The 65912-nt window shown below is 37.9% G+C and overlaps 2 protein-coding genes across 5 annotated transcripts; one reads left to right on the top strand and one right to left on the bottom strand.

Annotated features, from left to right (window-relative positions):
* Window positions 1-9602: 9602 nt before the first annotated feature.
* LOC121384730 (beta-microseminoprotein-like) lies at window positions 9603-51312 on the bottom strand. 4 transcript variants are annotated; one of them, XM_041515254.1, is made up of 3 exons: window positions 51186-51312; window positions 25104-25224; window positions 9603-9797 (listed from the first exon to the last, which is right to left on the bottom strand). In XM_041515254.1, exons 1-3 carry the CDS (start codon window positions 51271-51273, stop codon window positions 9659-9661), a joined length of 348 nt encoding a protein of 115 aa, XP_041371188.1. In that variant the 5' UTR covers window positions 51274-51312; the 3' UTR covers window positions 9603-9658. The 4 variants fall into 4 exon arrangements, with proteins under 4 accessions (XP_041371188.1, XP_041371190.1, XP_041371189.1 ...); XM_041515256.1 differs by lacking the exon at window positions 51186-51312 and adding an exon at window positions 49549-49642; XM_041515255.1 differs by lacking the exon at window positions 9603-9797 and adding an exon at window positions 13310-13522.
* Window positions 51313-61118: 9806 nt separating this feature from the next.
* LOC121383754 (tigger transposable element-derived protein 4-like) lies at window positions 61119-61637 on the top strand. Its single transcript, XM_041513851.1, has one exon. The coding sequence runs from the start codon at window positions 61119-61121 to the stop codon at window positions 61635-61637; it is 519 nt and encodes a 172-aa protein (XP_041369785.1).
* The last annotated feature ends 4275 nt before the right edge of the window (window positions 61638-65912 follow it).

Genomic DNA, 65912 nt, shown 5'->3' with positions numbered 1-65912 from the left:
ATCGAGTACCACTTTTAATGCTGTTTACATTTGTGCATCCTATCTGGTACATACTGAATGAAGCCACTGACGTAGTCCTTTACAGTTCCATTAGCTGGCTAGTGAATCACCCAGACTATGGCACATCCATCCAGAATGATGGCAGGGGGCTTTGCTGCCACCCTTGACTACACTTCAACTTGCAGTTTCTTCTTTAAAGTAGATTTGAACTTTGCAATTCGAAGAGTCGGCAAGCCATCCTTTTCTTCAAACATTGCGGTTGGTATTGGGGCTAGCTCGTACTTGAACAACTCTTTCACATCAATATCTCGTGAAACTGAAAGTGCCATAACCCTTGAGAACAACAGTCCTGTATCAATGTGGCTCGTAGGAACATTCTTCGCTTGCTTCCTGGTGGCAGCCATCGTTACGACCTTGCAGGAGATAGTTTGATGAAAACTATCGGCCATCCTGATTCAAAGTCCTCCAACTGCTTCGCACCAATGTCCACCGCATTCTCAACATTTGTTTTCTCTGTAAAGACCCCTCCTGTGACGATGTTGACCAGCTCATTGTCACCCTCACTAACATCAAATGGATCAATGCATTGATCGAGTTTACCCCGAGTGGCTTGTCTGTCTTTTTGGTCAGCCTTTATTCGCGAGGGCAGCTCTTCTTTGTGCGTGGTTACCGAAACATTGGACTCTTCCATCAGTTCTGCTACGTCTTTCGTCAACCTGCTGCAGGTGTGGAGACTCAAGGCCCAACGTTGTACAGCAAGTTGGTTGAGCGTTATCCCTACTATACCTCCTGGACCATGCCCGTAACGCATAAAGGTACTTTAGATCATCATGTCCGTCCAAATACCGTTCCAGATACCAGCCTGTCCTTTCAGAAACGTCTCTAGTAGTTCACCAGTCAACTTCTCCATGCATCGAAGGTAACAGAGCCCATATCGAGCATAATGGATATGCCCAGCTGCAAAGAAGTAGGGTAGCGTATGTTTCACAGCATGAAGGTGTAATGCCAACTCACCCTCTCTTTCAGCTCGAACAAATTGCATTATGAGCAGTACTGGCTTGATCAGGTTCTCCAACCAAAGCTTTGCTGTGCGATTTTCAGTGGCCTGTGATTCCAGTACAGTCATCAGATCTCCATGACTCTCTACATTTCCCAATGTATTACGGAGTACCTCCTCTACGACAAGACGCAATGCTCTGGTATTTTGTGGGAAGTTCTTCCCAGACAGCATTCTAGGTACCCCGTCGAATGCAGACTTCATCACTTCTTCGAGACCGCTGTCTGCCATAAGGACTCCTATTGAACCTACAAAGCTCATAAGAAAATGCATCCCCCCTAAACGCAGTGGGATGTGTGGTGATTGCATTGGATATCATGTTACCAATTAGAATGCGAGGTAATGCATTTCCACAACTTGCAGTGAGGTTTTCTAAGAGTTGTGTGAGTGTAGGGCCAACAACACCCTTTGCAATAGCCTTGTTCATGCGAGTGTGGTATTTGTCTGTACATGGCCGCGAACTTTTGCATTCACTGATAATTTGTTTGCTTGTAGTTTTGAGCATGAGATGATCACTAGCATTACTGTCATCACCAACCAGCTTGATCACACCAGATGCTGAAGTACGAAATACAAGAATGCTTGACAGTCCATGAGCACAGAAAACCACAAGTTCACCGTTGAAATGTTCCACAAGATTGGATAACAAAGATCTACGCTTAAGAGTTCCACCATGCTTCTGATAAAGGTCACTGATCTCGGGGTATGTCCATATTTTAGACTTGTCACTAATTAGGTCCCTAATAAGCATGTGGAATGGGTGATCATGTTCTGCACTTCCCTCGTCTGAATTCAATCTCCCAATCATGAATCGCTTTCTACAGTCATCATAATATCGACCGTCTGCCGCATGCAAGTCACTAACGGCACCACTCAACCTCAAACCTACTTCCCTACCCCAAGTATCGTCTCGTTTCGTACATACTTCAAGGATAGATTCTTTGAAGGATGTTTCTGCCTTACGCCCTTCATATTGAGTAGTTTTACACAGAAAGGCTGCACGCCAACGAGAAGGATTGCGTGGATCACGATTCAAAATGCACTTTTCTGCACAGAAAATGCAGTCCTCTTGAAAATTGAATGATGCAACTTCTGACCCCCGATGTCGTTTGATGGGTGGTTCACTCACGGACCTCTTCTTGCTTCTACTGGCTTGATCCCGTTTTATGTGTGTTTTTGATGTGTAGTCAGAAACACAGTTCTTGTGACACTGAATAGTCATTGTTTCGTTTCTGTTGAATTCCCATTCAAGCTCCTTAAATATTGCGTGGTCATCGCCCCGTTGTTTACTGGCACTAATGATTGTCTTTATGCGAGTTGCACCAGACGTAATGAAATCTTTAGATGGGTTTTGACATTTGAAAAAGCACTGGTCGCTTGCCTCTTCCATATTGCACCAATATCTGGAACCTGGAAAGAAATAAACGTTTTGGATTAGGCCTAAAGATAGCTTTATTTTGGGCGAGTATCCATCGATTTAAAATGCTATGAGAGTCAATAGTCCTGGTGAAATTCAAATTCACAAAGTTTGCAGAAGACCAATATTAATTTCCAATATGGACAATATGTGGCACTCTAGATGCAATATGGAACTTTTTCTTGATTGATAATCAGCTCTAATACTGTTGAAGTAATATGTTACCCTATACTTACCTGTAGGCTACTGTACTTTCTGCGACAAATAATGGTTTGTTATACCTAGGCCAAACTAGGAATCAAGGAATTCTACACTCAAGGTCCAGTTCTGGACATGCCAAATCTGTAACTGAAAACATGTGCTTGATAAAATGACTTTCTCTCCTTCTAAAACAAAAGAACTAATCAGGAGAGACACCTAGTGTTCAAGAACAGAACTGAAATGGATTAGCTTTCATCACCATAGGGAAAGTGCATGTAACTGTCTTGAGATACTGTAACAAATTAAACTGTTTACGGACGAATATCAGCAAAAGCGAATGGGCAGCCTCATTTTTTACCTAATAAAAAATTGGCCGCCATCTTGGATTTAAGTAACCCATTTATTAAATCTGCATTTTGATGACACCAATGGCTTCCTTTGGCCCATAAAAGCATGGGGTAGACACAAACCTTATTATTCTGTGCCAAATAATAAAGAAGTTATAGCTATTTCCCCAATTTTGGCAGCCATATTGGACGCCATCTTGGATTTACGAGACCCATTTATCAAATCTGAATTTTGATGGCACCAATGGGTTCCTTGGCCCATAAAACCATGGGTTAGACACAAAAATTATTGTTCTTGGTCAAATAATAAAGAAGTTATAGCTATTTCCTTCATTTGGCTGCCATCTTGGACGCCATCTTGATTTTCTCAAATTCCTCAAGGGTGCTCGAGTGGCACCCGGTGGATTATCGATGTGGACCCCCTAGAGAGTCGAAATTCGCAGAGAACAACTATGCACCAAATTTTTGCACATCTCAGCCCAAAATTCGCATTTGGCACCCCGACTATTTGTAACATAACCGTAACTGATCTTAATGCTGTTCTGACCGGCTTGTTCAACTCTCTTTCCAAGTTAATACCTATTTTATATGCGACAGTTTGTATACGTTTTGTCCATCATTTTGCATGTCATTTAGACCACTTGTGGATTTGTGATAAAAGTCTTTCACCGTTTATGTTTTCTAACTTAAACAATTGTTACCTCAACACATTGTTTTGTTACACAAGAAAACCACCAACTCATGTCGCCACGCGTTGCTGCATTTGAGCTCGTCCGCCCGGAGCCAAGAAAGGACACGCTCTGTTCTGAACAGTATTCACTACGCCGTGCCCATACAGTCCCCATATAGCTGAACCATACAATAATATTGGCTCTACAAGACTGTTGTATAGGTGTTTAAACATAGCGTGAGTCATTCCTTCTGCACTACAGAATTTGGAACATAAAGAAGACAGAGTCCTATTGGCGGACTTGGATAACTGTGACTGCTTTCTTAAACGTCAAGTGCTCATCGAACCACAAACTAAGATATTTGTAACTACATGTGTCAACATATTCTAATACATGATCACCGCAGTTGAAAACAATATCTGATCTTGTGAATGTTTCTTTCTTGAACTGTAATATTTTAGTTTTATCACAGTTTATTGATAAATTCCACTTTTTACACCACTCGTGTGCCACATCTAACATTCGCTGCAGCGATTCGCTAACGGCGGCCAACAACACAATACTATCTGCGTATATTAACAGTGGTACGTTAATGTCATCAAACACAACACCACAGTTCAAATCTTTAATTTCTTCAGCCAGATCATTGCTATATAAAGCGAATAGTGTGGGTGAAAGTTTGTATCCTTGTTTCACACCGTTACCTACAGTGAAACAGGGGCCATCATAGCCATTAACTCTAACTACACATTCTACTTTATCATACAATGACTTTATAGCGTTATACAAATTACCACATACCCCAGCTTTTAGTAGTTTAAACCACAGGCAATTTCTATTCATAGAACCAAACGCTTTCTTAAGATCTATAAAGCACGTATATGTTTTACCTGAAAGTCGCCTAGTATTAATAATGCTACACAAGGAATATATATATGATCCATGCAACTATGTTTTTTCTAAATCCATTTTGTTCATCCACTAATAATTCAGATTGTTCAAACCATTTAGAAAGCCTTTTATTTAAAATATCGCAATACATTGTGCATGGTACTGACACGAGGGTTATACTTCTATAGGTCGATTGATGGTGTGGGAGTGTACTATTTGGTTTCACAATCAGTTTAATGATGCCTTTATTCCAGGAACTCGGCACTGTACCAGACTGAAAACAGAGACTGAAAAGCTCGAATAACAAATTAATACACTAGATGTTTTTCACCGCTTCTGCTGGAATGCCATCAACACCGACAGCCTTGCGTCGTTTGGCTCTAGTCATCGCTTCCGTAACTTCATCTCTAGTTATAGGCATAACATGGCTATCATTTGATTCTTCTTCTAGATTTAACACATTCTCGGATATTACCTTCATTTGAATTTTAACCTCTCGATCATTTGCTATACCCAATGTTCCAATTTTTTTCCAAAATTCTTTTGAGCAATGTTGCGACGAGTCGTCCATTAATAGTTTTTTTCGGCATTTGGTAACGTTGTTTACATTTTCGACGTAAACTGTTGAAATGTTTCCTAGCCACACATTATCTGTGTTTCAGTTCTTTTTTCAGAGCAATACTTTTGCATTTGAGCCACATGTGTTCCGCTTCAGAAACGTTATCCCATTCGACTTGCAGTGTATCGTTCCAATACGGTTTTTTAGATAGCCGACTTGTTTTTCTATTACATTTTGATTTTGCGATTGTTGGGCGTTTTGGGACGTTGAAATCCAGTTCCGAGATCAAAAGATCAGTGAATTCCTGATTAGCTGTATTAACATCGTGTTCGCTTTCAATACATTGTTCAATGCTAGCAATCTGATCATGTCTGGTTGGAGCAAACAGTCATCAGGAAAACTTCGTGTACCGTGTGGTAGGTAGCAATTCCGTGTTTTTACTATAGACATATACTAGTATCTGACGGCAGAGAGCGATCATAACCGTCCAAATGTCCTAACCCGAGTACTTTAACTGTACAGTGCTAGACGGACATTTGCACATATATTCAGCCCTACAGTCAGAGACCAAGCTAAGTAATTTTCGGGCAATCGCTGCCCACCGCGCGGTAGTCAAAGATTCCCGCTCTAATATCAAAACAATGCTATGTTTGACGTCAAATACCTTTACATCGATCATTTTCGAGTTACTTGATTAAAAAACGTTCACATATTAATCACTAATACACACACTACAGAACAGATCCGACAGCACCCACATTCAGCTAAACTTCGGGATACTCCGTCGCAAGAATTACAAAGCTCGTTGACCTATATTGTGACGTAGGTCACGTGATCGCCCACTCGGTAATTCCGCCTTACACAAAGTTACAGGGGCCGTCTTTGTGGGCGAGATGTAGCTCAGTGGTACAGCGTTTGCCTGGTGCGCGATCGATATAGGATCGGTTCTCGTCGGTGGGCCCATTGGGTTATTTCTCGTTCCAGCCAGTGCTCCACAACTTGTGCAACAAAGGCCGTGGTATGTACTATCCTGTTTGTGAGATGTTGCATATGAAAGATCCCTTGCTGTTAATCAAATAGAGTAGCCCATGAAGTGACGACAGTGGGTTTCCTCTCTCAATATATGTGTGGTTCCTAACCATATGTCCGACGCCATATAACCGTAAATAAATGTGTTGAGTGCGTCGTTAAAGAAAACATTTCCTTCCTTCCTTCAATTCCATTTGAGCACGTTGATTAATTAATCATCGGCTAGTGGACGTCAGACATTGTCTAATTCTGACATATAGTCTTAGAGAGGAAACCCACGACATTTTTTCCATAAGTAACAAGGGATCGTTTATATGTGTCATCCCACAGACAGTGTAGCACATACCACAGCCTTTGATATATCAGTCGAGGTGCACTGGCTGGAACGAGAAATAACCCAATAGTCTCACCGATAGGGATCGATCATAAACCAACCGCGCAGCAGGCGAGTACTTTACCACTGGGCTACGTCCCGCCTCAAATTGTTTATTATGATATGTATTTGACAAACGTTGAGTAGTATAATACAATTGCAGCTTTAAAAATATGCGTTTAATTTTGTTTTTTATTCAACTGCTCCCCCTTCATTTCTCTCCTTCGATTTCCATCTTATTTCTTCCCGATCTGGCAGCTTCTACTGTCTTTCAACTTCGTTTGCTGTCCATCTCCAAATCCCAGTACTTATCTCTCCAACCACGACATGTCTCTTGTGGCTATCCGTGCAATGCACCTGCCATTTTCCAAACAGATAAATATTTAAAGTTCATTTAAAAGTGAAATGACGAGAACGCACCGGTTCTCAACACTGTCATTGAAATCAATTGCGAAATACATGTTTTGCACTTTGGACCACTTAGTCTCTATTCTTCACGTCCATTATGTCAATTAAAAACAACTGTCTGGGAAGCATAGATACAATTAAAAGCAGAATGATGTTCAGTAAATAATTAACGATATGGTATATTTGAAAATCAATAGGGATCTTAAGTACAGTGTTTTAAGTAAATTAGTTGTAAAATGAAAACTGAGTAGGCCTATTTGATTAATAAATGTGATAAATCTACTACTAATAAGAAAATGTATTTTTGATTTCTACTTTAATCCAATCAGCATGGAGTATATAGGTTTCTTTTGTAATGCCTACTTTATGTTTTGTTCATTAATTTGCATCAATTTAGTGTAAAATGTAATAGACAACTTTGGAGTTCCGAACAGCGCATGCGGGACATTCCGGAAACAGGGCCGGTCAAAGGTCAATACTTCCTAGAAATGGCTTGTTTACGTTGAAAGTACATTGCCGGTGTCCGTTGAATAGATTGTTATGTAAATAAGACATGTATTTTGGTTAAATACTTGCGAGATGTCATTTGAATTGTGTAAACCTATATGAATAAAATGTAAACAAACGTTTGCCTTTACCGGAATATTAAGTGCCATTGTGAAAGGGTGGTTTTGGGGGAGTGTCGACCCCCCACCCCCAGCTCAAGCAACTTTAAAAACATTGACCCTTGACCTCTCCCAGAATTCACTGCGCTAAACGAGGCCTTACTCTCACAAATCTGATAAACCCATTTTCAGATTTTAAAAAATAATTTCCTGAATATTTCAGCCAAATATTTATGAAAAATATTCAAAGACGACCAAAATGCCACACCATACCTTATGGGAAATGTGGATACCTGCTGTCACAATTGGTTTTCGTCCATACTATCCAATTCCAATTGTTTTATTGTATGTAAGGCCATAAGCCCATATATACAAGAACTCATATATTGATATTTTGGGACCAGTCGTTCAAACGATTAGCCAGCTGTTTTTGAAACAACACAAAATAGAAGCATTATTATTACACATGTGGTTAAAAATATCTTGGTCCATATCATCATACCACCTTACATGAACGCCAACCAAACGAGTTGAGAGATATAAATAAAGATCGATTATGGGTAATAAATAGGATATTAACCTCGCCATTACCCCGCACCACGTCTATGTCCCTCGTGAAATATTTTTCATTGTGAACACAAACACCATATGAAATGGAAGCTCGTCCAATATCCCATAATTATTTCATATTACATTTCCAAAAAAATAAAAAATAAAGATAGATATTTATGAAATCCCGTGGCCAGCATAACCATTTTTTTAACAACTACCCCCAGGTGCAGGTAATATAATTTTCAAGTATAGTAGCATATAATACACGTACGTGAAACATGTCGTTATAAATCAAGTATCTACCTAAACAAATAATGGTTCAGTTTAATATAATTAAATTAGCTCTTCTCTACACTTAAATGATTTTACAATATAGATTTTTAAATTTTTCAACACATTTTCATTCCTTATTGCCATTAAGTTAGTAAACATATAAAAGGATCGGGTAATGTAATACATTCTAGGAATATACATAGTTGTTAATGTACCATACAGTGAACAATTTGTAATAAAATGAAATTCATTTTCTACTTTTGTTTCTATTGCATAATGTACAAATTCTTTATATTTTATTTGAACAAATATATCTCCCCACATCGACTTCTAAACCAGCTCCACCCATTTTGATACGTACTATATCTCTCTTATACAATTCAAGTGCATGACATGTAAGATATAGTTCTGGCTCTAAAGTTACTCTATATTTACAACATATTTCATATCGGAGTTAATTTTTGCAATCCACTGTTGATTTTGTATATCCTTAATTCATTGTATAAATTCAGATAACAATAATGGCACGTCTCCCACATCCTGAGCTATTTACACATATCCAAACCCTAGAGAAAATAAAGTTTTTTATATTGCCGTAGCCCATGTATATCTTTCTGCACTATTTAAAGAGTATAGCATATTGTATGCTTTATGTGGATATCTAAAGTTGAGCATTATCCAATATTGTATATATCTGTTTAGAGAATTGTGATATATCAAATATCTTCCAATTCCCCAAATACCATGGCATTAGGGGCACATTTACTTACATTTAAAAAAGGTTTACAAGCCATGTATTGTATTCTTTCTATACATTCAAACTGCTGAAAACCCCATAGTTCAGACCCATACAACAAAATACGGCAAATTTGTTATATAAAATATTTTAAAGAAAATATTCTGTAATATAACATTCTTTTCAAGACCTCTATTAATGCCCTTTTACCTTGGATTGCTAAGTGTAGTTATTTGTGCTAAACTGGTTTCACTGTTGAAAGTATTATTTATTGGAACCTAATTTTCCACCTCGTCTATATATTGCCATCTTAGTCCACACTAAATCCGACTTTTTTCTTCTTTATTTGTGATTTATTTTGCAAAGTTACACCCCCAAACTAAAACCCCATAAAAAAAAAACATACAAAAACATACAAAACAATTCCAACAAAACCCCCAACAAAAACAAAACAAAACAATAACATACAACGACATGAACAGACTAGAAATTGTCTGAACTTGTATGATATTTATTAGAAGTTTAATATTACAGTTTTATCACTGCGCATTCGCCAGTTTCTCCCCTGTCATACAGTCACGTGACTCGTCATCAGCCTTGACTATCAGCATCTTGCAGCCGTCTGCTTTGATAATACACCCTGGTGGTGGCGCAAATACTCCAGCCTTGATGCCATACCTGGTATACATAGAAAAGAACAGGATAGTAATGTAGCGTAGGTTATCGGTTTTATCCCGAGAAAGTAAGGTACACATTCCATTTGTCCGTAATCCGTATGCGTATTCGTATACGTAATCCGTACTTCACATCAATCACTTTCTACGCAAATGGGGTGAGTAGATTCCGTTTATGCGTCCTCCGTACGCGTGTCCGTATCCGATCACTCTATGCATTGTGGATTACGTACATACGTATACGTACGGACAACTGAAATGTGCGCCTAAAAATGGTGAATTTCGCGAGGCTTGCATATTTGACTTGAACAGGATATGACTGATGAACTTCGACACCAGCCTGTTATTAGCTTTATTCTGCAATCCATAAACAAAGAATGGGATTATATAGTTATTCCAAAATTTTATACACAAATAAGTACAATCCATATGAACACGCAAGCCTTTTTGTAGTATGACGGCAAATAATCATGACGTCATTATTGTAAGATGATATGATTCTGACCTCAAATTGTTTTGTTTGTCAGCTCTTAATTCCTAAATAAATACATTTATCATCCATTAAAGGTTTTTGTAGGAGATATCGCTGGCACTAATAGTCTATAATTTGCGATATCGAATTTCATACTTTTATCAACTCGTGCTGATAAATTATGATATCACAAGACACTCGGGGAGTATCCTCTATTTATCCTATTACGTATCCATGATATCCATGTCATAAACCCATGGGATAATTTAGTGTATTAAGCCGGTTAATAATGGTATGCAAATTTGCAAGGTCTCTAGGTAATAATGTTTTATGTCAATAGGTCTTTTGTTTACAGGCCAAATAAATAGACAAAACTACATGTATGTGGTTTTCTGCATGAAATACACGAATGGAATACAGAAATCAGAAAAACACATATATGTAGTTTTGTATTTATTACATACCCTAAATTGGAATTTTGTTTCCAAATAAATTTATTTTTTATAATAGTTAAAAAAATTGTAACACTGCTAGCTAATGACGGGGATTTCTCAATTTACACAACTAGGTCAGCTGTGTTACTACACGGACCGATGAACCACCAATTATTACACATAGGAATATAGTTCTATTTAAACAATAAACATAAATAAGAAAGAATGAGTGAAACGTTACTTATAATTTTAATGATACTGTGAAATGCCTTTTAAAGACAAGGTAATAGCTAAAATTCACGAACAATGTAATAATTAATTTGCTCGTAACTACGTCACAAAACCTTCAGCGGGCCAGTGTTATCAACGAAGAAAAATGTCAAGAATTGTTGACCCAATGTCTGTGTCGTCATCAGTGTTTCTTTTATTGATGTTCATGGACTTACTCGTTGCTGAAAAGTTAAAGTTTATATTAAATGTGCCTCCATAAATCATTGCTCCACTGAATAATCCGGTTGTCAGTTCATCCAAGTTTTCTACGTGAGGAGACGGTGCGTGCGACGTCATTGTTGCTAAATTCGACGACAGTCACTTTTCACACCCTTGTTTTGGCTTCATACACGATAAATATAGCATATCTTACCGTAATTTCACGAGAAATCCATATTTCGTAAAAGGTACATTTTTTTAATCACAAAATTTTGTTCAAACACACTCAGGTGCATTAGTAATGTTAACAAAATAAAAATTCAATAGCAATTGTGCATTGGAATTTTTCCAATATTCTTAAAAAGGTAACGTCATGTACTCAGTTTATGGTTATTGTAAGGAGATTCAAAGTGATGTCATTGGAATACTGATGTCAAAGAGAAATAGCCCAATGGGCCCACCGACGGGGATCGATCACAAACCGACCGCGCATCAAGCAAGCGCTTTGCCACTGGGCTAATCGGCCAATAGAAACAATGGTTACAGAATAAAATAAAAAAATAACACAGTCTTCTGTGTCTTCCAAATACAATAGTAATGGTTATAATGAATTGATGATGATGATGATGATGATGATGATTATGATGATGCAAAGAAAAAGTAAAATGAGGAAAGATAAAAAAAGAAAACCCCACCACCATTTTATATTTTTTAGCCGTGTCTAGTTTTTCAATCAGCATTTTTTTTACAGTGTACTTCAATACATTGGTCAAGCTCTATTCTAATTTCGCAATTCCGTCAAAATAATAAAACGTTTGATTTTGATGAACTGAACTTTATACATCATCTATGACGTCATCGCTGGAATCGATATGTAACTAGGTTTTCAATTTAAAAGTAGAAAAAGGTCTGAGAGATCACGTATCAACGTATGAGTATGGTGACATTTGGTGTTTATTTTACGGCGTTCTCAAATCAAATCCAAGAACAAACCCCAGCATGCTTTGCACTTTGAACCACTTAGCCACTATTATTCACGTCTTTTACCTTAATTAAACACATTTGTCTGGAAAGCATATATACAATTTGCGACGTTGGTTTCGGATAATCTCCACTTTCAAAAGCAGAATGATATTCTGTAAGTAATTTGCGATTTGAAAATCAATAAGTATTTACAGTGTTTTAAATAAAGTAGTTGTACAATGAAAACAGAGTATTTGATTAAATATAATAATCCTACTACTAATATGAAAATGTATTTTTAATTTGGGGTGGTGGACAACGCATATTCTGGCCACGTCAGCTTTAGAATTAAAGCAAATGGGCCTTTACCCTAAGAACAGTTTCAAATTTGTACTAATAATGCCCTTAATATTCCAGAGCTATTGGTGAACATTTATGAAACTATTCAAAGACGATGAAAAACACGACACCGTACCCTCCGGAAAACATTGATACTTTCCGCCACGATTCGTAAAACACCACACCATTCCCTCCGGAAAACATTGATACTTTCCGCCACGATTCGTAAATTTTAAAATTAAAGCAACTCATTCACCCACAGTGTGGGGGCGGGACGTAGCTCAGTGGTAAAGCGCTCGCTTGATGCGCTGTCGGTTTGGGATCGATCCCCGTCGGATGGCCCATTGGGCTATTTCTCGTTCTAGCCAGTGCAACACGACTGGTATATCAAAGGCCGTTGTAAGTGCTATCCTGCCTGTGAGATGGTGCATATAAAAGATCCCTTGTTTTCTCTGATGACTACGAGTCAGAATTATAAAATTAACATCCAACAGCCGATGATTAATTAATCAATGTGCTCTAGTGGTGTCGTTAAACACAACCAACATTCACCCATATTGTATACTAGTTCAGACCAAATTCCTGATTTCCCCACATATTTGTGATATTTGCAAAGTTAAAACGGAAAAAGAAAACAAAGAAACAAAACCCCACAACAATGACGAAGGCTCCGCCCTGCAACCACCAACCCCCACCCATCAATAAAAACCCCAAAACAAATAAAGAAACAAGACAAACAAACTAGGCATTAACTGTCATAACTATCCAAAAAAAAAACATTTTAAAAAACATCCAACAATAAAACCGCCAACAAAACATCAACAAACAAACAAACAAAACAAACAACTAACTAGACATTAACTATCATGACTATCTGAATTTGTTATTTAATATTTATTGAAAGCTTTAATGTTACAGTTAGTGGTAACAGAAGTGGTTGGAATGGGATTTGTTTACTGCACATTCGCAAGTTTCTCCCCTGTCATGCAGTCACGTGACTCGTCATCAGCCTTGACCATCAGAATCTTGCAGCCGTCTGCTTTGATAACACATCCGGGAGGTGGTGCAAATGATCCACTCTTGATGCCATACCTGGTGTACATAAAACATAACAAAATGATGACGCAGCGTAGGTTATCGGCTTTATCCCGAGAAAGTAAGGTACAAATTCCATTTATTTGTAATCCTTATGCGTATACGTTATCCGTAATCCGCATCAATCACTTTTTACGCAAATAGTTGAGTAGATTCCGTTTATGCGTCGTCCGTACGCGTATGCGTATCCGATCACTTTATGCATTGTGGATTACGTACATACGTAAACGTATCCGGATTACGAAAAAAGTACAATTTGCGCCTAAAAATGGTGAATTTCGCGAGGCTTGCGTATTCGACCTGAAATGGATTTGACTGATGAACTTCGTAATTAACCTGTTATTAGCTTTATCCTGCAATTCATAACAAGAATGTAGAAATTATATAGTTATTACTAATTTGTATACACATGCATGTAAGCCTTTCTGTAGTATGTCGTCAAATAATCATGACATCATTCGTTTAAGATGTTACGCTTCTGGTCTCAAGAAAAGTTTATCAGTTCTTAATTTCTAAATAATGTCATATATGCATGTTTTGTTTACCGCGGCAGTAATTTTATTTCAATGTACTGCGTACATCAAATTTAAGATTACCAATCGAAACTGGCAGATGGTTTAACGTTCCTAAAGAAAATAGAATATGCAAACTGTAATACTGATATTGGAGATGAATAACATTATTTATTCAATTGTAAAAATGATAATATTGAAAACATTAGAAGAAAATATATAAAACAATATTATAGAATTAATCCCAGCGTTTTTAAAATGAAAGGTATGCTGTCATTATGCCATGCACCATTATTAAAAAACGTAGCTATATTTATTAAAAGATTATCTTGTCTTGTGAACTGACGTTTCTCCGCACATTTTAGCTATTTTGTTTGAATATCTTGTGTTCTATGTTAATTATAGATACTTCTATGTTGACGCCTGTTCTTGTCATGTATGCTAATTATATATTTGAAAATGTCCTATTGTTACACATTGTAATGCGTCTGAGTGTTGTTAAAATAAATAAATCTTGAAAATCCTGAAACATTTTTAAATAACACAGTATTCTAAGTCTTTCAGATATAATAGTAATGATGATGATGATGGTGGTGGTGGTGGTGATATGATGATGGTTGTGGTGGTGATGATGATGATGATGGTGGTGGTGATGATGATGATGATGACATGAGAAAAGAAAGAAAATTAACAAAAGAAGAAAAACAAAATCCCAAAATTTTAATTTTTTCATCAGAATTTGTTTCAGTATGAATAATCCTGTACCTCAATGTATTAGTCAAGCTATATTCTAATTTCGCAATCCCGTAATAATAAAACGTTTGATTTTGATGAACTGCACTTTATCTATGACGTCATCGTTGGAATCGATCCGTAACTTGGCCCCTGCGCGTGCTGTAACCTCACCGTGGTGCAGGGGTGTAACATTCTCTTTGAGAATGGCCTGAACTGAACTGAACTGAACATTTATTTCTCTCAGGCCGTAATCCACGGCATATGAGGAACAATATATAATACAACAATTCACACTTTTTAACAAGATGACAGAGTAAAACTATTCACATAAGTATATCTACATAAAACGAACATGGGAATATAATTATAAATAATTGGTTTGGGTTTGCATACACAATAATAATACAATAAAGCTATGAGCCGGAGGGCTTGAAAGTATTCATAATATGTTTACAAAATATTGCAAGTTTTCGGAGGACACCAGTTTTTTTACAATTAAATAATTCGTGAAATTTATATGTGTTTGGTTTGGATCGATAATATTTCGGTATATATTGAAGTCTGAATTGGTTGAAATATGGGCATGTAAAAATATAATGGAATTCATCTCCGATGTCGTTAGTGTTGCATAAAAAACACAATCTATCATGTAATGGTTTACGTATCCATCTACCTGTCTCTATTGGAAGATTGTGGTTTGATACTCTAAAACGTAACAATGGGCACCAATGTTTTTTTTCTAATAAATTTAAATAATTTTCGAATGCTATACTGCTTTTAAATATTTTGTAACAAGATGCTTTCGATGAAGTGTCAATATGACTGTACCATGTTTGCAAAAATTGATCTATGAGTTTTGTTGAAATAAACATTTTCAACAATGAAGCACTATTAATACGCTCACAATGTGACCACCATATGTATGTGCAACCAATATTATCTAAAATTGATTTTATAAAAGCTATCCATTTGTGATCATAAAAATGTGTATTATAATCATTCAATAACATTCTGTACACTAATAATGATAGCTTGGACTGCTTCCCAGTAATCATCCTAAACCAAAATCCTATCATTCTTATTTTTACTGTTATATCTACCGGGAAGCATCCAAGTTCTCCATACAACATATATAATGGGGTGGATTTTCTAACAGGCAATAATAACTTTAAATATTTGCTATACAATTTTTCTATGCAGGACAGACTTTCAAAACCCCAAATTTCACATCCGTATAAAGCAATAGGTAAAACCATACAATCGAATAATTTAAGTTGGCATTGAATGGAAAGATGGCAACGTTTTTCCTTGTCTAAGTGTAAAATACATAGCTTTTTGAGCTTGATCATATTGATGTTTTCGAGCATTAGTGAATTTATTGGATTTATGAAATATAATTCCAAGATATTTGTATATTTCTACATTATCTAGATTTGTGTTTCCTAAATGGAACCTTTTGGAATAATCTTTTTTATTACCACTGAAAATTAGCACTTTAGTTTTTTTACAATTTACATTTAGTTTCCATTTTGTACAATAAGAGTCGAAAATATTTAATAAATTCTGCATGTCGTCATAATTTTCGGCAAAGAGCGCTGTGTCATCAGCATATAGTAACACAAAAAGAACAATATTTGTATACAAAGTGGAATCTGTGAATAAGTTATCTATGCGGATGCCATTACAATCATTAGTTTTAAACGTATCCTCTAAATCATTGAGAAACATGGAGAATAATAGGGGCGATAAATTTTCTCCCTGTCTAACACCCATGGAACATTGAAAATAATCCGACATTGTGTTATGTGCACTAATGCATGACTTAATGTTCTGATACATGCTATATATTACTTTAAAACATTTACCATTAATACCATTTTGTATTAGTTTTCCCCAAAGTCCTGTTCTCCATACTGAGTCGAATGCCTTGCTAAAATCTATAAAAGTACAATACAGTTTTTTCTTCCGTGCTTTTAGCAATTCGATGAGTCCATATAATGTAAAAATATGATCGTTCGTCGAGTACTCCTTCCTGAATCCGGCTTGAACTTCACATAACAAATCATTAGTTTCTAAATATAATTTCAGTCTATTATTTAAAACAGCTGTAAACAGTTTCCCGAGACAACTAAGTAAAGTAATAGGTCTATAATTTTCTGGAACAGTTCTATCGCCACATTTATAGATCGGTTTGATTATGCCAACTAGCCACGAATCAGGAAAGATGCCATGTTCAAACACTAAATTAAAGAGCTTAACATACACAGGGACCATACAGCCGATAGTTTGCTTAATATACTCGTTGATTATTTGGTCTATTCCGCAGGCTTTATTGTTTTTTAGATTTTTAACAACGGCGAGTATTTCTTCTTGTAATATTGATTCATTTAGCATGGTAGTGTCCTCAAAATCTATATTAAAACTTGGATCTTTTTCTTCTGTTGTGTTGTCATCACTGCTGTTTATATTTTTAAAGTAATCGTACAGAGTGTCTAAAGGGGGGAGAGTAGGGTCTTGTTTTTCTTTTAACAGTTTCCAAAAGGCGTGGGTATCATGTTGACTAAGTTCTGTGAGTCTTTGTTCTGTCTTCCAATTGTGTTTGTTAACATATTTCCGTATTACATTTCTGTAGCTTTTACTGGCATTCAAAAGTCGTTGCTTATTATCAGGTGTTTTTCGTTGTTTGTATGCTGATCTCGCTTCTGTATACTTTCTTCTTAGTGTTCTGCAATGATTGCCAAACCATGCTTTGTTACGGGTATTTTCACGCTTGAGTCTGGCTCTGACGCGGGCTTGCGTGTAACCGAAAGTGTCGGCTGCGGTGTCAACAAATAGGGTCCCAATACGCTCCACTGCACCATTCAGCTTTTCTTTCGAGAAGTGTTCACACAGTTCATTTAATATTACGTTTATGTCGTTGACTGTTTCTTTGTTTATATTTTCACTATAGTGTTTAGCCTCTTTAGTATTCCATTTCCTTGGGGTGAGTTCATTATTAATGACGGCGTGGTGTTTACCACTAGATGTATGGATATTCAGTCGCATTGTTAATGGATTGTGAATGTCCGAGAATAGTGGTTCGAATTCGTTGACCTTGAATTTAAGAATTATTTCCAAAACTGTGAATGAGGCTATGGCATAATCTATTACACTCGATCCTTTGCAAGTAGGTTGTCCTATACCCCGATCTTCGCCGACTCTTCCGTTCACTAAATACAAATTACTATTTTTACAAAGATCAATTAGTTTATATCCGTGACCGTTAGGTCTACTGGTATCTTGACTCGCTCTTTGTAATGGAATGCCAATATTTAATAAGTTGTTAGGTTCATTCATAAAATCGGAGATATCAGAAATGAGTGTGTTATTAGTATGTTCACCATCACAACTCACATAATCTACAAGCAAACTCGTTTTAGCATTAAAATCGCCGATCAAAAGAACATTATTTCCATTTAAGAGTTTCTCGTTCACTTCGTCTTGTATTGTGTTAAACGTATCATGGTTAAAATAGGGCGAGCCTACTGGGGGTATATATACAATTCCAATAACAGTGCTTAATACATCTCCCTGTGAAATAGCGTTAGAAAGAGTAAACCATAATACATATTGGGATAGTTTTATGAATATGTACTTGATCTGTGAGCTTATTTTTAATTGCCAGGCATATGCCCCCTGATCTTACATTGGATTCAATATTTCTATTATTAGTAAAAATTGTATAACCTGGTATTTCTACGTGATCAATATCGTTAAGTTTAGTTTCAACTAAACATATTAAATCATACTGATTGATTGATAAAATCTATAAATTCTGGAATATCCAGTCTGCTGTTGAGACCACACACACATTTAAATATACAATATCTACATAGTCACATACGCTTATTCCCTCTGAATAAGAATGTACACGGGGAATATTTACAGTTTCGTATTCACTTGGTGTTGACAAGTCCTGACCGGTGTCTCTCCTCCGGCGTCCCTATGGTCGATATTCCCTTGGTGAGAAATTACGTGCACGTTTGTTTGGGTTTTCATTCGGAGGACTGTACGGATGCGCATCGTTGGGCCTATCGTGGGGTGCACTATCGGGAAACCAGCGTTTACCGTCAATAAAAAGTTTATCAACGACAAGTGAGGCACGGAGTCCACGACGCTGCGCTTCTTTGTACTTCGGCCATAACTCCTTTCTGCGTTGAACGATCTCGTAAGGGAATTGTTCGCTTACACCAAAGTTTGTTCCCTTGAGCACTTTTGAGCTTCTTCTGATGTTTTCACGATCTTTATATCGTTCGAATTTTGCTACGATTGGCCGCGGTCTTGTTGGATTAGTACTCTTTCTACCAAGTCTGTGTACACGGTCAAAGTTAATACAGCTTTCTATTTTCATTTTATCTTTCAAAAATGTTTGTAAAATCGCTTCTGTTTCTTCATCGTCTTTTTCCTCAATACCGTTAAAAATAAGATTGTCTCTCATTGATCTGGTTTGAAGGTCTAACACACAGTCATGCAACTCGTTATAATCACCGCGTAAGCTGTTGACTTCATCAAAACCATTACGCACTTCTCTCACCTCAGTTTTTATTTTGTCGACAACATCCGCCATTTTCTTTCTATCTGAACGGGCTTCTTCGAAGCTTTCGTTTACAAAGTTTATAGACTTTTCCATTTCAATAATTTTCTCATTGCTTTCAGATAACTGTGTTTTAAATGCATTAACATTAAGTTCAATAGTCTGTAATCGCTTTTCGATTCCTTCAATCTTATCAGTCTTTTGCGAAATTACAATGAGCGTGTTGGAAATTTCAGTCAATTTTTGGAACACTTGGTTCGCCCATGGCGGTATAGATAATTGTTGGGTCAGCTGACCTGGAAAAACTGGCTGAATTTGCAAGGCGGGGTTACCGAATTCAGGCTGTTGAATCATTATCGCATCATATGAGACTTGGGGTGGTTTTGGCGATTGTTGATGACAATTACTCGTTGAGGGATCTATGGCCGCCATCTTGTCAGTTGGGCTAAGTGACTTACCAACCTTCTCCTTCTGTTTTCCATCCTTCTTCTTGTTCGCTGGTTCTCTTTTCGGCATGGAGCATTTCGATCGCATGTAATGAACTCTACAAACCACTTTCTAGCATGTGTTTAGGTTAAAAGAAGACATTATTTTAAACAATATCAGAGCAAATTTCTCTATGTCAACCAGCCAATACAGCACAAATTGAAGTTTAGAGTAAAATTCGGTGTCCGTAAAATTCTGTGATATTTGTATTTGTATTTTTGGTACAGTTCTTTACACTGTTTTTGTTTAAACCTTGAATTTTTATATTGATGTTGATCATCACTTTATTTATTTGCATTACCATAGTTTGACACCCAATAGCCGATGTATTTTTCGTGCTGGGGTGTCGTTAAACATTCATTCATTCATTCATTCATTCATTCGATCCGTAACTTGGCTTTCAATTTAACACTTTGAACGTATGAGCATGGAGGCGTTTTGTGCGAGGTTTTTTCCCAATTCAATTTAACACTTTGAACGTATGAGCATGGAGGCTTTTTGTGCGAGGTTTTTTCCAAGGCGATTTCTCTTAATTGACAGCCATGTTAACTCTTCAACATATCAGGCCCGTTTATCGTGCTGCCTTTCTAATGGGAATCGATCATAAACTTAATCGATAATCTTTGCCATAGAAAAAACGCTTTTTAATTTCTTTAAAAGTGTGAGCCAGTGTGGTTGGTTCTTTTGGTGTTTTGTTTGTTTGGAACTATTATTTGTTGGTTGTTTCTTGGATTTTTTGTTTTGTTTTGTTTTGTTGTTTGTTGTTATTGTTGTTGTTTTGTTAGGTTTTTTGTATCAAATCAAAATCATCACACTATATTTCATCTTAAATATCGATTTGCCCTATAAATCATTTGTTTTTGTTTTTTTTGTTTTTTTAAATCGCATTAAACGATACATTGAAATATCGGGCCTTGTCTTTTGATCACTAATCACTAATCGCGCAAAGACTTCATTCATGCACCCACATGCATATACAGTCTTAAAGAGACATGTCTGAATTTGCTGCAAATTTTAAGATGTTATCGACTAACAGAGACTTCGTAACGATTGCAATTACATATCAAATATATTTTTTCTATATAAAATATTATTGGCTGTATATTAAACGTGTTTCTGATCGTTCTTATATATGTACTAGGTTAACTTTCATTTTATTTCTTAAAATATATTTTTTTCGTACGTTTGAAATTATTTGAAGACAAAATCTAGTTTGAGCTTCTTACAAATATTAAGACGACCAGAAACACATTGAATATACAGCCACTGATATTCTAAACAAGAAACTATATTTAATATGCAAGTTTAATTGTAGAAATATTTTATTAGTCGGAAACATCTTACAATGCGGCAAACTCAGGAATGTTCCTTTAATGTGTCTCCGATCTTCCTAACAGTAATTCGCCTGCAGAACGTTCCCTTTGTTGCACGATATTGATTGTGGACGTTTTCAGTGCTCGCCCTAACTATTTAAACTGCGACTTGTAGTACACAAAGGTCCTCAAGCCTTAAATGTATTAATAATACCTTAATGGATTTGATTGGGAGTTAATCATTCAGATGAAGATATTTGATTACCTACCTCAAAAGATTAACATCCATATCTTAATTTAAAAATCTTAGGGTACGCTCCTATAAAATGATTGAAAAATCTAAGTGCAATAATTACTGATAGTAGTGTGTGATTATCCTTTAGCTATACTCACTGACCTAGGTCACATGAAATGTGTTATTTTCCATTTTAACGTCCAGAAATATCACGGTTTTATCTTTTGTGTTAACAATATTATTTTTTATAATGGCGACAGCTTTCGTATTGTATGAATGTAGTTAGTAATACGTTAACATCGATGACACGTGAGTTTATTAACACTGTAACATGTTCTGGAGGCTTGTCAATAGCGAACAATGTGACTAGTACCATCATCTTCTATTACATCACATTCAACTAATGAAAAACAAATCCCAAAAAGGAAACGAATAAAAAGCGACATAAACAAACAAACAAAACATAAAAAACAAAACAAAAAACAACAAGAAACAACAACATATATATACAAAACACACACACACCCACCAAAAAAAATAAAAAAAAATAAAAAAATAATAATAATAATAAAATAAAATAAAATAAATAAATAAACAAATAAAAATGAATGAATGAATGAATGCTTAACGACACCCCAGCACGAAAAATACATCAGCTATTGGGTGTCAAAATATGGTAAACGCAAAACATTAAGTGATGAACAACATCAATATAAAAATTCAATATTTAAATGAAAACACAGTAAAGAACTGTGTAAAAATACAAATATCACAGATATATAATATTAAAATTTAAAATAAAAGTCAGTATCTCGAAGAAATTGTAATAAAAGTTCTGGATGGAATCGAAATGATTCCATCACATTTCTTTGTCCAAATAAATCTTTTCGAGTTGCTGATAAATGCTTACACCGTCAGAAGACACTGACAGTGCTCACACTGAGGTGGAGGATCTTTCTTCAAGATAAATGAATGGGTCAAGTAAGTATGACCGATGCGGGCACGACACAAGACTACCTCATCCTTCCTGCACTGTCTATAGGAGGACTGCCGCTCTCCCAAGACCGGCTTGATAGCATGAAGCTTGTTTGCAACCGCACGGTCCCAATCATGTTGCCACGTCAAAAAGATAAAAATTTGTTAATACTATATTTAAAATCAGAATAAGGCACACCAACCCTGGTATGAGGCAAATCCAAAGCAGACTTGGCAACAAAATCTACCTTTTCATTACCCCTGACGCCAACATGGCTTGGCACCCAACAAAATACAATGTCTTTATTGGCAATAGATAAAAAGACACACTTTCGTATCAACATCCCAATTAAGGGATGGTCCATCTTCATATTGCGCAAAGCTTGGAGACACGAAAGTGAGTCAGTAAAAATAATAAATTTGGATGCACTAGAATCCTTTATTTCTTCCAAGGCTTTAATTACTGCCCAAAATTTAGCACAAAAGATTGATGCCGAGTCAGGCAGTCTCATGGAAATGATAGTGTCTGATGGAAAAACTGTAGCACAAGCCACAAAATTCCGATCCCGTGATCCATCTGTATAAACAGGAATGTAATCACGGTACCTGTCTTGAATGTCCATGAAAAACTGTTTGTACACAACAGCATCTGTACGATCTTTCTGCAGATGCGCCATATCAAACACAATTTTAGGTGGTTTAATACACCAAGGTGGTAAAACCAAATATGAAGGAGTTTCCAAAGTGTTTGATAAATCAATGTTGGAAAGCAAAAAAAAAAAAAAAAACGACGAATGCGAAGACCAAATGTACAAATAGCATTTGGCCTTGCATCAAACAACTTCATATTTGTTGTCAAACACAGCATCATGTGTAGGATGTTTCGGTAAAGATTTAATCTTTATAGCATACTGCAGAGAAAGCTTTGCACGTCTAGCACCCAAACAAGGTTCGTGTGCATCAACGTACAAGCTCTCTACAGGAGATGTTCTAAATGCACCAAGACAAAGCCTGAGTTCCTGGTTGTGTATAGGATCTAGCATCTGGAAGTAATCAATTTTTGATCTAACTAAAGATCTATACAAACGGAGCATAACCTTTCAGTCTGATTCCCCATTCTGTATTACCAATAACTTTTAAAATATAGAATATTACAGGGGTGTAACTTTCTCTTTGAGAATGGCCAATACAGCACAAAATTGAAACTTTAAAAGATCTATCTCTTAAAAATTGAGATATAAAAACCGGAAGTCGACATCTAAGGCCCATGCCATGGAGGTGATTTAAAATCCCATACTTCCACGTAGCATCGTAAGCTTTCTCCAAATCAAGAAACACCGAAACCAAGTGCTGATTGTGGATGAAAGCTTCCCTACAAAACGTTTCAAATCTAACAAGATGATCAACCGTTCTACGTCAAGATCTGAACCCACATTGCACGTTAGTAAGCAATTGTGGGGATTCAAGATATCAGACGAGTCTACGATTGAACATTCGTGCCATGTTTTACAAATGCAACTTGTCAAAGTGATAGGGCGATAACTAGTAGGATTAGTTGGATCCTTACCAGGCTTGGGGATAGGAATAATAATAGCTTTCCTCCAATCAGAAGGAAAGTCTCAAAAAATCCAGATGTTATTAAAAATATTCAAAAGAACCATCAAACATGATTTAGGTATATGTTTTAATAACTGATAATGAATTTCATCTGGTCCTACTGAAATATCATGGGCTCTACGAAGAGCATCCTGCAATTCCTCCATAGAGCAATGCCTGTTGTATACTTCAGCATTTTCAGATGAAAAATTAATAGACTGCTTTTCAGCTTTAGTTCTGACAGATGTAAAAGCATCTGTACTGAAAGCAGAAGATGAATTGTGAGAAACGTTGTCTGCCAATGCAGTGGCAATGTCACGATGAGACGTGACATCCGTATCATTGACAGACAAATGATGAACTGTATTACTGGATTCTTTACCTTTGATTTTACGGATCCTATTCCAGACAAATTTCACTGATGCTTGTGAATTCAACATGGAGACAAAAGTTCTCCAAGATGATTTCTTACTCTGTCTAATCTCTCTGCGAGTCTTGGCCCTAGCAGTACGAAATGCATCCAGGTTATCCCCAGTAGGTTCACGCTTGAACCCCCCCCCCCCCCCCCCCCCCCCCCCCCCAAAAAAAATAATATAAAAAAAAATAATAATAATAAAAAATAATAATAATAAAAAACCAAGAACAAAAAACCCACAAAAAAAACTAACACCCACCACACACACCATTAAAATAAAATAAAATAAATAAACAATAATTAAACAATACAAAACCCCCACAAAAAACCCAGCACAACCCCCAAACAAAAATAACGACATCAAAAACACTGACAACAAAAAGTTTGCGTTTAGCGAGTAATCTTACGTTTTTTCAGTGGTAGGTTACCAGGTTATAAAATCAGTAATAATTAGTAGCCACATAATTTTAATTAAAACACTATTTAAAAAGAGAAAAAAAAGCACAATCATTTATTTTTATTTAAACATGTTTTTTTGGTGTGTAGTTTTATATTAAATAATGGCACGAGATTGAAAATATTAAGTGGCTAGCTCAACTACTGTGTAGTAGAATGAATGAATAAATGAATGAATGTTTAACGACACCCCAGCACAAAAATACACATCGGCTATTGGGTGTCACAAATGGTAAGTAGATGCTTGGTACCTATTACGTTTTTAAACATCGTGAAACCTACCCGCAACACGAAAGCATAGCATTCTGACACGTGCATTCGATACAGTCGTCTGTTCGGATATGGTCGCCTGGCTGCATGATGTGTTCTCCATACTTGCAATAAGTTACTATCGTACCATCACCTGAAACAAAATCATAATAAATAGAGAATACAACACAATGCTAGTCTCAGACGAATCCAACTCACTTTCTCTCCTTAGATGCGATTTACAACAACTGGTTGTAAGATAAATAGTATAATATGACGACTTGCGCTAGGTTCAAACTATCAACTGTCACAACGACGTTGGCAAACTCGCCGATGTTACAATTCTGCGACTGATCAGTTGCTAGTCTGAGCACTCTTACAACTTGATTTTCGTCGTATACAACTCTTACGACCGATTAGTTTTAAATCTGAGCGCACCCGTCGTAAGTTTAAAGCGAGCAATTGTAACGCAAATGTCGAGTTGGCCAACTCCGTCGTGTGTGTTTTATTTTCTTGGACAACAAGACAGCATAATTGTAATATATATACCTGGTATATACATGTGTGTGTGTGTGTGTGTGTATATATATATATATATATATATATATATATATATATATATATATATATATATATATATATATATATATTACAATACAGTATTCTTCCTGGTGTGGCTGGTATAGTGCTCTACCTCTTGGGGAGCCAGTATAAATATATATACCGTTACACCTTTTGTTACAACTTAAAGTTTCACGCTATGAGCAATCATCAGGTAACGTGTAACTGCCCTGTCGTTACGTCATGGAGCAGTGATGTTACAACAGGTGCAATGGGTACAGGATATTCCTTTTCGGCTTAGCTTAGGTGGCTGTGTTAATCCATGTGGGTGGGTGTCGGCATTTGGATATAAGTTCATTTCTCTTGTTCAGCGAGTTGGTCCCTATAGCTTTCAGTACTTCCAGCTTTTCCTCAATGCATAGATTGCACTGTCCCGTGCTTCTCTTGAAGGTGTTCACTTTCCTTATTACGCGCCACGTTATTGTGTACTCAGCGTTTTTTCTTTTTAGTTCCTAAATGTATTTCGACAGCTCGGTTTCCTTTTCGTACTCGCTGTGCATGAAGGACTTCTTGTTGTTGGCATACCTTTCTTTGAAGGATCCCCCTGTGAGGCCTATGTATGTCGTGCTTGGTGTGTTAGTGGTATGCGCTGCAGCTTCATATATAACTGATTTAGTGAGGCAGTTTCCCTCAAGTGGGAAATCGTCCTTATTTCTGCAGTTGCATTTGTTCTCTGTTTGCTTGTTGCTGTCTTCGGCGATGATCTTTGCGTTGTGGTGTTGTATGATCATTTTCATGTTCTTCATACAGCTGTAGCTTACTTTGACGTTGTTCTTGTTGAAGAGTTTGTGGTACTTGCTGCCGGTCGGGAAGTGCTTCTTTATTAGCTGTAGGAATGTTTTCCCCACTTTTGACTTCATGTTCCTGCTGTGTGGCGGGTAGAACCATGTTATGTTCCTAGATCTATTTTTCTTTTTGGTGCTTGCTCCTGTTTTCATGTCTGATTGATGGAATGCTATCTTCTCTGTGTAGTTGCTTGCTTCTAATGCTTTGTTGTAAGCGGGGGCGGCTTTGGCAAAAATGTCTTCGGTTGATGAGAGGAGAGAGATTCACTTGCTGACAGTTCGTGGGATTTGCTTTGTGATTGCAGGTGGACGATTGGAGTTCCTGTCGATGTACATCGTTTGGTCGTTTGGTTTTCTGTAGGCTTTGTGTGTACCGTTGTTCAGGTTCAATGTTGTATCCAGGTAGTTGGCGATTTTTAAATCGGTCTTCACTGTTATTTTGAGGCCGAGTCCTTGGAAATTCTTTACGAGGCCTTTTCTAATTCGCTCTGATTCGCACCCCGAATGTCTGTTCAGTACTGCTAGTCCATCATCCCTGTATAGCCCCAGGTTGCTGATGTTTGACTCATTCCGTATAGTTTGCAAGATAAGGAGCCCAACAAGCTCACATATCTCGGCGCCGTCATATCCGCCCATGGTTACATCAAATGCGTTTCGAGAGTCTCTCTTCACCCACGGTTTGCAACTATGGTCGAACAGGAGCGATTTTCTAGAGTGCATGATGGTTCTGTATTCAACATCTGTGACAATAGTGCGTTGATTTGCCCAATTTAGCGCTTTCTTGAGGAGGTTTTCTGATATCGATGGGTAGTAGTCCACTATGTAAAAAACTAGGAAAGTTAAGTTTTGCTTTTCCTGTAAGATGTTGAACCATTCCAAAACGTGTTGGGTGCTTCTCCACTGGTTAACTGGGAGCAGTTTTCTCAAGTTGCTGTTGATACGCTCCAGCATCAGTTTGCTTACCTTTCCCACTTCACTTTTCGATGGATTGATTAGTCTGCAGGATGGTTTGTCTTCGAAATCATCTTTGTGGTCCTTCAGTGTTATGAAAGCTGCCTTCGTCGCCATTTTATCTATGCGGTCGCTTATGTCTTGAGCATGCCTGACGCTATCAAATTCTTGGTCTATTTTTGAAATGATAGCTGAGTCTGCATGTTTGTATGCCAATCACAAGAAAGAAAGAAAGAAAGAAGTGTTTTATTTAACGACGCACTCAACACATTTTATTTACGGTTATATGGCGTCAGACATATGGTTAAGGACCACACAGATTTTGAGAGGAAACCCGCTGTCGCCACTACATGGGCTACTCTTCCGATTAGCAGCAAGGGATCTTTTATTTGCGCTTCCCACAGGCAGGATAGCACAAACCATGGCCTTTGTTGAACCAGTTATGGATCACTGGTCGGTGCAAGTGGTTTACACCTACCCATTGAGCCTTGCGGAGCACTCACTCAGGGTTTGGAGTCGGTATCTGAATTAAAAATCCCATGCCTCGACTGGGATCCGAACCCAGTACCTACCAGCCTGTAGACCGATGACCTGCCACGACGCCACCGAGGCCGGTACTTCCAACCACAAGAAGTCCTTCATGCACAGCAAGTACGAAAAGGAAACCAAGCTGTCGAAATACATTTAGGAACTAACAAAAAAACCCGCTGAGTACACAATAACGTGGCGCGTAATAAGGAAAGTGAACACCTTCAAGAGAAGCACGGGGCAGTGCAATCTATGCATTGAGGAAAAGCTGGAAGTACTGAAAGCTATAGGGACCAACTCGCTGAACAAGAGAAATGAACTTATATCCAAATGCCGACACCCACCCACATGGATTAACACAGCCACCTAAGCTAAGCCGAAAAGGAATAGCCCGTACCCGCTGCACCTGTTGTGACGTCACTGCTTCATGACGTAACGACAGGGCAGTTACACGTTACCTGATGATCGCGCATAGCGTGAAACTTTAAGTTGTAACGGTATATATGTGTGTGTGTGTGTGTGTGTGTGTGTGTGTGTATCTCGATTTTGAAATTTATATTAAAATTATGCTGTCTTGTTGGCCTAGAAAATAAAACACACATTGAAAACAACTTTATACTCATTATATGTGTGACCACATTAAATTTTGATTAAAAATCAATAGTTTTTTTAATAGTGAATGTTCAAAAAGGCTTCCGTCTTGTAATATTAACAGAAGGAAAGTTGAAAAAGCTCTATAGACAATTTATATTATGCAGACTAATTTTTTTTCAGAACAAAAACATGTTAATGTATTCTTAGTTTAATTAAATGAGAATTTTTTTTTTGAAAATGTCAATTATCGATACAATGAATGAATGAATGAATGAATGAATGAATGAATGTTTAACAACACCCGCGCACGAAAAATACATCGGCTATTGGGTGTTAAACTATGGTAAATGCAAACCTTAAGTGATGATCAACATCAAAATAAAATTTAAGAGTGAAATAAAAGCACAGTGTAACGAACTGTGCAAAAAATACAAATATCACAGATATAGACAATTAAAATTTAAAATAAAAGTCAGTATCACGTAGAAACTGTAATATAAGTTCCGGATGGAATTAAAAGGATTCCATCACATTTCGTTGTCCAAATATATCTTTTCGAGTTGTTTTTCTTAGATGCTTACACTCTACCAAAATGTGGCGTACCGTCAAAATACACTGACAGTGCTCACACTGAGGCGGGGAATCTTTATTCAAGATAAATGAATGGGTGAAATGAGTATCACCGATGCGAGCACGATACAAGACTATTTCATCCTTTCTGCACTGTCTATAGGAGGACTGCCACTCTCCCAAGACTGGCTTGATAGCATGAAGCTTGTTAGCATTCGCACCGTCCCAATCATGTTGTCACGCCGAAAAGATAAATTGGTTGATACTATGTTTAAACTCAGTATAAGGTACACCAACTCTGTCATGAGGCATCAGACTTGGCAGCAGAACCTGCCTTTTCATTACCTCTGATGCCAACATGGCTGGGCACCTAACAAAATATAATGTCTTTGTTGGCAATGGATAAAAAGACACACTTTCGTATCAACATCCCAGTCATATTTCGTAAAACTTGGAGACACGAAAGTGAGTCGGTACTAATAATAAATTTAGATGCAATCAAATCCTTGATTTCGTCTAAGGCTTTAATGACCAAGGCGACCAACCTAATGGAAATATTTTTCACCCTTTTCAAAACAATAATTTCAAGCGTGCGAAAACGTCATTTTCATAAAAGTACTTTTAAACAGTGCGAACAAATTATAATACAAAGGAGTATATCATTATTTATATGTTAATTGGAACTTCCTCATAAAATGACATCCCCACCCCCCACCTACACACACACACCAAAAATCATCAACAAGTTCACACAAAAATCCACTTTATTAGCAAATATTATATTACAGTTTAAGACTCCCACCTACAGATTAGCAATAAAGTGACAAATAAACTTGGGACCAATGTTATTTTTATGTAGGTACATTGCCACATATACACTATTTCATCATATGCATGTAGTGGGGTCGAACTGATCTTTTGCCAACTGGTTCGGGGACGAAACGTCTTCTACCCACATTAAGAATGGCTGCCGTTTTGTATTACGCTTACATTACTACTAGTATTACAGTAACGCTTTTAGGGAGCCTGTGTGCAGAAAAACAAACTCGCGTTATTATTTAACTTACTTGAATAAAATAATATCGGTATGTATATATCAAATGTCATGTATGCGTCATATAATAGAACAGTGTTAGCCAAATATTATTTAATCAAATGTGAAAGCCAATGGAAAGAAGACAATTGTTGGTTCGGGTTTTTTTTTTTTTTTTTTTTTTTTTTTGGTACGATCGTAGCGTTCTTCTGTCGTAATGTATATCCACGGTGGCAAAATTACATGCATTGCCATAGAACTGATGCCTGCCCCGTAGGAACATAAGTCTATAATATTTAAAATATCTTTAAAATGAATACATAAACTATTCGAGTATAAAACATAAGAAAGAACATTTTCGTATATGGCTTCAGTTTACTCGACATTTTCATTTGTCGGCTGTTGACAGTAAACACACGCTCGCGGCCTTGGTAATGGCACAAAACTAGATAAAACGGAGCTCAGGTTGAAATGAGTGATAAAGATATTTAATTCTTAGAACGTAGAATTTAATAAGAATTAGTTGCTTAAAAAACCAATTGTGAATTTGAAAAAAATTCCGGATATTTGGTATCAATTCCGGAATTCCGAGTACGTGATGAAAATTCCGGAAAGTTGGTCGGCCTTAATGACTGCCCAAACTTCAGCACTAAAGATCGATGCTGAGTCAGGCAATCTCATGGAAATGATGTGTTTGAAGGAAAAAGTGTAGCACAAGCCACAGAATTCCCATCCCGTGATCCGTCTTTCTAAACAGAAATATAATCACGGTATTTGTCCTGAATTTCCATGAAAAATTGTTTATAGACAACAGCATCTGTACGATCTTTCTTCAAGACCAAACACAATTTCAGGTGGTGCAATACACCAATGTAGTAAAACAAAATATGAAGGAGTTTCCAAAGTTTCAGTTCAATCAATGTTGGAAAGCGACAAAAACCGCTGAATGCGAAGACCAAATGTACGAATAGCAAACAACTTCATATATTTGTTATCAAACACCGCTTGATGTATTGGTAATGATTTAATCTTGGTAGCATACTGTAGAGAAAGCTTTGCACGCCTAGCACCCAAACAAGGCATCAACGTACAAGCTCTCCACAGGTAATGTTCGAAATGCACCAAGACAAATCCTAAGTCCCTGGTTATGTATAGGATCTAGCATCTGCATGTAAGACTTGCGTACAGACCCATACACAATGCATCCATAATCTAGGTTTTAGCTCACAAGAGATCTATACAGACGAAGCATAACCTTTCGGTCTGCTCCCCATTCCGTATTACCAATAACTTTTTAAAATATTGAGAGTTTTCAAGCCCTCCTTTTAACATATTTAAGATGGGTCACAAAAGATAGCTTCCTGTCAAAGAGAACCCCCAGATATTTAGTCTCCTCCACAACTGGCATTGGATTTTTGTCCAAAAAAAACTGTGGAGACCTCTTGTCTGGCAGATATGCATACAAACCGTTTTTGCCTTTGAGAATCTATAGCCATTGTCAGTTGCATATGATGAAATTTATTCAAACAAAGCTGCAACTAACGTTCAATGATACTCATATTGGATGATCTATAGCAAATCTGAAAATCATCGACATACAACGAGCAATCCACACCAGCGTTTGCCTGTGAGTGCGTGCATACATATAGTTGCCAAGTCAACCCGTTATGTATAAAATATTTGTTTATATAAATTATATAACACGTTATACACACACTGGGTGATGCTGTTAATTTTCACAGAAAATAAAGTTACAGACAGGATACTACCCTGAGGTACACCCATGTCTTGTGGGTGAATATCGGACAAAGTCGACCCAACCCAGACTTTAAAAAGTTCTATTTTAAAAAAATTGAGAAAAAACCCAGAAAGTCGACCTCTTAGGCCCATGCTATGGAGGTCGTTTAAAATCCCATACTTCCACATGGTATAGTAAGCTTTCTCCAAATAAAAAACAACAACACTGAAACCAAGTGCTGATTATGGATGAAAGCCTCCATACAAAACGTTTCAAATCTAACAAGATGATCAATCGTGCTACGTCTAGATCTGAACCCACATTGCACGTTAGTGAGCAATTTGTGAGATTCAAGATACCAGACAAGTCTACGACTGATAATTCGTTCCATGGTTTTACAAATGCAACTTGTCAAAGCGATAGGACGATAACTAATAGGATTAGATGGATCCTTACCAGGCTTAGGAATAGGAATTATAATTGCTTTCCTCCAATCAGAAGGAAAGTCTCCAGAAATCCAGATGTTATTAAAACTATTCAAAAGATGATTCAGGTAAATGCTTCAATAACTGATAATGAATTTCATCCGGTCCTACTGAAGTATCATGGGCTCAACGAAGAGCATCCTACAATTACTCCATAGAGAAATACTTCAGCATTTTCGGATGAAAAATTAATGGACTGCTTTTCGCCTTTAGTTCTGACAGATGTAAAAGCATATGTACTAAAAGCAGAAGATGAGTTATGAGAATGTCTGCCAATGCATGGCAATATCACGATGTGACGTGACATCCATATCATTGACAGACGTATGATGAACTGTATTATTGGATTCTTTACCTTTGATTATCGATACAGTGGTACATCTATCGAGACTCGTATTGAGACCAAAATGTCGTCACCTGTGTGCATGTTAGTGCGTGCATACATATAGTTGTCAAAGTCAACACGTTATGTATAAAATATTTGTTTATATGAATTATATAACACGTTATGTGGGTATAAAACAAAATAAATATTATACATTCTAGATACATTTAAAAATCACCAATAGAGACAGACAAACCGACATGTATGATTTTATAATATTATTGCAATAGTTGGTCCCTGACTTTATTTGCTCTTAAAGGGACATTCTTGAGTTTGCTCCATTATAAGATGTTTCCAACTAATAAAATATTTCTACGATTAAACTTGCATATTAAATATATGTTCTTGTTTAGAATATCAGTGTCTGTATATTCAATGTGTTTCTGGTCGTCTTAATATTTGAAAGAAGTCCAAACTGGATTTTGTCTTCAAATAATTTCGTACGTACGAAAAAAAAATTATTTTAGGAAATAAAATGAAATTTAAATTAATACAAATATTAAAACGACCAGAAACACGTTTAATATACAACCACTAATATTTTATGCAGACATATATATTTGATATGTAATTACATTCGTAAAAAGTCTCTGTTAGTAGATAACATCTTTAAAAATGCAGCAAACTCAGGAATATCCCTTTAATAAACATTGTCCAAGGTTATTGAGCTCTTTGTTATTTTCTGTGGATAGAAGCTAAATCATTATTAAAACACTAGGACGTCTATAACACTAAATGTTTATTTTAGGAAATAAAATAAAATTTAACCTAGTACAAATATTAGAACAATCAGAAACACGTTCAATATACAGCCACTAATATTTTATGCAGAAAAGTGTATTTCATATGTAATTACAATCGTTAAAAGGCCTCTGTTAGTCAATAACATCCTAAAATTGTATCAAACTCAGGAATGTCCCTTTAAAACATTGTATACTGGACACTGAATAATAAAATGATACTCATCTTCTATCTCATTATTATTGCAAAATGAACAAACTCTTTGTTGTCTATCTCTCAGCTATTTTAATTTTTACTATTTTCTTTAAATGCTTATTGTCTGTTGGGTTTTGAAGGTAGATTTGTAATTTAAATTGATTTAACAGATGTTGATAGAGATTCCCCTTTGGTGTTGCTGTTATTCGGCTGTAACAAAACTGTTTAAATACGTCTCACATCATTTCCTTAATTATATTGTCACAGTGCTAAACTTCAGCTTATAACAATACGGATTATATCTTTATTTTTACATGTGCATTAATTAGAATTAGTTAATTGGTAATCTGACGTCTGCCATGGTATCCACTTAGAGACATGCCAATCAAACCAATTAGTGTCAAGCACTAATTAAATATGTAACGAGCAATATAATACAATGCAATTTAATTGTTGTCACGGGTATTGCAGGCGTCTGAACGAGTACACCGTGACAACTGTATATTACATAGATACGTGTTTAGTATGCGTGTTATAAATAAGGATAATTTACCCATGAAAGACAGACTCGGGGAGAACAGATATTGTTCACATGCCTTGAAGTTCTCTCACAACGCACAAACTCTACTGGAAGATCCGAGAGACAGTTTTGTGACATAACCAATGTCAACTCTGTTGGGAGACCTGTGTGTCATTTACCCAAGAGTTCTGACTTGTATATTATCTGTATCACCATGTTGTTAATTTATTAATCACGTTTCATGTTTGGAAAGTACAATACAAGAAACTACATCACCAACTTGAGATCTTCTGTTGTTCATTCATTTAACATTCATAAAAAACATTTTACGCTGTGTTAATATTATAAATATTGTTAGTAACGTGTTAAATCCATATTCATTAACCAGTTAACTTCATATAAATTCAATACCTCATACAGAGTTCTTAGAATACAATTATTCGAATACCTAGACATATACCATATCACTGTCACAAGGGCCATATTCCACGCGACTTCAAAAGAATCTTCCCTCAAGAATGCTAAAAGCTAAAAAAAATACGGGGAAGGGAAACAGAGATGAGATCAATACGTTCATTCGGGTGCACTAACCACTAATACTAACGCTGTCACTTCTCCGGTACTATTCACACTGTATACTAATGAGTGTCGGCCTATTTTACTGTCAAGTTCGCTAACGATGCATCGGTTGTCAACTTGCTTACCAAATCGAAAGATTCATACAAATCTAATATTAGCCTCTTCACTAATTGATGCACCGAAAACTATCTGCTATTGAACACTAAGAAACAAATCCACAAAGATTTACCACCAGTATATATTAATGACAAAGCCGTTGAAGTCGGAACAGAATATAAATAACCTTATTGATAATAAGTTAAGCTGACCTGCCAAACAACTAGTGTCATATACAGTAAATGTAAACAAATTATTATTTTATGCGAAAGCTAAGATCTTTTAACGTTGATTGTACCATCTTATAATTGTTTTATCAATATTTTATTAAAATCGAATCCCTGTCAATTCTAAAGAGAAATAAATTACATACAATTGCCAATGTAAGTAGCAAAATTGCAGGATGTTCTCTTGGAAGCCTACTAAACCTTTATGAATGAATGAATGAATGAATGTTTAACGACACCCCAGCACGAAAAATACATCGGCTATTGGGTGTTAAACTATGGTAATGCAAATAAATAAAGTGATGATCAACATCAATATAAAAATTCAAGGTTTAAACAAAAACAGTGTAAAGAACTGTGCAAAAATACAAATACAAATATCACAGAATTTTACGGACACCGAATTTTACTCTAAACTTCAATTTGTGCTGAATTGGCCATTCTCAAAGAGAATGTTACACCCCTGCACCACGGTGAGGTTACAGCACGCGCAGGGGAAACCTTTATGAAAACACGAGTCTTAAAACATGCAAAGAAACGTTCAGACGATCCATCACATATTTTAAAAGAGTAATATATTCGTTTAGCTTCTGGAAGGAGATTTAAAGTCCCCAGAGCAATAACTAACAGACTTAAATAGTTTTACCTTTTACCTTTAATTAACCTAATTATATGCACTGTATTTCCACCTATTTTGTGTGTACGTTGTGAGTTTATTCTCTGTTTCATATACTTTTTTAATGTGTATCGTGTACTCTGTCAATGTAAGACACATTCCTGTTTTAAGGTAATAAAGTATTCTATTCTTATCTATTCCATTCAGTCTTATCACTTTTTATCAAGCTTAAAAAGACGGCGATTACGTTGACGTTCACAACTTGACTGTGGACATCTAAACAAGGTCGTCGGAGAGAGATGAGTTGCGCGAAAATAAAAAGACTTGTTGGCGATGTCCTCCTCGCATTATGTTACAAAGCATTCATCTTAACTAAAGGCACCATATCACCATTCCCGTCTGATGCGCAATCGATCTAGGATCAATTCCCGTCGATGGGCCCATTGGGAGATTTCTCGGTCTAGTCAGTGCTCCACAACTGGTGTTACAAAGGCCATGGTATGTACTATCCTGTCTGTGGGATGGTGCATATAAAAGATCCCTTGCTGCTAATCGAACAGAATAGCTCATGAAGTGGCGACAGCGGGTTTCCTCTCTCAATATCTGTGTGGTCCTTAACCATATGTCTGACACCATATAGCCGTGCATAAAAAGTGCTGAGTGCGTCGTTAAATAAAACATTTCATTCCTTCTGTCGTGTCGTTACTTGTTATCCTGGCTTAATATAATCCGGTTTAGGAAGTACTTGCTCATAATATTTCTTTTCAAATATTACTAGATGGCTGTAGGCAGTGCTCATGACGGGTGTTACCGGCGGGGCAGGATATGTTCAACTTTCGCAAACACCTGATATCATCACTGTTTAGCATGCATCACAGCTGTATATACTAGTATTCTATTGAGCTCTCTCCTGTGCAATTTTGGGTTTTCTAAGCTAGTCTTGAGAGTGGCAGTCCTCCTATGGGTGGTTCTGGAGGAATGGAGCATCCTGCTACGGGTCTCCTAGGGGAATGGTAGTCCTCCTAAGGACGAGCACCTGATAGTGGATCACGGAAGTAATGACGACTTTTCCAGTAGGTTGAACTCACACGTATTACAATAACCCACCATTGGTTTGTGGTTACTTCTAATATACTCTTTAAAAACACAACGCGTTACTAGTATATATTGGGATTACATTGCAAATTTAATTCATCAAGATTTAGCTTTATACCACAGAAATAAAATTGTAACTTGTATAACATGATCGGATCATCACTTGAGATCAGTTCACTGGCGTAGGAAACGGGTGGGAAGTGTGTATGTGTGTGTGTGTGGGGGGGGGGGGGGGGCATGTGACCCTCACTTTTCTTGATCCAATAGCAGCAGCGATGGATTATATATATTTATAATTATATGTGTGTGCCCCCATCCCCTTGGCACCTTCCTACGCCATTGCAGTTGGTCTATGAACTCAAAAGGATTAAGCCACCGTAGCAAGGTCAAGGTCGTTGACACTAGTATTGGCTTCATGTAAACGGGTTCTTACGGTTTAGTCATATATTCTGCGCAACCCAGGTATGACAGACGTTGATGACGAAGCAGTTAACAATCTGTCACGTAAGTGTCATTAGCATGCATCGGTCTGGCGTCGCTGTATACAACTAGCGGACGACCAGATCTAATCACGTGACATTCCTGTTTGCTGATAACGGTACCAAAGCCTGGATATTGTACTCTGAGATGTTTTCAAAAGACGTGCAATTGCTGATTGCGACTCACCGGTTTCCATCCGGCCAATTGCATTGTTTCGTTGGAGTTATGTCAGCCTGTGTATAATTTCAGTGTAACGTAGCGACGCTATCGATAATGTGAATTAATTTTCTGTCAAGAGGTCATGTACGTGCATATTTTGTACGTGGAAATTGTGAGCTCTGTAACAATAGTATTGGATTTTGTTAAAAAATAATTTCCACGTGCTGACGTCAGCTTCAAAATTGTTTGATATCATATCCATTAGCTATTGAATAAGACTATATTACAACATTATATTATAATATTAAAATTATATTTAAAATATATTGTATTGTGTGGTTTAAAAATTAATGTTATGAAAAATATGTGCCATGCGTTTCTTATTTTGAAGTGTACATTTAGTACTAACCGATAACAGCTGTATAAACTGTCACATGCCAAAACGATAATTTGAGGCGGTGCTCTGGCATTAGGGTGGTTAACTAAAAAAATTAGTAGTCAACCTATGTTGATTTTTTACACGGTAGTTGTTAAGTGAGAGCACCCCCTAAAACTCTTCATCACATGACCTTCTCGGTGTTGTTGTATTTTTCACAGAATTCATTCTGACGTAGAAATTGTATTGAACTGCGTGGTGTGATTAATGGTGAAGTGCAACCTAAAGGGATCATGTCACTATTTTAACCAGCGAATATAATTCCGTTGAAAAGAGAACCCATTTTTAAATTCCATTTTGCTAGGTTGTGCAGTGTTGAAAGGGGGTTTCATTTTCATAATTATGGTTGATTCCTCCATCTTGAATTGAATGTCACATCATGTAGTGTATTGCCTTTGTGCTGAAATTTAATGAGAGTTGCTTCCGTTTTGAGACTTCTCGAAGTAAAGAGTGGTAATCTATCAAACTCCAGGTAGTAAACTTTGCGACCGGCCTCGGTGGGTCGTGGTAGGCCATCTGTCTACAGGCTAGTAGGTACTGGGTAAAAAAACAAACATTTTAATTGCAGCATAGAATAATCTTTGTGTGCAAAACAATACCATTGAGATACCTAAACGCATAAAAGAAGCGTGACATTTGATGTAAATACATGTACTTTGTTGATACACGTATATATTAAAATTGGTATCCAACACAAGAATCAATAGGATCACCAACAAAATGGCCACCATTACAAAAAAACGTCACCAAGGGAGCCATGCAAGTACATGTACAAGTATCAATTTTATAGACAGTAATGGAATTAGGTTAGATTTGTTAGGTGTGTGTGTGTGTGTGTGTGTGTGTGTGTGTGTGTGTGTGTGTGTGTGCCATTTAATGAAAAGATAATAAAATTGTTTTTAAATCAGAACCAGCCGGAAAGTTATCAGAAGTATAGGTTTCCTAATGAATGAATGAATGAATGAATGAATGTTTAACGACACCCCAGCACGAAAAATACATCGGCTATTGGGTGTCAAACTATGGTAATGCAAACAAATAAGGTGATGATCAACATCAATATAAAAATTCAAGATTTAAATAAAAACAGTGTAAACAACTGTGCAAAAATACAAATATCACAGATAGATACTGACCTTTACTCAAAATTGCAATTTGTGCTGTATTGGCCATTCTCAAAGAGAATGTTACACCCCTGCACCACGGTGAGTTTACAGCACGCGCAGGGGGTTTCCCAAGGATTTTGCCACCCGACATTGCATTGCTTATAAATAGTAAGCAGATTTGACAACATCATGTCATGACGAAAACTGCTGTACTATTGGATTCGGCGTCAATTTGACGTCACGTTGGTCATCATCTATGAACTCTAAAAAAAAACAATTCTTGTTTGCAAACGAAATGTTCTGGTTGTAATTGTCTGGGCATTTAGTTGAAAGTAGAGTCTTCACATTGCACCACAAACATTAATACATACGTTTTGGCGGGAAGACACCATTTGCACTTTGATAGAACTGTGACGTTATTAAATCAAGCCACTAATTGCACTGTAGATTTTCAATAATACAAATAGACAGTGCACGTCATCGGAGACTCGTACAAATACCCACTTGGGGCACTACACCACCGTCATCCTTTCGCCATGCCGTGTAGGCCGCGTAGGACAGTGATGATTAATACAGTCCGGTGAAGAAAATCGTCCCTCCCGTTGACTTTGATCGATATGGAGGCAATGTAATATCCCGAGATAATAATTAGCAGGTGTTTTTACAAGTGTGATTCTTTTAGCTGTTTAGGTGTTTGTGTTTATTATAACGGTAAATTCAGTGGTGCTCAAAAGGTAATAGCGAATCAAGGTAAAAAGGCTACGGCTGCTTATGGAATGAATCGACTAATTATTCTTTAAATACAGAAACATTATTATCATTGTTTGACACACACACACACGCGCGCGCGCGCGCGCACGCACACACACACACTCACATACATACATACATACATACATACACCAATACATACATGCATGCATGCATGTACATATACATATATATATATATATATATATATATATATATATATATATATGTGTGTGTGTGTGTGTGTGTGTGTGTGTGTGTGTGTGTGCATTTTAAGTTAGGTTGTGAAGTGTGGGGATTCAACAAAGCTAATAACGTGGAAGCTGTACATATGCAAGGGTGTAAAAGAATATTAGGTGATATACTGTGAATTAGGATGATTACCATTGTACATAAATAGAAATATACGTATTATTAAATATTGGTTGAAATTGTTGGAAACGGATAACTGTATTTTACATCAGTGCTATATATATATATATATAATATGATAATTGTTTAAGAAAACCAAGCACGGTGAATTGGGCGAGTCAGGTACATGATTTGCTCTGTATCCTTGGATATGCTAATATTTGGTACCAGCACAAAGTTTATAACAGTGTTATATTTCTTCCTGAAATTAAACAAAGAATGAAAGACCAATTCACTCAAACTATGTATGCCATTCTTGACAAATCCTCAAAATGTTTTACATACAAATATTTTGTTGATAATTTATGTTTGCAGTATTATTTACAAAAATCTATTGCTTGAAAGTATAAACACTATCTGCACACAACCTTGCTATAGAAACAGGCAGATATAATAACACTGAAAGATCAGAAAGGCTTTGTAATTTGTGCAACATGCAGGCAGTTGGAGACGAGTTCCACTTCATATTAGTTTATCCATTTTATAGTACTCTGAGAGGCAGATATATTAAACCATATTATTATACCCGACCATCTTCATTTAAACTGATACAACTACTGTCCATTAATCTGATCGCAGGTAGGATGGGAAACCGTAACACACATACTTGGCTCCTGATATATATAACTCTTAAACCACAAAACTAGAAATGATCGCAAACCATCCGCCTATATGTCTCCTGGAGGGAAGAGCGGCCTTATGCACTCGACCAGACATGCACTCCAATCCGGGGACCAACGGAGGGAAGGCGGCGATCTACAACTAAGATACGTAATGAATATGCTGCTTACTCATTACACCTGTGACTCCCCGAATGGAAGAGCGACCTTATGCATTCGACCACGAACATGCACTCCAACTCGGGGAGAGAACGGTTTAATGACAAAAGTAAAAGTACATGCGTAGCCAAATTAGCTGGCATAAATTTAATAATAAACTAACAATTACTCAAAACTACCCGCCTGTACATCCCTTGGATGGAAGAGCGACCTTAAGCACTCGACCAAACAAGCACTCCAACCCAGGGGTCAACGACGGGGAGGTAGCGAATAATTGATTAACTATTAGATAAGACACTTAATATTAAAACTAACAATCATTCAAAACCACCCGCCTGTACATTCCCTGGATGGAAGAGCGACCTTAAGCACCCGACCGACAAGCACTCCAACCCAGGGATCAACGACGGGAAGGTAGCGACTGATTAATAACTTTATTAACTTTATTGTAAATATTTATTCATGTTCTGAAACTCGTGTTTGGCAATTGGTATATACCACTTCCAGATGTTTTAGTGGCCCTTAAAAGGGCCGTTAAAGCACTATCGGGGCTTGATAGCTTCACGAATGCGGAAAAAATATTTCCGCATCCCTCTGGCGTTGTAATGGACTCCGTCGGCATAAAATTGATAGCTAGCAGGGACACGCATATCACCTCGGGTATGCTCTCCTAGTCGTCTAACGTAGACACAGATTAGCAGGTCAGGTCAGGTCATAGGGCTTTACGTGCACATTCAGAACAAGCTCCGTCCAGGACAGGAATAGATTAGCATTTCATTTCATTCATTCATTTCATTTCAACTTATTTTCGTGCTTACATCCAATTAAGGTTCAAGCACGCTGTCCTGGGCACACACCTCAGCTTTCTGGGCTGTCTGTCCAGGACAGTGGGTTAGTTGTTAGTTGTTAGTTGGTTAGTGTGAGAGAAGAGGGTGTACTGGTCTTACACCTATCCATCGAGCCCTTAAGAACTCGCTCTGGGTGGGAGCCGGTACTGGGCTGCGAACCCTGTACCTACCAGCCTGTAGTCCGATGGCTTAACCACTGCGCCACCGAGGCCGGGAGTGGGAGTGGGAAACTGTATTAACGTGCCCCTATCCAAAAAGGTTCAGGCACGCCCACTACGGATTTAGCCTCTGACTTCGCCAGTGACTAACTCCGGAGCAGGGGTGGGGAGGTAAGTTTGAAGTGGGCAGATTTTGGAATAAAGCCATTTAGTAAGGTCAACGCGAGCGCGGACCGACTAGCAGACACTTCGCAAACTTGAAGTAACACCGAGTGGGAGCCGTGCTCTGATTGGCTGAATTTCGATTCCTCGGTGAAGCCTGTAATTTACCTAAGTCTACAAAGAGTAACTGCATCCAAATACATGTCCGGACTCTAAATTTAAACCCAAAAAGTTTATGACTGCTCGGCCGAAAGGATTTTAAGGTGATTTTGAGCAATTGAACGGGCGCCAAAATAAAATGCGTTAGACTATTTACAAAAAAATAAACATAAGAATTTTGAACTCGATCGAAAGTGTTTAAAGTCCAACTAGCCCAAAAGGAGGTTGTTACCTGTCCTAGCAAAGGTTGGCGTCTAGGGTGATCCGATGAAGTTGGAGGAGTCAATGTCTGTAAAGAAGGGCCGGTATGGGCTGACTGCTAATTGCCTGACCAATGGACGGTAGTTGGCCCCCGATATCGTCTTCACGATGCGGTGTATCGTCGGGTTGTCCATTTCTTTTAGCAGCATTCCCTGATGGTATATTCCGGCTTGGTGTATGGTCAGTATACACACCTCCTCTTTATCACTCAGAAGGGTTTTGCTGATGGCGAACTCTCCTTCCGGGCTCCTTGGAAGCTTGACCCAAGTTTTTTGTCTGGGGATCATGTAGAGTTTGGAGACGTCCTCAACGTTCATCCGGATGAGTTTGGCGTACCGCTGATGTAATTTACCCGCCTGTAGGTTCCACTGTTGGATTGGTGGCTCTTGAGGTTTCGGCGGTTGGAACGGTTGGCTTGGCTTGTCTGGTTGGCCACTCGGGGGAGTGGTTGCCTTTCGTTTTACTATAGCCACTTTTCGGGCCTGCGCCTCAACGGGTGCCGCCTGTATAATCGGCGGCACAACCGGAGGCGCTGAAGTCCTGGCCTGTGGAGTTGGTCTAACTGGTTCCAACGTAGAAGACGGGATGTCCGGGGCTGGTGCCTCTTCTATTCCAATCTTCATACGGGGGGCGGCGATGGGTAGCGAAGCAGAAGGTGGCGCTGCCGGCGGTTTAGCCGCCGGTTTTGTCTCCCCCTGAGCCTTCCCTGGCGCACGTCTCCTCTTCCTCCACCTTCCTTTCTTCGGTGGTACCGGGTCTCCGTACACCAAGGTCACGGTTGCCCGTGACCCGGTGTACGTGATCCGGTACTCTAGCAAAGCTCCATACGAGACCATCAGTCCCCCCAGGTGGGGGGGGGGGGGGTAAGTCGAGAGAACATGGACACACGTCTTGTCTCATCATGATCTAGAACGGAGACTGCAAGAATCGAATGAGGCCGGATGGGATGGGAACTATTTTCTCGTGCCCCTATCCACAGAGGTTCAGGCACGCCCACTACGGATTTAGCCTCTGACTTCGCCAGTGACCAACTCCGGAGCGGGGGGGGGGGGGGGGGGGGTAAGTTTGAAGTGGGCAGAATTTGGAAGAAAGTCATTTAGTACGGTCAACGCGAGCGCGGACCAAATAGCAGACACTTCATAAAGCTTGAAGTACACCGAGTGGGAGCCGTGCTCTGATTGGCTGAATTTCGATTCCTCGGTGAAGCCTGTTTTTTACCTAAGTCTATGAAGAGTAACTGCATACCTAGACATGTCCGGACTCTAGATTTTAAACCCAAAATAGGTAAGACTGCTCGGCCGAAAAGTTTTAAGGTGATTTTGAGCAATTGTACGGGCGCCAAAGTAAAATGCGTTAGACTACTTATAAAAAAATAAACATAAGAATTTTGAACTGCTTCCAAAACGTTTAAAGTCTAACTAGCCCAAAAAAAGGAGGTTGGTACTCACGGAGGTGAAGGATGTTGGCAAAGGGGAGGACGTCACGGTGAACCGATGAAGTTGGAGGCGTCAAAATGCGGGATGCCCGGCCGGTAAGTGGATCCTGCTATCGACTTGGCTAATGCTCGATACTCTTTCCCGGCGATGATTTTGATGATTCGATGGATGGTCGGGTTGTCCATTTCTGGGAGTAGCAGTGCTTGATTGTAGCTCCCACTCCGGCGTACGGTAAGACAGATTCCCTGGCCATCCCGCATTGTGACGGCGCATACACAAAATTCTCCCTCTGTCGGACTTGCTGGTAACGGCATGAAGGCGCTGAGCTTCGGTTGTGTAAATAAACTCCGCACGTCCTCGATGTTGGTCTTGACTAACTGGGAGTAGCGCGTTGGTAATTTGCCGGCCTTGAGTGACCATTGCTCCTCAGTTTCAGCAACAACAGGCTTCGGCGGTTGCGTCGGGGGTCCTGGCTTGACTGGTTGGTCTCCTGGTGACGCAATCGCTTTCCGCTTGGCAACGGCCATCGATCGGGCCTGGGACTCGACTGCGGCACTCTTCCTAGGTGGAGGTGGCATCGCAGGAGTCCCGGAAGCTGAGTTCACTGGAGTTTGTGGGGGCGACTCCATAACCGCCTGGTTAAGGTCTGCCCCTGGTGGTTCGACAGTTGGTTCCGGCTGGGCTGGATCCTCTGGTCTCCCCGGTGTAGATCGGTGCCGGGGATGTCCAACGTAAGGGGCCTCCGCCGGCAGTTGAGCTGCCGGTTTTGCACCCCCCCGGGCCATCCCTGGCGCGTCCGTCTTCCTCCTTCCTCTCTTCCTCGGTGGCTTCTTGACCGGGTCACCGTACACCAGATTAACGAATTATCAGCCCTTTTATTTACTAAGATAGGATCGAGATCGCAGTAACCTAATTGGCTAATTAATTAGCCAATCAACATCGTTAGACAATCAACCAAGATAGGATACCACTAATTATCGCCTTTTCTTTGCAGCGCTCTCATTGGTCCAATCCAGCCAATCACGAACAAGGAACTCCACATGTATATTATTTCGCACAATTATGCACTTGCACCACGTACCATCAATAAACTTTCTTATAGCAATAAGGTGAGTCACTTAGGTTCACAGACAGAAACAGATGGAAAACCAACCGCTCGGGACCAGCTCTACAACAACCAGACAGAAAATAATAAAGGTACATTAATCAGATTAATATCATATATTAAACTATATCTTTCGGGGGCGGGAATAAAAAAAAAACCGGTACATATATACAGTTACTGACTAGTAGTATGTTTCTGTGTCTGTCTGGAGTATGTTTGTGTGTCAGTCTTGACTGGCTCCCTGGCAATAATGATACTTTTATTGGTGAACAAATTAAAACATGCTAGAGCACTCTGCTTTTTAATGAATACTCACACTAGAAGGGACAATCCCTTCAAATTAGATAGCTAGGCTAGTATAACCCCCCCCCCCCCCCCCCCCCCCACCAATCCTTGTATTTCATTATAATCCAAGGAGAGGGGGGTGGGGGGGGGAGAGAGAGTTGTGGCTCTGAAAAGACGTTGGAAAACACTAGAATAGGGACATAGGACAATGAGAACAACCTTAACACCAAAGTAGGATTCACATACAGATGGCATGCACATCACATCAGTACACAGGGTGCATTGATTAATGATAACAATGCACCCGCACCCATTTAATGGCCCAGCACGTATTCTAATAAGGAGCTGGACAAAAGAATAGCAACTCCGAGTACACAACTGCACTGCACCCAGGGGAAACTGGACAAAAGAATACCAGTCTACCCTACCCAATCCCAAATACTTGCTGCTGGTACTGTACTTGGTGACACGGAAAAGGATCAAACAACGGCCACAAGAACAACAACAACGTTGGGAACCTCCCGGAACAACTGCCTTACCTACCGGTGTCTACACAATTGCACGAGTCTCCCCTGGGTTGTCATGCCACGACCAGAAGCGGTCAGGCCCTTTTTAAGGGCCGGCCCGATGGGCAACCTAGGGAGACACCACAGCATCATAGAGGTCTAAAACTAACGAGCTACTCTCGATTCACTAATGTCAAAACCTATACTAGCTCTGCCATTTAACTTTCGACCGACCGTTCAAAATTGCGCCAAATTTCCTCAACAAAATTGCACACCTTTTTTCTTTGGTATTAACTGCTCCATTCAAAATTCCATAGCACCACCACCACCCCCACCCGCCTGCTACCGATTTGATCGGGCTGCTGGTGCTCCCTTGCACCTGCCAGTGCAGGCGGTCCCTCCTCTCCCCTCCCCCCACCTTTCCTGTCATGGACAGAAGAGCCGGCCAAGGCCGGCTCTTGTGTCCACGACAGGCGTGCGCTACAACAGCTTGTTCTGAATGTGCACGTAAAACCCTATGACCTGACCTGACCTGTCCATTAATAACGCAACACAGTTAACAACATCGTATAAAGATTTATTAGCAGCAACAACAAAATATAATTTAAATTTATAATAGATCTACGTATCACTCTCCACAAAGAGGGCGGGACGCAGCCCAGTGGTAAAGCGCTCGCTCGATGCGCGGTCGGTCTGGGATCGATCCCCCGTCGGTGGGCCCATTGGGCTATTTCTCGTTCTAGCCAGTGCACCACGATTGGTATATCAAAGGCCGTGGTATGTACTACGCTGTCTGTGGGGTGATGCATATAAACGATCCCTTGCTGCTAATCGAAAAGAGTAGCCCAGGAAGTGGCGACAGCGGGTTTCCTCTCTCAATATCTGTGTGGTCTTTAACCATATGTCTGACGCCATATAGTCGTAAATAAAATGTGTTGAGTGAGTCGTTAAATAAAACATTTCTTTCTTTCACTCTCCACAATGTATTGCAATGTATTATTATGTGATAGATATATGGTGGGTTATGGTTAAAGGGACATTCCTGAATTTGCTGCAATTTTTAAGATGTTATCGACTAACAGAGACTTTTTAACGATTGTAATTATATATCAAATATATTTTTCTGCATATATATTAAACGTGTTTCTGATCGTTCTAATATTTATACTAGATTAAATTTCATTTTATTGCCTAAAATATAGTTTTTGTCTTATGTACGAAATTATTTGAAGACAAAATCCAGTTTGGGCTTCTTAAAAATATTAAGACGACCAGAAACACATCGAATATACAGACACTGATATTCTAAACAAGAAAATATATTTAATATGTTAGTTTAATCGTAAAAATATCTTATTAGTCGGAAACATCTTACAATGCAGCAAACTCAGTAATGTCCCTTTAATGTATTATGTGTATGTATAATTATGTAATAAACTATGGATAATGTATTATGTGTATGTATAATTGTGTGATAAACTATGGATAATGTATTATGTGTATGTATAATTATATGATAAACTATGGATAATGTATTATGTGTATATATAATTATGTGATAAACTATGAATAATGTATTATGTGTATGTATAATTGTGTGATATATATTTATGTTATGAATAATGTATGCGTGTGCCTATTAACGGTATGTTTACGGCGAATAAATTATTATTGGTGTACTATATTCTAGTCACCGTGAAACTTTCACTGCGTGCTACTACTTAAACAACCAAACCCAAAATAACTAAAACGTTTATCCAGGTCAAAATGTAGGTAACACTATTTTAATATTCAGCATGTTATTTTATCATATAATGTACAAAACAAACATGCAGTTCATTCAAGTCTTGCAATGTTTTGTAATATTTTTGCAGCAATTCAATTACTTACAGATACAATCAGCGAACCGTATTTCTGGTCAAGTAATTAATTTCCAGTCAGCATAAATATAAAACATAAATAACTAACTACAGCGCACCCCTCCCCCACCCCTCTAATTCCCACCTCATGTAATGAATTCTGGAACATGCCTCATCTCCAACAGTGGTGTACCTCACTGAAGAGAATGGGTTGTTCAAAGGTGCAGTCGTTGCTCCAGATCATTTATATTCAAAGATCATGGTATGTACTGTCATGTACGTGAAAAAAGATATAAATAAAATATGCCCTGCTTCTTATCGGTAGCCTATGCAGGCCCGTAGGAATGATATCTGGAGGGGGAGGGGAGGAGGAGGGGGCACAACCTCTAGCTAGGCGGTTAAATGTCGGCAATAAATGTTATTTCTGAAGTTAGACTATATACTTATGTTCTGAATAATAAAAACATAAAAGCAGCCTATGAGACCATGAACCTCAACTGTACATAAGTATGAGAATGGGTAATAATTTCGTTTAGTCATTATCACAATAGTGATACGTGTATTAGAGACATTCTTTAACACAAATTGATATACATGTAAAGGCCTCGGTGGTGTCGTGGTTAAGCCATCGGGCATAACCTTGGTAGGTACAGGGTTCACAGCCCGATACCGGCTCCAACCCACAGCTAGTTTTAACAACTCAATGGGTAGGTGTAAGACCACTATACCCTCTTCTCTCCCACTTACCATTAACAACTAACAACTAACCCTCTGTCCTGGACAGATAGCCCAGATAGATGAGGTGTATGCCCACCACAGCGTGCTTCAACGTTAATTGCATATAAGCACAAAAATATGTTGAAATGAAATGATATACATGTTTACAAAATAACATTTTATTTTAAAAATGAATTTAAACAGACAATATAATTGTCTGATTTTTTATTATTTCAAAACACGGTTACACAAGTTCAACTGAACCAGAATGGGCACAAAGCTTTTACACTTTTAATGACTTCCTCGAGACTTGAGTTGTGATGTTAGTTGGTCAGAAATATAATCCTAACATTAAATAATCTATTCCAGAAATGACCGAAGAGATTGTGTTTAGAACGTCGTAATAAGACTGAGAAATTGGCAAAATCAAGATGCCTGTCATACGTTTTTAATACATTTTTATGTTGTTTTATTTATCGTCAATTTGAATGATTTTTTAAAAAGATTCGATTTAATGCACTGGCATTGTGTATTTTACTTAATCTACCATTAAGAAGCCACTGTCTCGAAACATATCAAGTGGACAAGCCCAAAACACCAAGTGGACATACTAAGCCCAAAAGATGTTTGTAACGGATGACCACATGAGTTAGTCACTTGTTGGTGTTAGATATATAGACGGACAGAAAAAACCAGACAGACAATCAGACACATCTTTCACGGGTCTTACGGATGAACATCTTTTAAAGAAGGAAGGAATGTTTTATTTAAGGACGCACTATGATAATGAGAGAGGAAACCCGCTGTCGTCACGCAATGGGCTCCTCTTTCCGATTAGCAAAAGGAACTTTTATATGCGGCATCCAACATACAACGGCCTTTGTTTCAGTAGATGTGGAACACTCACTGGAACGAGAAATAGCCTAATGGGCCCACCAACGGGGATCAACATATCACCAATTTAAATAATAAACATATAATGAGCCACTCTCAAGGACGGGATGTGGAGGTGGGCAGCAAAACAAGTTGAAAGATAAAAACAGCTGCATGTATGTATGTATGTATATGTATGTATGTATGTATATATGTATTATAATCTTACTTTTGATTTCTGTTTTCGCAACATCTCTAAAGCAGAAGCCATTTGCTGTGAGTACAGACGCCGTTAGACACAAAAGTATACGAAACATGACGGTAGCTATATTATTCGGCACAGATACTAATGTGACAGTCCTGTTACCTGGACATAAAATATATGCCACGTTAGAACAGAGATAAGATAAAGGAGACACCATTTGGCTTTATTTTCCCCAAGATGACTCAAATGTGTTTATTCTTATATTCGTCAGCTATTTTGACCACCATCATATTATTTAATAGGCAGCAATTAACTGTCATAAGACACTTGCTACTGTCATTTACACTATTATTTCAACCGATAAGCAGCTAATGTATGTATGCGTGTGTGTGCGTGTATCTGTATCTATATCTATATCTATATCTATATACAATCCTACAGAAAATATATCGCATACCATAACGTTTTATACATCAGTTGGTTGTAATGAAAAAGAGGTAAATATTGTGACCTAGAGAACCGTATTTTACTTTTCCTTCCGTTTTGAAGACCGTGTGGAACATTTACCGGAAACCTGTCTCCAATAGTGTACCGGCTGTTCCAAAAATATCAAGGTAAAACCGTGTTCTAAAAATTGGGCAGGTTTTGTGAAAAAAGCTTAAATGAACTCGGATTTGGTTATCTTTGGATAAACCAAAATGTCATTAACGAACCGTATACTTTATTAGAAATGAAGCGGCGAATTTTTGACCAAGCAAAGCAAAACTTGTTAAATGAAATCCAGACGTCAACAAAATGTACGCTATATAAACACATCGTAATGGATATTACTTTACAATTTTACTTATGTAAGCATATACCCGCTCAGTATAAAGAGTACATCACTAAATTAAGGTTGTTATCTCTTCACTTAGAAATTGAAAAAGGGAGATATTATAACATTGAACGTATTAACAGAAAATGCCACCTGATAATGATGTAGAAGTTGAATATCACTTCATGTTGGTATGCCCAATATTTAAAGAGTTAAGGAAAAAAATATATTAAGTTATACTACAGACGAAATCCTTCTGTTCTCAAATATATTCAGCCTATGTGTACTGAAAATACTACAGATCTAATTAATGTGGGTAAATATATTTATTTTGCATACAAATTAAGACACTCATTTCTTGATTAATAAAATGGTATAACTATAGTTCATATATCTACTTAGCATACGAGTTAATACACTCAATTTTGTTTAAAATAATAGTAACTACACTGCTTAAATCTGTTTGGCATATATGTTAAGACATATGAATTGTATAATGTGACTATTAAATCCCATAGGCATGTATTACAATTTATTATTATTATTATTATTATTATTATTATTATTCATTGAGATTCTTTATAAATTATATTTTATATTTGATCCATGTACAATTTGACAATCGAATCCTCTTGTGTGTATTATGTGTTATATATTGTATTATGTATTATATTATATTGTATGTGAATATATGCTGTGTTGATAAGCTTGTAGCTTAAAGCAATAAAATAATTAAATTAAATTCATTACATGTACTTAGTTATTGGTAGTGCTATCCCAAGCAATCCCCGTCGGTAAGCCCATTGGTTTACTATGATTAAAATATATATATGTATTATAATCTTACTTTTGATTTCTGTTGTCGCCATATCACTAAAGCAGAAGCCATTTACTGTGAATACAAACGCCGATAGACTCAGAAGTATACGAAACATGACGCTAGCTATATTATTCGGCACAAATACTAATGTGACAGTCCTGTTACCTGTTCATAAAATATATGCCAAGTTAGAACAGAGATAAGATAAGAAATACACCATTTGGTTTTATTTCCCAACACAGAACTGAATCTTTTTTTCTTTCTTTTTTTAGATTTTTTTTAATGATATAAATGCGTTCATTCTTATATTCGCCAGGTCTTCTTCCGCACAATCATATTATTTAACGGCAGCAATTAATTATGCTTGGAACACGTGCGAGGTCTTACTAAAATTAGGTTGATCATTTTTGTGTGGAGCTATGCCGTCAAAGACGCTCACCGTTATAGTTGAAACTTGCAGTATATCAACAACACCCCCTTCCCCACCCCCGCATCAAACAGCATACCGCACGCCGCACGCCGAACGGCATATGCCGCGTGCATATGAAAACAGTTCAAGAGAAGAAACCTGCTACCGCTCAAGTAACTCTCTTTGATTAGCAACAACAGACTTTGCATGCTATTTTGTAGATATACGACTTTGAGATTGTAGTCTTATCGTTTTGGTTATATCAATTTTCAGACACATACCGAAAGACAGGACCACACATACCATAATAGAATAGAACTCAAAGCTGCTGCCATTTGTTTAAGGATGTATCAAGTTTAGACGAGTTTCAAACTGACTGTATAGATAGTACTAAACCAAATAACTTCCGACTGTGTCATAGTTTGAGGTGCACCCAACTTTTGATAGAGAAGTTAATACCACAAGTCCTGTCATTGTTGATACATGTGTTTGTTGTAAAAAAAAGATACGTTTTTATCTGGGGGAAAATGTATGCAATTGTATGGGGCACGTGTAAATATAAATACTACAGTTTTATGCGAAACTGGAGGTGTTGGTAGAACATCCGGTTATATCGAAAATGAGCCATGAAAGGTCCCACTTACTTCAGTTAATACTTTGAGTGAAGGGTTGTACCGATGTTTATGGCTCATAGTTATATTGCATATTGTGTTTTAACCGCATACGTTAATAGTGTCGCCTATGGGATTTTATTTGTTACAGTACAACTTCTAAAACAGTCCGTGACTCTAACAGTATGTTAACTACCACTGTGTCAAGTAGTGTTGTGCTTGAAACATGTATGGGGTACCTGTAAAAACAAAGTACTCAAATTTTGTGCGGAACTAGGGTAGTCATAGACACTACCCAGTATCTCTGAAATGAGCTGCTTAACCCCCATTTTGTTCCGATTCACTTTAAGGGTGAGAGGTAGTATTTATATCCGCCGTATATATGTCGTTTGATACGCTGCAGGTAGCAGTTTTAGCTACACATGTTACTATTGTCATCTTGGAAATGCATGTAGTATGATTCATTCATTTCAACTTATTTTCGTGCTTATATCCAATTAAGGTTCAAGCACGCTGTCCTGGGCACACACACCTCAGCTATCTGGGCTGTCTGTCCAGGACAGTGGGTTAGCTGTTAGTGGTTACTGGTTAGTGAGAAAGAAGAGGGTGTAGTTGAGTCGTTAACACTCGCTCTGGGTGGGAGCCGATACCGGGCTGCTAACCCAGTACCTACCAGCGTTATGCCCGATGGCTTAACCACGACACCACAGAGGCCGGCATGTAGTATGAAATCAGCGGTCCAAGTCCCATCTGAATTGAGACTGCCCGCTTATTGGAAGATATGTGCTTCAAAGCATCACCAAGCTTCAATTTAGCGGTTAACATGCGTGCGACTGTAAAAAACATAATGCTGATTGTTTGTTCGAAATGGTAAAATAATAAGAACCAATACTCGAGATTACAGTTTAAAAATAAGGTGTTCACGGACGAGGATCGATCGTCTGGCTAATGGTACCTCTGGGGCACTATTGCTTGTAAGCGTCATCACGCTACGCCTGCACTGTAATATGCCTAAGACGAAAACATAATGTACAACAGATTCAAACTAATTTGTTGCCTTGAGACAACGTCTAAGAAATTACCTTTCGCAATTAGTCTTAAAAGTTCAAGTTCAAGTTCTTTATTGCTTTAAGTTTTTACAACGTATTAGCATAATACAATTTACAACAAAATAATAAATATATACAGGATATGTACAGGATTATGGTGGAGAGTGGTTTAGTCAAAAAACAAATAATAATTAAAATAATGATAATAATAATAATAATAAATAATTTTAAGGTTTTATTGACTTATATTATTTAATACATACAAGTCATTATTCAGTATACTGAGAAATACATGTTATTATTGCTTCAACATACATGTAAACGAATAGTACTATATTGAATAAATAGAAGTAATGTTAATATTAACCAATTTGCTCCAATAGCTGATCTCTAACGACATGTGCTCGTAATAAATATTGTCCGAGATTATTAAGTTCTTTAGCATTGTCAGACGCTAACAGCTGGGTAAGTTTGAAAACACTTTGACGTAATATTGTAAAATAAATTTCATTCTTAAACCATTATATCGTGGGTACTGGAGGATAAAATGATATTTGTCTTCTATTACATTTTTGTCTCATAGTGTACATTTTCTATGTAGATTTGTTAGCAGGTGGAATTTAACGCGTGCACCGGATAAGCCAGTAGATGAATATGCATGACTTCTGAATGACTTGCTAGGATCGCCAAAACGATAAAAAGGCTCTAGCGTGATGAAAGTAAATTTGTTTCATCGAACGAACTGGTGGAGTAAGTCACAATGCATTTTGACTGACAATCAGTAATTGAATCGGACTTTCTAAAGAACGCCATATTCAGACCAGACCCGAGGTCGTTAGCGCTGCTGTTAGCCCCGGCACGCATTAACCTAACTGTAGGGAGCTGTAACATTTCCCACAAGAGTTTCTTGGCAAACGGATCAAGCGAGGATCACTTCGCAGTTTTAACAAGCTGTAGGAATGTAACGTGTCTTTTAAGACAAAAAGGCTTCCGTTTCATAGCTGTTCGCAGGTCTTACGGGTGAACATTCGATACCATGCACAAACCAATGACGTAAACGTCTGTACAGATTGTCCTTGAGATTGAAGAATTATTGATGTTTGTTTTTTTAGGAACCTTCTTGTTTAAATTAGCAGAATATTGGTTCTTGAATATTTGGACAAGTGATGTTGAAATTAATTTGTTACAATATTGACCTTTCAACACCGATACGGAGAATACTGGCGTTTTTAATTTGTAGAATAATGATGTTTGGATTAGTAGGACCTTGGTGTCTGCACGTTTTCATTTATAGAATATTGATGTGTGAGTTTGTAGCAATATGACATTTAAATTTGTAGGATGTTGACGTTTCAATTTTGAAGTTTGAAATTTGGAGGTGTACAACACTGATATTTAAATGCTGACGTATAAAGTTGTAAAACATTACTTCTTGAATTTGTAGAATATTATGTTTGATTTTGTTGAGCATTGATGCTTGCATTTGTAGAATATTTATGTTTGAATTTGTTGAGCATTGATGCCTGCATTTGTAGAATATTTATATTTGAATTTATTGAGCATTGATGCTTTCATTTGTAGAATATGTATGTTTGAATTTATTGAGCATTGATGCTTGCATTTGTAGAATATATGTTTGAATTTGTTGAGCATTGATGCTTGCATTTGTAGAATATTTATGTTTGAATTTGTTGAGCATTGATGCTTTCATTTGTAGAATATTTATGTTTGAATATGTTGAGCATTGATGCTTGCATTTATAGATTATATATGTTTAAATGTGTTGAGCATTGATGCTTGCATTTGTAGAATATTTATGTTTGAATTTGTTGAGCATTGATGCTTGCATTTGTAGAATATTTATGTTTGAATTTGTAAAATATTTATCTCTGTATTTGCTGAACGTTGATGTTTTAATTTGTAGAACGTTGGCTGTTCACTTTGACCTATCTTTGTTTATTTCATTTTCAGTAAGTCCACAAGCTAGTAGTCTTTATATAAGATTTGTGGGAATTTGTGAGTGATGAAAACAAATATATAAACCAAAATGGTGCTAATAAAATATGCAATTGTAGTTTCAATATTTCAAGAACATACAAACGTTAATGTATATTACATTGTACTGAAATAATTTCTATAATGCACACATATATATTAAATTTGACATGTATTTCAACAAGAAAACTCTTTATTAGGTACAGATTAAAGCTGCAGTCTCTGGAATATTTTTATTATTTAAGCATATAGAATAGATGATTCAGTTCTGTTTGGTACATAAAAGGTCCACCACATCGCTATAGTTTCGCAATGCTCGCTTATCTGCATTATCTAGGTCAACTACAAACGCATTAGCCAGCTTTGTTTTTCTTCATTTAGCGGGACGCCAGTAGAACTGAGACTTTACGTGATTTGCGCAGGCGCTGAGCTTCTCACGTGATTTTGAACAAATTTAACTGTCTTGATCGAGGGGTCGTCTCATATCTCCAAAACATATTTATATACATAGAATACAACACCTTTCCAGGGGTCGGAGGGGGATTTGCCTTGAAAGTTTGACAGTGGCCAGCGGTTAGCATACGCGTTACATGTACGGGGGTGTTAATAATTACGTAACGCTCTAGGGGTAGAGGAAGAGAGTGTTGTGTTCGATATACGTAACATTTTTCAAGACTATATGTTATTTTTATTCATTACTTAGACGTAAAAAGGTGGGGGGTTTTAATGCGCGGTCAGTCTAGGATCGATCCCCATCGGCGGATATATAAAAGGCCATGGTATGTGATATCCTGTCTGTGGGATGGTACATATAAACGATCTCTTGCTAAAAAAAAAATGTAGCGGGTTTTCAAGACACATGTGCAGGGATTTCAGCGGGGTTGGGGTTATATACTGTGTTGAGCGAAGTTTATATGGGGCCATGCTCCCCCAGAATATATATTTCAATTTTCTTAAGCTTGGGCAGGTAAGGGTTTCGACCTCCAGTACCCTCCCCCTGCACATGCACCCGATTCCCACCCGATTATATGACAAAATTACCAAATGTTTGACATCCAATTGATGTCGTTAAAAAAAATAAAAATAATAATAAATAAATAAATACAGCTCCCCCCCCCCCAAAAAAAAAAAAAAAAAAAAAAAAAAAAATAAGGGAGGGCGCAACTGAGTAATTAATAGTCTAAAACTCCTTAAACAGTTAAGAAGAGAATTTTCTTTAATTTTCTATAATGTTTTTCGGATTTTTTCCGGGGGGGGGGGGGGGGGGGGGGGAGGGGCAGTCCCTAGCTACGGCCCTGTCTCCATTCACAGCGAACACACATGAGTTTTTCAAAAGTGCATTTGAGCTTGTATTTCATATTTGTACATGATGTTATAATATGGTAACCAGAGACTGCAACTTTAAGTCAAATTTCAAGTTTAAGGTATTTGTCCACAAAATAGGAGAAAATGACAAGACGTCTCAGTTGTGTAAAATTATAAAAAAAAACTAAAAAAAATTATCCCCGTAATACCCTATTTTCTTTTCAGATATATGTCCTGGTATGCTTATATAGTACTAAACCAAATGACTTCCGGCTGGGTTAAAGTTCAAGGTGCACCCAACTTTTGATAGAGAAGTTAACACTACAAATCCTGTGATTTGTAATAAATGTGAGTGTGTTGGTTGTAAAACAAAATAGTTTAATTAAATAATTAATGTACATCTAATTTGTTCAAGACGTTTTAATGTTTGTAGTATCCCAAAACAGTGCAGTTTGATACGGTCGAACTTTCGTGTGTAACCTTATTACGAACCATATCCAATAATGAATGAGAAACCAGGCATAGCGTTCATGTAAACAGTACTAGGAATACATTTAAGCGCATTTGCAATCATTTAAAAATAATTTGCTCCATTAGGAAGCTCTCAGAGGCAACCAGTGTCACTTAATGTAAAATTCCTATTTTTGGTCACCATCTTGGACGCCATCTTGAATTGTGGAGTTATGCAGGGTTTGCCCAGGTGGCAAACACTGGATTTGAAAACTAGAGACCAAGACGAACATTTTGGTATATAATAACAAATTGTATACTCCGTAGACCACTACCTCCCATTTTTAGGCTACTTATGGGATCATATTTGCTCCACTATATCACTAAGATTTCTGCTGTATATTTTTTTCAAATAATAAAGTGTATTATATGTAAACAGATAAAAGTTAGTTTGCTTTATTTAACGACATCACTTCAGCACATTGATTTATGAACCATCGGCTATTGTTAATTCTGATATAGCCTTCAGAGGAAGCCAGCTTAATTTTCCATCAGCTGCAAGGGTTTCGTTTATATGCACTTTCCCACTGACAAAACAATTCATACCATGACCTTTGATACACCAGTCCTGGAACACTGATTGATACTGATACAAACCAATGAGTCTGTCAAGGACATTCCATCGAACGACGCTAGCACCCCAGGCAAGCGTTCTACCGACTGCGCTAAAGCCCGATCCTGAAGACAGATCAAGTAGTAGTGTCCGAACAAATTAATCAATCAACGGGGGTGGGACGTAATCAGGTGGTAAAGCGGTCAGTTTGGGATCGATCCCCGTCGATAGGCCCGTTGGGCTATTTCTCGTTCTAGCCAATGTACCACAATTGGTATATCATCAAAGGCTGTGGTATGTGCTGTCCTGTCTGTAGGATAGTGCATATAAAAGATCCCTTACTACCAATGGAAAAAATGTAGCGGGTTTCCTCTCTATGACTGTGTTAATGTCAAATTGACCATATGTTTGACATCCAATAGCCAATGATTAATAAATCAATGTGCTCTAGTGGTGTCGTTAAACATAACTAACTTCGTTTTTTTTCAATCAACGGGTTTAACGTGCTTACATCCAATCATGGTTCAAACATGCTCGTTGTGTGTACCCAATATGAGAGGGTGGGGCGAGGAGGGGGCTGTTTATGGCGAGTTATGGACAATTTGGAATAACACTCAGTGAAAACGAAAGCCTGAATAAAAAAATTTTTAAAGAAAAGAAAAAAAAAAGGACTGCTCGGCCGAACATTTATATAATTTGGAGCATTTTTGGAATGACAATTCAAAAATAAATAAGAGAAAGAAGAGAGGATAAGACTATGTACCAATGTGAATGAAAAACAATTGATATAAAATTTCGAACGAACGCCTAAAAGTCCTATCTATATGTCCACATGTGTGGCGTCGCTCAGGACGTTAACTGGTAGGGACGATATGGGCTGCATACCGTCAAGAACACCACTGAGACAGTAGATGTGGTTGGTGTTGTGCTGTGCGGAAATATAAATCTCAAGAAGCCGGATCTGTCCGAACAAGAGAAAATCAGACTAGGGTGGAGTTCAGTCGTCATGGTTGGTATAGTGGTGCGGACGGGTACGGCTCCAGAGGATAGCTATGCAGGGATCGCGTTAAGATGCGCCCATGCATCCCTGAACGTATCATGGAAAGCAGACTTGGACGCCTGCTCATCACCACAAGTGACAATAAAACCGTCCCAGTTTATTTTCAAAGACGTATTCCAGACGCATGTTTATTCCATTATTTCATGATCATCATATCCTAAGTGATCTGGACGCACGGAATCCGTTAGCCAAGTCAAACAATCCGTCACTCATAATCCCGCCATGATCTCCACTATCGTTCCCACTATAAACCTATTGTAAAAATAACTTTCTTCTTCTGAACGTCTGGTGGAATTGTGGGAATGGCAAGACGAGTCTGTATTTTGAAAGGTATACAGGACGCTTCGGTTGATTATGGTATATTCTATCTAAAGATGAAATGTCACAATAACTTAATAATTGCAGCCACTATATAAGCAAACTACATCAATATATCACTATGCGTCTGAACACTGATATAGTTTAGGTATTGTGTAGATTTGTTTCATTATTTATTTAAACCATTAACACGACTATCGAAATTAAAGTCTACAAAATTACGTCATTATGACGTAGATTGGCCAAACTGATATTGGGCAACCGAAAATTCTCGTAACTTCTGTCGAAACAGAACCGAAGGGTAGCTATACAGTTCACTGGCGTAGAAAAGCGGGGGGGGGGGGCACTTTTCGGATATTTTGCTTTATATTTCCTTAAATTATAATAGTGTAAAAGTGTGTAAATATAAACACATTTTATTTACGGTTATATGGCGTCGGACATATGGTTAAGGACCACACAGATATTGAGAGGAAACCCGCTGTCGCTACTTTATGGGCTACTCTTTTCGATTAGCAGCAAGGGATCTTTCATATGCACTATCCCACAGACAGGATAGTACATACCAAGGCCTTTGTTACACCAGTTGTGGAGCACTGGCTGGGACGAGAAATAGCCCAATGGGTCCATCAACGGGGATCGATCCTAGACCGACCGCGCATCAAGCGAACGCTTTACCAGTGGGCTACGTCCCGCCCCTAGAATAATTGAAGTTCATTATATAATTTGTTATACATGTACTAGTATATTTCCATTTATTAAAATAGGGACATCTGTGGTTTATATATATATATATATATATATATATATATATATATTATTGAAACAAACAGGTATGGTGTTTTAAATTTATCATTAATTTCTATAATTAATTTGATGACTTTTCTTAGGACACCTATTTTGTTACTAGTCATTAATTCTTTAAATTTTAGGGTACCGGGGTTCACGTATTGTTTTAGGAGTGCTTTTCGAGACTTAGTAAAGAAGGCACAAGTGAGTAGATAATAATATTCACCACCAATTTCGTTAGAATCACAAAATGTGCATAACCTATTTTCTACTAGTGTATTATTCCATCGTCCTATTTCAATCGGGAGATAATGATTTGATGTTCTGAATTTAAGAATAACGAACCGTAGTTTTTCAGGCATTATGGTATTTTTCAAAACTTAGCCTCTTTTTAAAAAAATTATAATTTTCCCCTCTAGACGATGATGCAATGTTATTGTTCCACGTTTGAAGTTATTCAAGGAGTTGGGGGGGGGGGGGGGGGTCAAAATCTTTGAGACAGTCATATATTAGTCATAGTTTTGTTTGTTTTCAGATACAATTGTGGCCCAGAAATTTATCATGTTTTGTTGAATAATTAATTTAATCGGTCTACGTCCTAGTTCTCCGTAAAATATAAATATCGGTGTACCTTTTGAACCGGAAGCAGGCCTGTATGTTTTCAATAATATCAGTGTTTTCATAACCCCATAATTCACATCCATACAGACGAATAGGTAATACAGTGAAACTTCTCTAAACCGGAATTCCCTCAACACCGAACTTTTTTCACGGTCCCGCGTTTTACGCAGCTTTAACCACTGAAATAAACCCCTGAAAACCGGAAACCCCTCTACTCTGAATACCGAACGAATTTCCAGGTCCCGTTTTGTTTATTCAATACAAATTGTACCTCTGAAGACCGACCAATTAAAAACTCTGAAGGAGCGTCGCCTGTATCGACCATACCAATTAGTTGTCAAAGTCGCGATGTTACTAATTATACCAGATGGCATGCGCATGCTCGGTGTAGCGTGTCCGGGACGTGTTTGAGCGTTTGTCGAACAATGCTCTAATTAGTCTCTGTTACCTAGATTTCGGTTAAGCCTTGTCATTCAATTAACACCTTTAAGTTTGTAACGGGAATAATCATGTGCACTGTGTTTATTGGGAAATTAAGATTATTACCTCTTCCGAACAAATTTATCGCTGGTTATATCTGATTATTTTACACGAGGACCCGACAAAGCAACCATAAATTTAATTCATTGCATTCTCATTGTCTCTGTTCCACTGTTTATTTAGACAAATAAGTCGGCTTCTGTTTCCGATATGTTTCGTAGGTACGTCAATAGCGTTTCATTTCCATATCGATTGTCAACATGTCCGAACGTCCAGCAAAACGGCGTCGTGTAGAGTTGTCACTGGACGATAAAGTTAAAATTATTAACAAATACGAAAGTTTACCCAAACCAACATTACAGTCACTAAGTGATTCATTTGGCATTGGAAAATCGACTGTATCTGACATAATCAAGAAAAGGGACACCTATAAATCGCAGTACGAGAATAATGCAAATGTGGGTAAACGAAGGTTTAATAACGCATGTAAATTTGACCGACTCAACGAACTCGTTTGGCAGTGGTTTTGTCAAGCACGTGCGAAAAACATTCCGGTCAGTGGCCCAATAATTGAAGAGAAAGCAAGTGCATTTGCGAAGGAATTGTCAATTACGGACTTTAAAGGATCTAGTGGTTGGTTGGACCGATGGAAAGCGAGATATTCTATCAAAGGATTTAAGGTTAGCGGTGAGAGTGCAGGCGTTGACGGTGCAGTGGTAGAAAACTACCGCGAGAGAATTCCAGAGATTGTTGGGGATTATTCACCAGAAGATGTTTAATTGTGAAGAAACTGGTTTGTTTTTCCGTGCCCTACCAACGCAAACGCTTTCAGTCAAAGGTGAACCATCCAAAGGCTGTAAATCATCAAAAGAAATAATAACTGTGATGTTTGCCTGCAGTGCTACTGGGGAGAAACTAAAACCGCTCGTGATCGGTATATCTCAGAAACCACGCTGTTTCAAGAATATCAATGTGGGGCAACTACCGGTGACATACGTTGCAAACAAGAAGGCGTGGATGACAACCCAGATATTTACTAGCTGTATAACCTCAGTGAACAAGGTAATGGTGAGACAGAAGAGAAAAATTATCATGTTTCTTGATAATGCAACTTCACACGGGCCCGATCTTCAACTGAGTAACGTGATTTTAAAGTTTCTGCCTCCAAACACCACTTCGCACCTCCAGCCGCTTGATTAAGGGATTATCCGGGCTTTCAAGGCTAGATATCGGAAACACATGCTTCGGTACCTGGTGTCTAGGATAGAGGTCGCTGATAATGCAACAGAACTTTGCAAACAACTAACACTCCTGGATGCTATTAACTGGCTGGCAAGTGCCTGGGATGAAACCAAGGAGAGTACAATTAGTAAGTGCTTTGTTGGTGCAGGATTTTCGGCGACCGGCTCAGTGGCAGAAGAAGATGAAGACGACATTCCTTTAGCACGTCTGGCACGTGAATTAGATGCTAACATCGACACAAATCGTTTGGATCAGTTTGACGATGATGACAATTCGGATAATTGGGATAACAGAGTTACTGATCAACTTCCGTGACGGTGACCATGATGAATCCGAAGATAATCGCAGTGATAACGAAGTTGAACCCGAGATTTCTGTGCCACCTGGAAGCGACATGACCTATGTCGAAGTGGAAATGGTCAGCAAATTGAAAAACTTTGCTGTTTATAAAGATGAACGATTCCTAAAACATGTCCAAGATATAGAATCTTTAACACAGGCTGCAATAGTTAAGCAACGATGTGCTCGTCGGCAGGTAACAATGGAACACTGTGTTAAGCCCGACTGTTAAAAGAAAAACTCAGAACATTTCTTGACGTTTCAATGTGTTACATGTTCCAAATGTATTTGTGTTATTTGTTCACAAAAGCTCAACAATCTACATAAAGAGTTTCCACTTTAATTTGGTTATTGTTGGTTTATAAATGTAATTTAACACACGTTTGTACCTTGGTAATATTAATAGTAAAAATAAAAAAATGGCTATCAAGGCTGTTTCTTAAAACCTCAGTAAACCGAACACCCCTCTATACCGAACATTTTATTCGGTACCAAGGGTGTTCGGTTTAGAGAAGTTTCACTATACCATAGTGTCAAACAATTTTAACTTACATTCTGTTGATAGATTGTTATCTTTAGATTCAAATAAAATGAAACACATTGCTTTTGTAGCTTGATGGGATATTTTTTTCTTGTTGTGTTGAACTTGTTTTGCTTATTAAAAGTTAAACCTAAATATGTATATTCTTTAACGTTTTCGAGAACGTTATTTCCGATGGTAAATGTTTTCTTGTAATCATTGGTTGTGCCATTAAAAATTAATATTTTTGTCTTGTTGATATTGATTTTAAGCTTCCATTTATTACAATAATTGTGAAACATGTTGTACATCACGCGGGTTCGTTGCTAGGAGGGCTGTGTCGTCCGCATATAGCAGGGAAAACAAGCAAATGCCAGCTTCAAGAAATATATCGAGATCATTGATAACAGGAGAGATTCCAATGCAGTTTTGGCAAAGACGATACGTTTCCAGGTCATTTAAGTATAAAGAAAATAGGAGAGGTGACAAATGTTCACCTTGTCGCACGCCGATGTTGCATAAGAATAGTTCCGAGTATATATTGCAAATGAAAGAATTAATACCTTGATAAATTTGGTGAATAATTTTGAACAAATTTCCATTTATGTTATTGTCTAATAATGTTTGCCACAAGCAGGTTCTGGGGATCATATCAAAGGCCTTTTAAAAATCGATAAAAGCACAGTATAGTTTCGTTTTCCTATTTTAAAAATATTCTATTAAAGAGTGATTACTATTTAGATTGTCGGTAGTAGAATAGCCTTAAATCACCTTAAAAACCTTTTGGCTGAGCAGTCTTAACTATTTTGGGTAAAATTTTAGAGTCCAGACATGTTTTTGGATGCAGTTACTCTTTGTAGACTTAGGTAATTGTCAGGATTCACCGAGGAATCGAAATTCAGCCAATCAGAGCACGGCTCCCACTCGGTGTTACTTCAAGTTTGCGAAGTGTCTGCTATTTGGTCCGCGCTCGCGTTGACTTTACTAAATGGCTTTTTTCCAAATTCCGCCCACCTCAAACTTACCCCCCCCCCCCCCCCCCCCCCCCCCCGCTCCGGAGTTAGTTACTGGCGAAGTCAGAGGCTAAATCAGTAGTGGGCGTGCCTGAACCTTCGTGGATAGGGGCACGTTAATAGAGTTTCCCGTTCCCGTAGAATAGCCTTTTCGGAATGCTGTTTGGGATTCGCTCAATATGCTATGCTCGTCAATAAATGTCAGCATCCTCCATTGTATTTAGACTGGGAAACCTTGTGATCACCGTGCATACATCCAATTAAGGAGGAGGGACGTAGCCCAGTGGTAAAAAAGCTCGTCAGAAGCGCGGTCGGTTTAGGATCGATCCCCGTTGGTGGGCCTATTGAGTTATTTCTCGTTACAGCCAGGATATCATGACTGATATATCAAAGGCCGTGGTATGTGTTACCATGTCTATGGGATGGTGCATATAAAAGACCCCTATCTACTAATGGATAAATATAGCGGGATTCCTTTGTGAGAATATATGTCAAAATCAGATGTTTGACATCCAATGGACTATGATAAATAAATCAATGTGCTCTAGTTGTGTCGTAAAACAAAACAATCGTTTAACTTTACACTGAATTGAGGTTAAAGTACGGCCACCGTGGTTTCAGCTTCTGACCATTATATTGAAGATGTGGACCACCATAAGGGCCCGCCTACACTATCACAGAAATGTCGCAAACTTCATCAAACTAATTTGATTGACGACGTTCAGGAAAAATATAAAATAGTGTGGACAGCTTCTCAAACGCATTTAGACAAACCTGACCAACATACATAGTGTGGACAGTTTCTCAAACGCATTTAGACAAACCTGACCTACATACATAGAGTGGACAGCTTCTCAAACGCATTTAGACAAAGCTGACCAACATACATAGTGTGGACAGTTTCTCCAACAAATTTAGACAAACCTGAACAATATACATATATAACATAGTGTGGACAGCTTCTAAAACATATTTAGACAAACTTGAACAATATACATATATAACATAGTGTGGACAGCTTCTAAAACATATATAGACAAACCTGAACAACATACATATATACTGAGTCAAATTAAAAACTTCCCAATCTAAAATTTGAATAAAGTCAATGAGTGTTGAAAGCAGGTATTTTTAAGGAATAAATATTGTAATGGCAATGTCGACACACCATTTGAAGCCTATTACAACCAACGTGACCCAATCCATAGCACGTGCACAGCACCACTGAGGCAAAAGTGGCTTTACACGTGCTGCTGGTCACGTGGCTACAATAGCACACGTGTTTCCATCGTTACTTGCTCACAGTAGTCTGACACAACGAAAAAACACATTAAAACGATAGTTGTTACGTGTTTCGATGCCACGCCTCATAAATGTGCAGCGGGAAGGTCAGTAGCTGACGTTGCAAGGACGTTGGGTTGCAGTCGACGGGCAATTTATGATCTTCGAACACGAGTACAACAAACGGGCACCGCAGTTGATTACCCCCGACCGGGTAGATCACGTGTATCGTCACAGGCAGATGACCGTCACATTGTGTTACGTCACCTCCGCAACCATTTCATGACAGCTACAGCAACCAGTAATGAACTTTTCAGACGTCGGGTGTCCGTGCAAATGATCCGAACTCGGCTGCGAACCGCTGACCTCCACGCACGGCGCCCATATGTTGAAACCATTTTGACCCAATTTCATCGACGTCAGCGTCAACTGTGGGCACCACGCCACTTGCGATGGACTCGGAGGGAATGGAACAGAGTCGTGTTTAGGGATGAATTAAGATTCAAACTGCGATTTGCCGATGGCAGTCTGAAGGTTGGGAGACGACATGGTGAACGTCATGCTCAGTGTTGTGTCAGTGAAGTTGACTCGGAGGCGGAAATGTAATGGTTTGGGGTATTTTCTGTGGAAATGGCCGTTTTTGACTTCTTGTAATCCGG

The sequence above is a fragment of the Gigantopelta aegis genome, chromosome 10, assembly GCF_016097555.1.
Source record: "Gigantopelta aegis isolate Gae_Host chromosome 10, Gae_host_genome, whole genome shotgun sequence".
Classification (NCBI taxonomy): domain Eukaryota; kingdom Metazoa; phylum Mollusca; class Gastropoda; order Neomphalida; family Peltospiridae; genus Gigantopelta; species Gigantopelta aegis.
This window is presented reverse-complemented; position numbering and strand designations above follow the sequence as displayed.

Excerpts from the sequence above, each read along its gene's own strand:
- LOC121383754 (XM_041513851.1), top strand. The coding sequence starts at position 61,119 with ATGTCCGAACGTCCAGCAAAACGGCGTCGTGTAGAGTTGTCACTGGAC.
- LOC121384730 (XM_041515254.1), bottom strand. The coding sequence starts at position 51,273 with ATGTTTCGTATACTTCTGAGTCTATCGGCGTTTGTATTCACAGTAAAT. Across the intron at positions 25,225-51,185 it reads GGCGACAACAGAAATCAAAA|GTGATGGTACGATAGTAACT; the intron begins GTAAGATTATAA and ends ATTTTGTTTCAG. Across the intron at positions 9,798-25,103 it reads GCTATGCTTTCGTGTTGCGG|GTATGGCATCAAGGCTGGAG; the intron begins GTAGGTTTCACG and ends TATGTATACCAG.